The sequence below is a fragment of the Pinus tabuliformis genome, chromosome 1_2 (assembly GCF_031772625.1).
Source record: "Pinus tabuliformis cultivar Carrire ecotype Pingquan chromosome 1_2, CPIR1, whole genome shotgun sequence".
In the NCBI taxonomy this organism is placed as follows: Eukaryota; Viridiplantae; Streptophyta; class Pinopsida; order Pinales; family Pinaceae; genus Pinus; species Pinus tabuliformis.
Window position 1 is genome coordinate 906,682,462 of NC_142298.1, and position 72,089 is coordinate 906,754,550.

Here is a 72,089-nt window from a genome sequence, read left to right on the forward strand (position 1 = left end):
GTGTTGTAGAGTGGATTTCCATGAGGATTTTGATACTGGGGTACAGAATTGCCCCCAGGATAGGTGGTGCCCCCTTGACTCATGTGTGAGTAGGGTGCCCCCATGGATTGGTTGGGAACCCCTTGGGGATTCCCACCCGTCACAGAACTAACCATTTTTCCTTGATTGACAAAGGGAATGCTCATGTCAATTAGCGACTGACCATGCATGCCTGAGAATGGAGGGGGAACTGTTACGTTCCCTACCGACATGTGCATATTGGGAACCCCCCCAGGTATATGAATCTGGGGGTTTGAACTGTACATTGGTGGCCGACCATGTTGTTGGTAGACAGGAACTGCGCCCATAGTGCCACATTGAGCGTTATAGGGAGCGTTGTATGTGGCACTTGTCGAAGGTATGCAGTTTGACACTAAAGGGGTGGGACCCGGCATCGGCTGGGTTCCACTCGTATATGGTGTCATGTGAGTGGTTGTACCTAGGACAAATGGGATAGCGGGGTTCGCCATCGACAGTGTTGTGATGACTGTCGACTGGGGAAGTGGTGGAGGACCAAAAGTGTCCACTAAGTTCTACAATCCGTTAGTCGTCGACGAGATAGATGGAAATGTTCCAACTACCGAAGCAGGAAGTACAGGTACCACGGGAGCGAAGATAGGTTCCAACGGATTCGTGAGCGAAGTGTTAAAGGAAGGAAGGAATCCTTCGGTAAAGAAATCCTTCGAAAAACTTGAATCGTCGGTTGTCCAAATAGATCCCGTGTGAGATCTAGGAAACTGATCCCCCAAGGATGGGGAATCCGGTTCAGTGGAACTCGGTGGATCTTCCATAATGAGTGGAGGAAGTCCTAACAATCATCTGGAGTGACGCCAAGGGCCGAATGTAGCCATAGTGACCGTTAATTTTTATCAATAAATTTTATCGTGATATTTGTTTAAAGTCTCAAAATGATAGCACTCAAGTACCTAAAAAAAATATAAAAAATACACTAAATGGATCAATCAGCAAATAGAGGGAAATTGCCTTGTTTGATAAACACCGATCACTGAAGATGAACCCCAGTATATCAATGAATAACAGAGAAGGTTGGCCAGATGGACGGTTACAGTTACTCTAGAGCTTCGCTCGAACCTCAGATTGAGGGGCCAAGTACTCTCGTGAAGACGAGCACCCTCCCAAAAACTAAAAACAGAGTAGATCTGTCCATGTTAAGTACCAGGACAGCCCGTCCCAGTCACCTTGTGTAAGTCCCTATAAGTTTGTCCACTAAAGATATGTCAGATCATAGACACCACCGGGGGGGACATAGTTGTAGATAACACACTGTGTGGGTAGGATACCTGAGTCCCTGACTCAGTTCCGAAATCCCCAAAGGGATTCCCAATACACAGAATACCCAAAGGATTTGTAAGAGAAGGTAGGCTACCTTCACTTACAGTCCAATGTTGTCTCATATTTAGCTCCGCTTTTACTGGAGTGGTCCTGGTAGTATGAGTGCAGAAGGTATTTTTCTCTCTTTTAAGGACACTAGTTTGGGTTTTCAACCTTGGGCAGTTCACTCACATACTTATCCCAAGATCCTAGCGTAACTAATGTTTGTTTGCTTAAATAAAGAGTTACTGATTGATTTTAGTTAAATTTTATGTGTACTTGATTATTGTCTTCGGTAGGGGAGTTGACGTATGAAATGTGATAAGACTTTGACTCAATAAATCATGCAAAAACAATGCTTTGAATTTTTTTTTCAATTTGATGCAAACAAGTTGTATTCTACATATTCATATTTTTCACATATTCATAGTTTCTTCCATGCATCTTTAGTCTTACAACACATGCATAACCAAAAGATTATTTTCCAATGTTTCCTAACAACTACTTGAAACCAAAATGAAGCAACTTATAACTAGTTAAACAGAAGGATGAATAAAAATGGCGAGTCTTTCTTTCAGAAAAATGTTATTAAGAGAGAAAAACCAAAACTTTTTTCCTAAAAATAAATTTCTAGGACACCAATTTAGCTGACAAAATACAGTTACAGATCTTATTTCAGCCCATGAGAAGATTTCCTATCCCTTTTGGTCCACAGCCATTGCTGAAAATCAAGGTATTGGGAGACTAACGCTCTGTAACAGTGGCTACAGAGAGTTAGTAGGCCCACTAATGCTCCCTGTGAACAGGCATAATGCTTTGTAAAGCTCTGTGTAGGCTGCTAACCTGCGTTAGTGTAGGAAATTAGTCAAACAAAGGGCTTTCAAGATCAGATTCAGAGGTGAATACTTATAGGCAAGATGTAGCAAGATCTTTGGTGGGTCAGAAAGGGATTGCAGAAGTATAGGGAACTCTTAGAAGGAGGAGAAAACAGAGAAGAGTCTGGGTAAACCAGGAACTAGATGTATAGTCCCCAGTGGAGTCGCCAATTCTGCTATGGGGTAAAATGCATGGTGTATGGAGAATGAAAACTACCCTCAAAGGCCTTCCCGGGACCTTCGACAGACTGTAAGATTATCTGCAGATGCTACCAAGTTATACACATGTTCATAGACAAATATCAATTAAAAAAGTATGGAAAGAGTACTACCTCAAGTCTCTTTCTAGATTTGTTTGGAGATCACAATGCAACCGAGAAGAACTCCCTCAAAGCCGGCTCCAAATCAATTCCTACACAAAGGAAAGGAAAACACAATCACCGCATACAACCTTGAAAACCAATATATGAATACACAATGAACATATATTTCATACAACTAAACTACTCATATAAACAAGTATTGACTGAACAACTTAATGAACTATGTTACCGACACCATGGAGTAGGGAACACAACTACAGTTTTGTATTAATAATGGAAGAGTGATTACAACCATCTATTGTATTAGTCTTCCTTTGACCCTTCCGCTTCTCTCTCTCTCCCTTCTAGCTCACTTCTTTAGATATGAGACAGTTCTCAACAGCTAAGCAGGTTATCCTTTCAAATGCTTTGACCTCTTTCACAATATACCTCACCTTGCTTATATAACAATTGAGTTAGGGTTGCCAAGCTCCTCCTTGAGTTCACTAGGGAAAAAGCAATGAACTTGCTATGCTTTTAAGCTCTTTCCCATTTGCCTCCTTTTCAGATTAGAAATCCTCCAAATATCTCGATTTTGGATGTTTCCTTGCTTTTCTTGAGTAATTTTAGGGACAAATATCTAGATATTTATGATTCAATTCGTTTCTTTGACCCTTGGAACTTCACCAAGTTTCACTAACGCTGTCCCTTGCCTAACAACTTGAGTTAGTAGGGTCACTAGCGCACCCTTAGGCTTGGTAACAAGCTTTATAAAGCAGGTTTTCAGTGTGCAACTAGCATTAGTGTGGAATCAATGCCTATAATTTTGGTCTTTGCTTCAGTCATTCTGTCTTTCCCCTGTGAGTTGATGAGGAGGTCATTTTGTTGTATAACAAAGGTTCACATTCATTTCATCCTTCTTATGAAACTAATAATTTCCTTTCATTAGACGATTATAAATGTTAACATCTTTCATATGCAAAAAGATATCCCCATCTTGAGAATGTCAACATATTTTTTAACATGCATTTTTCAAACCAAGTCAATTGGCACTTCCAAGAAGAAATAACTCTCTACATACGAAATCATGTCCCTTGATAACTTTGGTTGACGCAGGGACCTAGAATGAACCAAAGTGTCCTTTTGGCCATGACAAGGCCATCCTTTGCTATCTACATGCTCATTAATGTTATATGTTATTATCGTTATTGATATTAGCCATAACTTTTATAATGAAATGGCATTGACAACCTCTCTTGTTCACAAATGAGTATCTATGCTTCATTTCATCTTGTCCTCTTCTGTCCCCGGGGCCATATGAACAAGCATAGCTATATAAAAATGTTTGAAAATTCAATACATATGAATCCATGAAAAATTATTGAGCAATTATATTAATACCAACATCTAAACAATGCATCTCTAAAATCTTACACTTCATACATCAAGGAAGTAGTAGGTCTTGAGTCTCGGTGTTTATTTTGTACCCGGGTGAGAGAACATGGAGAATCTGGGTTCATTTCCTCTCCTCTAATAAAGTCTCCAATTCTAGTTGAAGGGATTTTTGCAATTTGATCAATCTCCATGTGTTTTCCATGTACTTCAGACCAATCTAAATCTGTTCTAGAAAATATGATATTTTCTTTAGGGTCTTGCACCGGAAGGGCAATGATTGTTTCCCATTTGACTTGCTTTATCACTTTATGACCTAATGAGTTGTTGCAACCGTGAGACAACAATTTGTCATAACGATGAAACAATGAGTTGCAGATATGGTTAACCAACTTTAAGAAGCGACTTGCTGCAATGGTTGACCAACGAGTTGTCGCAACAATTGAGCAAAAAAATTTGGGTTAGAACTAGCTGTGTGCAACCTAGAACAACATTTCCTTTATATAATAGTTTGAATAAATTTTGGTGCTCTCCTAACCTTGACAGACAAGCAACAACCAGCTATGTGCAACCCAAAACAACATTTCCTTTATATAATAGTTTGAATAAATTGGGTTTTAGTAATGTGGAGGATTCCAACTTTTACAAATTGGATTTTAGTAATTGTGTTTTGACCAACACCATAAAAACCAACATAAAAACAAACATTATTCTTATTAGCTAGACCTAGAATCTGCATAGGCTTCGACATTTCCTATTTTGAACTTACAATATGAGCGACATCTGGTATAAACATTTGTCGCATTGTTTAAGCTCCATTCGTGTTGAACATTACACCGATATTTTCAATCCGATCAACATAGATAGTTTAAATGCGAATATGATCAACATAGGGAATTTAAAGATATTGGACCGATATTTGTAATCCGATCAATTGAGGGTGTATGCTTATTGACGAGATCATCAATCTGTAATCTCGCGACATTTCCTATTGCTGCTCGCATTGAACATTGGACTGATATTTGCAAACGGTTTCGAGTGGCTCAGTCTGAGGGTGTAGGGGATTTCAAAATGATCCTGAATCGAATGGAATTCAGAAAGACGAAGGCGCAAATTTAAGGTGTGCGGAGGCCGCCTGAGTTAGGTGATCCATCATGTCATCCAACGAGCTCACCTGCATATGGGAGCTCCGCAAACGAAGTATTCGAATGAGGTGCGACGAAACGAAGTTGTTAACATTAATGGTTGGGATGACGCTGATCGCTGTTAACGTTAGGGAGGGATGGGACACAATTGTTAGAAAGACCTTACCGCGCAGTGAGGGGGTGCGAAACTCGAAGGGTGTTTAGTCAACTTGTTTACTCACTCCCTTAATAAAGGGTAGTATATCGCTACTGGCGCCAAGTTAATTTTGTTGGACATTTATTCATTGTTGTATTGCGTCACCATCACCAAGCCGACATCCATGATATAGGCCAACATGAATAGAAATTGGGATTTTTAATAATGAGCTTGCTACGTGTGTTTGGATAAGAATACAAAGACACGAGACATGTGTTCATGCGTTGAATGCATAAGTTTTTATTGTTTTTAAAGTAGTTTTATTTATTTATTTATGTATGTATGTCCCTTACATTTTGTTTCTCTTTTTATATATGTTTAACGAGTTCAAAACTTGGACACTCGTGGTTAAAATGTCCATTCATCGTAAGTCAAACTGTAAGCATTCTCCATATTTTAAGTTAAGAGCGTAACGATGTGGCCACAACCAAGTTTACATTCTAACGCGTAATAATATTGAGCATAAGGATCCACGTTATAGTTTTATTTAATTTATTTACTTCATTTAATTGCTTTTACTATATTTCATTTCTCTTTTTTCTTTTTAATGTTTCTTATATCGTTTTCTTATTTTTGTTTTTATTTTATTTAATAATGTACAATACCCACATTATAAACAAAAATACATATAAAACCTAACATAACTATATATAAAATGTGAGTATGTGACACATTATATATATATAAACTTGTAAAAAATTATAATATAAAGTTTTTTTTTAATATATATATATATATATACCTTATATAGTTAATATACATCAAATTGTATATATATATTGAAAGAGGGGAAAATCACCAAGTCGAACCAAGACTTATCAAATAAGTTAAAGAAGAGAATGTTCAAAGTAGGACGTCAAATGATAAAAGCAATCAAACTTTTAGAAAAAATTGTTAGAGGATGGGGTACTCAATCAAGCAACAATTTCGAAAGGTCCAATCGAAATGTGTTAAGTCATGACATTGGTAGAGGGATGAGATCCCTTTTATAGGATGCGTCACTAGTTATGAAATTTGTATGCCTTTAACACATAACAATTATATATGACGAACACATCCCATTAATGATGCGGTGATCATCGTATGATGAATGAAAGTTTTGATGAATCTAGTATCACAAAACATGATCAAGCCCTAGAGGACCATGAAACTCAAAAACCACACAATGATGATAGGAGGGGTTGTCCACCACTCAAATGCGAATAAAGGGAGGAATTTCCCAAAATTATAAGTGTGTGTCCTTTCATATTGACTCAAAATGTAGGGGAATTGTTGGACGACCAATGATATATATAATCATGTATTTGTGCTTCATTTTATGAGAAGATTCACTAGTAATAAGGAGTTTGTGCGGTCTGCTATTAGATGATTTGGTACTAGCTTCATATCTCTTTAATATCTCTTGAATTCTATGTGGGATGTGAAGAAAAGTTTTCTTTTAGAAGACGAGAGTGTTTTAACATTTAGCCTTACACATGAGGGAGAGGCCATATGTAGGCTAGTTTCATACCAGGAGAGATTTTGGGCAGGAGTACAAGATGTGTGTACCATTACTGAACCTTCGATAAAGGTCCTTCAATTAGTTGATGGAAAGAACCCCACAATGACCTACTTGTATGAAGCCATATATAGGGCCAAAGAATCCATTTGTAGATATTATGAGGATAAGGGAGATGAGGGGTTTGAGAAACAACAACTAATTTGGAGAGTGATTGATGAATGATGGAACAATACAATCCATTGTCCTATTCATGTTGTATGGATCTACCTGAACCCCACATTTTCTTACATCTCTGGTTTCATATTTGATGTTGAGGGGATGGATGGATTATTTACTTATGTTTAGAAGATGGTGTCATCTATAATAGAATGTGATTTTTTTTTAAATAAATATAGATACACATGATGCCAAGTGGCACATTTAGATTTGACACGACAATCTAGGGTAAGAAGACCAAAATGCAAGGTAAGCTTTAGTTTGTATCAAATTTTATTGTATCTTCATACTTCGCTTCAATTTTCAAATTTCAATTTTTTTCTTATGTTTCTCTTATTTGTTGTAGATGTGTGGTGGACAGGCTACGGTGGCAGAGTACCCAATCTCCAAAAGCTTTCCATTCGAGTGGTCAACCAAACATTTATCTTCTTCGAATGTGAGCACATTTGGCGATTATTTGATAGAATACACACCAATAAGCACAATAGGTTAAATTTTTTCAAATTAATTTTTTAAATTCATTAAAAATTATAATTTATTATTTTTGTAATATTAATTTAAAATTTATGACCCTCACACATGTTGGAGTCCCAATGTCTTAACAACATGGTCTAGATCTACTACAATCTCTTATTGTGGGTGAGGCAACTTCAAAAGACACCTGACGTGGAGGCCATCTCATTGAATGGGATGGAAACTGCTATTGCATGGAGGGTTAAGGCTGGGAGGATTTCCATTGAATTGGCCTTGATTGGATAGAGGAGGAGGTAGCCTCTGTAGGGGAGTGATACACAATAGAGGAGGAGGAGAAATAGGAAGAGGATATGACACCACCTATCATGGTCACCAATAGAGGATGTAGCCTACCTCCACCTACTTCTTCTAGAAGACATCAACATCTAATGCCAACCAAAGGGCCTTCTTCATCTAAATGAAAATTCATTACATTTTCTCGCAAAAGGGGTTAAAGGAAATCATTTGTTGGAAGTTAGAAGTTAGAACTTACTTAGTGGTTCATTTCATTGTATATAAATCATGAGATGAGATATATTTACTATATTTTTTGTTGATATTTTGAGGCTGAGTTAGGACTGAGGGTTGAGGACATGATTCATTATTATGTGTGATGTAGCACTAGAAATATTAGACATCTTATGTATTAATTTTGTTTTCACATTTATGTGTCAATGCATTTAATTTATTTTGTGAATTCTTTAGAATTACTAATTTTTTTTTAAAAAAATGAATATTTTTTACTTTTAAAATTTTTCCAATGTTTTCCAATTTTTACCGATTTTTTCCCAATTTTTATGATTATTTCTTTTTCCATACCCTCATCAATTTTGTCTCAATGCCGATGTTCACAGCATTGCACAATATAATTTAAAATTCAATTATGAAAGAGATACTAATGAGATTAAATTAATGGTATTCAAGTCAAATAGGAAAAAATAATGAACTAATTGAAGGAAAATCCATCAACAAGGGCTTATTTCACTTATTCTAGAAGCAACTGAAGGTCCAAGTCATCGACAGACACCCTATCAACTATAAAAGATCCATCCACTTACTGAGTAATGATTCATCCTTCAATATTAAGGTGGTAACAATTATTCAGAAAAATAAAATTGAAGATAAGTGTTTTATGTAAAATAATAATAATAATTATTATAATAATAAATTGATTTTAAAGTTCTAATTAAGTCAAATATTAAATTGATGTGTCACATGAAGCAAGGTACCATTCCGAAAAATAATTTGACCTTTAAAATTCATTGTCATAAGATTACAACAAGAATGGTATCAATGGAACAAGATAACAAAAGTCTAATTGAAGGACATGTATCTTGTAAACATGTGATTAGTATACTATTACATTTCAAGCCAAATTCTAACATAAAATTAAGATTTAAAAGGTCAAATAAACTTAAAATATGAATAAACCGAACATCAAATTTATGTCAATTTTATTGTGTTTCCAATTTGACATCTGTAATATAGATTACATGTTGACTAATTGACCAACATCACATTAAAAGTTTGTATTTCGTTTCCATTATTCATATGTTAATTGACACTTTCAACATTGGATCAACATTTTAGACGTTTCTTATACATCACCAATTTGACCCTACCCACCTCAAAATTTTCTATTTCATATTTTGTTGGGTGTGTGTTATATTCTTTCAACGACTAGTCGCATGCACGGGAGGGCGATAGCCCCCCTCTCTTCATTGCACTAGGCGTAGTAGGGGGGACGTAGCCCACCTTGTCAGGGGGTTTTAGGGGGGCGGTAGCCCCCCTGCATGGGGTCCAGGGCAGTGCCCCTGGAATTTTTTTTTGGACCCTATATTAGGTGGGCAGACCTACCTATGGTTTTGTGCACGTGTTTTGCACATGGTTTTGGGCACAATGGTTTTTAGCCCATGATATTTTGTAGATCTGATTAAGGGAACTACGATTATGTTCTAATCCAGGGTTTGGATTGGGGTTTATGAATGCTTCAACATGTATACATATGTATTGTAACATTGAAAGGAACATAATGAAAATTCAATTTGGTAGTCCTGGTTTTGGGATCTAGGGGAAATCTCTATGTGTTTGTTTTATATTCTTGTCATTGTTTATTTTCTATTTTTTATAATTCGTCTACAGGTAATCTGTACAGGGTTAAAACTTACATGTTCATTATTTGGATTGACATTAAGTCGACAACATAGTGATGTTTCACATGTCCAAGTAGTTTAGAATTTCATATTTTCAGCATAATTGAATAAACTTTACATGTGGAATATATGACATCAATTTGATCTATATGTCAAACCTTCAAGATTGTTTCAATGTTTGATACATTGACAAAATGTCAAAAAAATGAAGCTCCTTTTTTCTTTTATACCTGTCGATGGCTAGGTATATAACGATCTACTCTACTCATTAGTGGAAGCCAAAATTGATCGATGAAAACATTAAGCGAAAAAGGAATAATTTCAATCACACATAACACAATACTTTTCTGGGGAAAGAAACTTCTCAAAACCATGACTATCTACATTGCATTAACGAGAAGATCTGGGAAGAAAATACAATGCTTGTTCAACCCCGAACAATTCTTGCACAAGTACAATCTATCTCTCTACTTCACAAACCAGCTCAAGCCAACACTTAGCCAATTCTACTACCTTCCAACCCCCTACTTCCTTGTGTCGTTCCTCAGGGAATTAGCCCATATTTAATTGGGAAATTCTCTCTCCATAACTGTGTGATCCATCCATAGGCCCTTAGCTGATTGCATGCACCATCTATACAACTCGAAAAATTATACAACTGATAGTACATTGTCCTTGAACTCTAATCTCAACTAGGTCTTCCTCTCAACTTACATGCATGAGTTATTTATGGGTGAATTGTCAGTTATTTGATTGATCACTGCATGTGAATTAAATCCAATTTTATTCACTTTACCACTAACTAGTTCCTCCAACAGTTAGAACTAGTTTAATTGAATTTAACTCAGTTAAACTAAATTAAATAAATACAACTCAATAAGAACTCAACATGGACGCCTAAAATGAAGGAACCATTCTACATGACTCAAGATAGACTTCCAACTCAAATTTACTCAGCCAACTAAGTCAAATTAACTTAGTTAACTATTACAAGTTGCTATGAGAATAGAATTTCGATTTAATTCCTAATTTAATTCAAGGACAAATTAAATTAGAATTTCTAGATGTTATTTTTAACATTTCTTGTTTTTATTTTCAACACTACCTCTCAACAAGAAAGGAATTCAACTCTATCTCGATACGGTACCTTTGGAATGTTCTGCATGCAACACTTCTCTCTAGTGTTGTTGCTATTGCAACTTCTGAAACAAACAAAAAAACATCCAAACTAAATCAATATGATGCATACGTCACCAGAGTCTCTGACTGCTACTAGCTACTACACTATCTATTGAAAACATTGTGTTGCTTCTGACTTTGTATTCTGCCATATGCATTGTTGTCAACTCTGCTCTGCACTCCCCAGTATCTAATTGTTGGTAGTCTTTGTCTCTGTCACTCTAACATCTAACTGCATCAACCGCCACCGATCCATCCTGCTACTGTGTACTATGGGCTCCCGTAGCAAGGTAATGATCCATGAGACAAAACACACCTCAATGGATCCTACCCAATTTCTACACTCTTGGGACCATTGCTTCACATCACCCCGCCTCTTACTTGGAGGTATGGTTGCATATGCTCCATTTTCCCACTTGGCTCAAAATTTCCCCTACTAGATGTCTTTGCTTGAGTGGATGCCTCCACTCGATCTCCTCTCTGCTTCTCTAATTGTGTTTGCTCCATAACTTTTTGAGGTAGCTTCTGAGGCTGCATGTTAAGAGGGAATTCATGCTCCCTCTCAACCACCAAGTCTCTAACCTTTGCCTTGATCCTCAAGGCTTTGCATGCATCTTGTACCTCAAGTGCATACAATTTCTTGACTGGCACATCGATCTGTCTCACTTGTCCCATGGCAATGTGTCTAAGGAAAACCTTTCCTTTGCTAAAAATCACATCATAGCCATGGTCTTCCAATACCGCGACAGAAACAACATTCTTCTTTAGTCCTGGAACATACATCACATCAGTGATTTTGAGAGGGGAGCCAGACTCGCTCTAAAAGGTAACTGTATCGATGTTGGTCGCGCTATACCTCCCATCATCTACACACTCTATTTTATGTTTGAGGTTTTTCTCCTCCAAGTCACTGAAGAGGTATCTATTCCCCGTCATATGAAATGAGGAACCACTATCAAGATACCACATTCTTACCATTACAGTGCTGGCCATTCATGCAATGAGAGTGAAATCAAGTTCAAATTTTGAAGCTAGAGCTCCACCTGTTGTTGCTATTGCAAACTCCTTCTTGCTCGCTTTCTTCTGTGGGAAATCCATGGCATAGTGCCCATACTTGTGACAATGAAAACACTTGATGTTCGACAAGTCCTTCTTATTTCCACCCTCCTCGCCTTGGAACTTATTTCCCTTGGCTTTCTTTTCTTTGATGGCTAATGCAAAGTCCTCTTCCACTTCTTTGGATGAGGTCCCATCTCTGGTGTTCTGCCGAAACTCTTCTTGTACCAAGTCAGACCACAACTGCTCCCACTCTGGTAGCTTCTCCCTCTCATTAACTGAGTCCTAGTAACTATGTCAGCTCTTGGGAAGTCCTAAAGTTATAGACTCACCATATCGTTTTCATCAATAATAACCTCAACACTTCCAAGATCATCCTGATAATGAGTAAACTTGGTCAATTACTTCAGAATAGAGTCTCCCTTCTCCATCTTGATCTTTTTGAGTTTGTCCTTTAGTGCTATCTTCTTGTGGTCACTTTTATTTTGAACTAGGTCAGTCAATGCCTTCAACATTGCAAATGGAGTTTCCTTACTATGGAGATTCGAGAGAATATGATCTCGAACACCTTCTAGAACAATCCTTCTTGCTTTTGCCACACACTTTCTCCATTCAGCCAGATCTTTAGAATCAGATGTTGGAGGCTTTAGAATATCATGATCTATGAATTCATTCAGCCCATTGTCTTCCAAGCACTGCCTCCATCCTTGTTATAGACATTTTTGTGCCTTACAGCTATAAGCATGAAATGTCCATAAACCAAGGGATCCTAAGTCCCTAAAAGAGTTGTTCCAGCTCCTAAAGAAACAAGGTCAACAAATCACAGCTTCTCCCAGAAGTTCTCCACCAGAAACTGCTCAAAACTAGTCAAATCAGGATCATTTCAGCTGCTCCACTAGCTAGTTGCGTTGCAAAGCACCCAAATAAACTGGCTAGGTGCGTTTCAACGCACTTGAATGCACTACCAGGGTGCGTTGAGCGAGAAATGACAAGTGGCAGAGTCATTCCACGAGGTGGAGAGACAATGGAAGCTTCCAGAATCTTCTCCAATGACACTTGCCTCACTGAATTCGACCAGTGATGAGTAAGAGGCTCTCAGTCTCCAAGTGGAAACAAGAACTGACAGAGAGAGGCCACTAATCAATTCATGAGCTGAATCATCCTCTTTGCATACATCTATATATGGATCCCTCACCAAGAGATCCGGAGGCTGGAATTTTGTACATTGCAGAGAATTGCTGTTGGTTTTGAGATAGATATCAGAGTATTGGGTGATTTATGCTTTGTTGGAGGTGAAGAGGGGATTCTATGCTGGGAGGTTGATGCTGGATCAGGAATCATCAGTTGTAACTCCTCCTGGATCTTCTTGTTTTATCAATAAAACTATTTGAGTTTCTCCTACATGCTTGTATATCATTGATGTTTGTTATATTTGTATGTTTAGCTTAAATCTGATCCTAAGCTTTTTATAAACATAAATCCATGTCTTTGTGTAGTTTCCTTCTTCTGTGATCTTGCAGGAACTTGGTGACGCTGGGCGAGTAAGAGAGCAGGTAGCTGGAAGCTGTCAAAGAGGAGAGAGATTGGATCAAAGGACTAGCGCAAGACACAGGTTAGTTCATCCTATTCCTCTTCGTTTATAGTTCATACAGGAGAATACAAGAGTAGTTTTCCCTATTTGTTTCTGAGGTCACTGTCACAACTCAGTGGGATAGGGTCGTTCTGAATAGACACTTTTCCCGATAACAAAATGGCGACTCCACTGGGGATCGTGTCTAGTTAGTTTGTTTGTGTTTCTCTTGTTGTTCGTCTCATAAACTTAGAAGTAGCAAATCGAACTGCATTTTCCATTTACAAATGCAAAGTAGACATCTGCTACTTCAATCCATTCACTGGATCTGTTTATGATCTGAACAGCTGATTCACAAATGATCTGATTACCCTTTGTGATAGCTCTTAAACCTCTTTTAAATCAACCCTCTAATTGTGCATTACTGATTGCTTTTACTCGGCCAAAAACCATAGATTAAACTGCAAACCGTGACCTAGAACCCGGATAGAATTCTCGTTTCTGCCCCAGCACAGGTGCTGTGAAGAGTTCCTGCATTTCAGCGCAGTTCCCGAGAGGGAAACCTGCGTTGCAATCCAGTTTCTCTGTGTACCAGGTGCGTTGATCAGCTTAGCCCTGTGCAGCTGAGGTTCTTTGCTCATTTTTTCCAGTTTTGCCTCTGATTTTTGCAGCCTGTGATCAGTGTGTGTGTCTGTTTAAAAGCCCCTTTTCTTTGCCTTAATTCCGCCTCAGTTGTATAAAAGAAACTGTATTTGTTTTTGTGTGTTTGTTACGTCATTTACAATTTCCCATTGCAAAAGTAGACTAGTCATACTGTCGTCCTTGGATTTAGATCTGTCGTAAGTGTCGATTTTGATCTTAGGAGAAAGTTTATTTGTTGTTGACAGTCGATTATGCTTTTACTTTTGCCTTTGGCTTGAATTTGTGAATTTCTAGTGTCAAAACAAGTGTTTACTTCAAAATCATAAAGTGTCGTAATCGTCTCTACCTTTTGATTTCGAAAAGAAGCTTGTTTGTGTTTTTCACTTGAAAGCGAATTCAAATTTGTACAACAACTTTCTTTTTAGGCATAAATATTGAGAAAGTGAAAAACAAATACATGCACATGTGCATTTGCATATTGACAGTCTGTTTGGCTTGATTTAGGAAAAGTGCATTTACAGTGTGCTCTTTTCTCTTTGAGAAAAGATTGTGTCTTTCTTTTCCCCTTGTAGCTAGGATTTTCATTACTGAAAAGAGATAAAAGCTTGCTTATCATCTTTAGATTGCATTTTAGGAATTATATCTACATCTCGTGGTGAACCCAAAAGGCAAACTTCATAAGAAAGATCAACCTAAAATAAATTCAATGAACTTAACAATGCTTTGTAACTTAACGCACAACATTTAGAGGTCTAGGCTAGAGACGTATTCCGGCATCGTAAAGCCTGGTAACTGTTGTCCTCACTGATGGTTGGGTGATTCCTCCACTTTGAGACGATAAGTGCCAGTACGGACTTGTGCTCCCATGTACCGTTGAGTATATATTGGGAGACCCCTATAGGCATAAAACCTTTATCCATAGGAAGCCGTGTCGGCCGCCCTACTGATCGCAATGCACCGAACACAACATTCGGGAAGATTGACTGTCGTACCGTAAAAAGCATTCTGCAGTTTTGCGATTGGTTTGGTACTCCCTCTACCTAGACCTCCAGAGCAGTCCCTTTCGTTCCTTTTCAGACTCCTTAATGGAAAAGGTCCATCTGAGCACTTGTCACTTTAGGCTCATTAAAAATCGAAGGAGACTAGAGTCATCTTTTGTTTTTTCTCGACTCTTAAAAATTGAAAAAACAAGTTGTGTCAAAGCGTGTTAAAATTTATTTTAAACGGAATATTCATACCCTCTTCCTACATTGATCTTTGGGTTGAGAAAATGGAGCCTACCAACCAAGGAATTCCCCTTGGTGGAAATCCTAGTCCCTTCTCCTCTTGGGGAGATGTTGGTGCACCCCATATGGCCACATTGTCGCTTCCAGGACTGACAATTGGCTTGCCAGTATGGCTCTCCTCAACCAATGTCATTCAGAACACCACTATTCCTGAACAATCGAATCAGCAATTAGACGAGTCCAGAGTTACCCACCAGCCTTCTACTTCCTCTGATTCTTCCTCTTCGCTTGACGGGACTGGTAAAGCTAAAAACCAAGTTCGTAAGGAGAAGAAGGAAAAGAAGAAGAAAGAGAAAAAGAAGAAGGAGCCAAAGGCGAATGGGGGAAAACGAGTGTCGTCTAACGAAAATCCACACACAGCACCGACCAGGCCTAAATCGCCATGTGTCATTTGCAGAGGAGACCACTTTCACAGAGATTGTCCTTGCATCCCCCGGATACTAAGGGACTGGTCTCCTCGTTTGCACAATCCGGTGTCATCAACCTCTGGAGATCATGTTGAAAGCACACTGTCAACTAGTGAAAGTGAAGCCCCAGGACAAAAAGGGAAAACTAGATTTCCCTGTAAACTGTGCGAAGGCGACCATGCCCTCCACCGTTGTCCCTTCTTAGACGAAGCTAAAAGAGTTTTGGATGATCGTCCGGTTTCACCGTTACGACTTCCTCCTGGATATAAAAAACTCTTGCCGAGTCCGTCACTAGTTGAGAACCCAGTTGGCCCGCTCAAGTGGTCGGCTGAAGCGTCTATCATTGAAGATAAACCAACTGAATCCATACCAGATGAAAGTCAAAAGGTCGAGGCGGCAGTTGACCCAGTCTTGCCTTCAGAGGTTTTATCTTCGGATGATACAGTCACTGAAGAGAACAAGGATGACACCATCCAAATTCTCTTCATCAACACAGACTCCGACGAACATGGGGGCAATCCACCCATTCCTTTACTGTAGGAAGGAAGTTCGTCAGAGCCATACCCGGCCGTCTACTTGGTCCCACCTCCAAGAAACCTAGTTGTCTCCTTCGATTGGAATCAACTAGGCAGACCCCGCCTACTAGCAAGTGTACCATTCCGAATTATCGTTCAAATATATAGAATGGTCATGGCTGGTACCATCATAGATGAGGGGGCTTCTGTGAGTATCCTTTCCTCTATTGCTTGGAAAGCGCTTGGTTCGCCATCGCTGTTGCCTGAAATGAGAAATCTGACAGGCTTTGATAAAGGAACCAATCGACCTTTAGGGATCCTTCCCGATGTGCCCATAACATTGAGAGGGAAGACAGTTCGCATGAACGTCATGGTCATTCAAGGACCCTTGGATTATAACCTACTCCTTGGACGAGACTATATTTATTGCATGGGAGCCATTGTCTCCTCACTCTTTAGAGTAATGTGTTTTCCGCACGAAGGAAGAGTGGTCAAGCTCGTGGACCAGCTTTCATTTCCCGGATCACGCATAGCAAGTAGTCATATACCGTCCCTAAATAGTCTCTTCACACAAGAAATGTCTCAACCTCCAGTCCGTCCTCCTGATGAGCGCGAGTAATTCGGAGGGATATGACTGAAACCCAGGGGGCATGCGTCCTGGTCTGCTTCGGCAGGAAAAATTCGGGTATAAGGTAGGTTTCCGCGGGAGAATATGACTAGTCTGTACCCCGTCCGTGATTGGAAGAGGGGTTATTCTAGAATAATATTCTCTTTTCAAAGTTATGTGAGTTGGCGGGCATCGTCACTCACCTTTGTTTATTTCGAGAAACATCGCCGAAGAAGTGTTTTGTTTACGCCGTAAATAGAACAATCTTTGGGTAACCTGTAAGAGGTAGGCCTCTCTCGGTAAAACAAATGTTTTGGCGGAAAGAAGTAGAGGTAACCTTGAAACTCTGTTTTATACCTGGGGGCATGCAAACCTTTTGGAGTGCAAGCAAAGAGCGATTATTTATCTGTTTTTTGGATTAGTCGTTTCCTAACTTGCATAAAGAAAGGATGTGGGGCAACACTCGAAAGATTGCCGCTTTTATATGAGACATTCTTATCATATGACTGGATTAATCGAGCAGTTTTAGTGCATAGTTCAAGCTCGTTAAAAAATAAACATAAGACCGAGCAAATGTTTCCACCCGCGTTTAAGTTCGTTAAAAAATGAACTATTCCCCCGGTAAATAACCACCGTGAATGAAGCATTTTCAGCCATTAAAGCCTTGGTCGTGTTTGCACCGTCACCTCCACTTTTCCATTGGCCGATCATTCACCTCCATTTGATTGTTTACCCATTTTGAGGAACAAGCTGCGAAGAGTGATTTCACTAGCCATCCTTGTGACACTGCTGTGATTGGAAAATTCCAAACCTTACCTGGAATCAGCTGCTACCCTTTTTATCACTCATTCCTCAAAAGACGAGTCTTCTTTAAGCTCTTTTCAACTGACTCGTAAAATATGAAAAGATTGCCGAGTTTTGGCCTTCCAGCTCGTTAAAGCGACAGGAAGTGCTATCCCTCCTCTAGATTTTAATCTTTTTGGACCTGAGGGATTATTGCACAAAAAGATCGAGCGCTTGTTTTGTTTGGCTCGTTAAAGCTAATCGAAAATTCATCCCTTCTGTATTGTTTTATACTTTTTCGGACTTAAGGGATTAGATGACGAAAAAGGAACTTTGGAGTTACCTTTACGTACCTTTTCAGACTCTCTAAAAATGAAAAGGACCGAGTTATCTTTGTCGTTAGACTCGTTAAAAAGATTAATAGCAACAAACTTGTCTTTTACGAGAACGAGTTTCACTATCGCTAGGCTCCTTAAAACATAGCGATGGGTTTTCCCGAAGGGCAAATTATAGAACAAGCATATGTTATCCTCCTCAAGCTTGACAAAAATAAAGAGGTACTGGTCAACAATGACTGGGGAAAAATTGGGAAGAAAACTCAAAGAAACTTTATTGGTAGCAAGTCGCTCTTGAACATGACACTTCCACTCCATGCCTGAGTCGGGTTGGGTTGTTTCATTCACCGGTCACATCACCATGGTCACGCCATACCATCCACATTTGGGGTAAATGCTACCAATCCATCACGTAAGTGTCGCCGACATGTTCAAGAGAAGTCATCCAGAGAAGTCACCCGTGTCCCATCCACTACCATACATTATACTTCATTCTTTCAAGACCGCCACCCTGAACCATATATCATCAGATCGTTTTCACCTCCATCAAAATCATTTGCTCCATTCCGTGTCATTGATGTGGGATTCATTAAGGCCCTCCTTTGACGGATCGCTTCTTGTCAACATCAGCTCATTATCCAAGAAGTTGATCTAGGAACACCCCATCCAGTACTTCGAAGCTTGCATGCCTCAATGGCAAGTTTCTCACTTCCGGCGACAGGTATACATCAATGACCTTCGACCGAAAGATTTTGCGTGGTGTTCGATGCCAAGTCCTTTATTCACACCACGTGAATTGTACTGCAATACCTTGAGGGTCATTATCATTATCGGTGATTCCTCTCGCGCTTGTTAACAGTTTACATCATTGACTGATAATCAAGCGATGTCTTTCCATGTTCGACTTCAAAACATTTCTCACATGGATCGACTTGTACTTCGAGTGAAGATTGGACGAGATTGAAGACCCCAGATCTAGTTTCATCCATCCGGGCTGCGATATATATTCAGGAAAAATAAAGACATTGAAATGTACAGCATTGCAGCACAGATAATCATCCTACCAAAAGGATGATGACTTCATCAAAATCATCAGTCTACCATCAGACGATTGTCTGTCCTATGTACATGAAAATGAATTTATAAAGCTGAGCATGGGAATGCCCGCCTCAGCTAGATCATGAAAACAGTATGGAGATAATGTATTGTATTGTATCTTATTACAGGTCTCCTCCCAGCATTGAAAGAACTTCGGATCCTCCTAATAAAGCATTTCACCCGATAAACGGCCTCATACTTTAGGGGGAAACTGTTATAGACATTTTTGTGCCTTATAGCTATAAGCATGAAATGTCCATAAACCAAGGGATCCTAAGTCCCTAAAAGAGTTGTTCCAGCTCCTAAAGAAACAAGGTCAACAAATCACAACTTCTCCCAGAAGTTCTCCACTAGAAACTGCTCAAAACTAGTCAAATCAGGATCATTTCAGCTACTCCACTAGCTAGCTGTGTTGCAAAGCACCCAAATACACTGGCTAGGTGCGTTGCAACGCACTTGAATGCACTACCAAGGTGCGTTGAGCGGGAAATGACAAGTGGCAGAGTCATTCCACGAGGTGGAGAGACAATGGAAGCTTCCAGAATCTTCTCCAATGACACTTGCCTCACTGAATTCGACCAGTGATGAGTAAGAGGCTCTCAGTCTCCAAGTGGAAACAAGAACTGACAGGGAGAGGCCACTAATCAATTCATGAGCTGACTCATCCTCTTTGCATACATCTATATATGGATCCCTCACCAAGAGATCCGGAGGCTGGAATTTTGTACATTGCAGAGAATTGCTGTTGGTTTTGAGATAGATATCAGAGTATTGGGTGATTTATGCTTTGTTGGAGGTGAAGAGGGGATTCTATGCTGGGAGGTTGATGCTGGATCAGGAATCATCGGTTGTAACTCCTCCTGGATCTTCTTGTTTTATCAATAAAACTATTTGAGTTTCTCCTACATGCTTGTATATCATTGATGTTTGTTATATTTGTATGTTTAGCTTAAATCTGATCCTAAGCTTTTTATGAACATAAATCCATGTCTTTGTGTAGTTTCCTTCTTCTGTGATCTTGCAGGAACTTGGTGACGCTGGGCGAGTAAGAGAGCAGGTAGCTGGAAGCTGTCAAAGAGGAGAGAGATTGGATCAAAGGACTAGCGCAAGACACAGGTTAGTTCATCCTATTCCTCTTCGTTTATAGTTCATAATGGAGAATACAAGAGTAGTTTTCCCTGTTTGTTTCTGAGGTCACTGTCACAACTCAGTGGGATAGGGTCGTTCTGAATGGACACTTTTCCCGATAACAATCCTGTCCTTCCAAGCTATGTAATTTGAGCTGCCCTCCAGGGCACACTCAAGTCTCAGAACGTAGAATGACATACCACTGACTCTGAAGTATGAACCTACAAATTCAATTTAACCTACACAACAAACTTGAATTCTTCTCTTCTATAATGTCTTCAACTCTGATACAATGTAGAATTTTCTTGTAGATTCAAACTGCAAATTGTGCTATGCTAAAAACAAAATACAAGAATCTACTCTGCTCATCAGTGGAAACCAAAAATGATTGATGAAAACACTAAGCAGAAGAGGAAGAATTTCAATTGCACATAACAAAATATTTTTCTGGGGAAGCAAATACTCAAAACCCCGACTATTTATATTTCATTAACTAGAAGATCTGAGAAGAAAATACAATGTGTTTTCAACCCGAACAATTCCTATACAAGTACAATCTATCTTTGTGCTTCACAAACTAGCTCAAGCCAACACTTAGCCAATTTTGCTACCTACCAAGCCCCTACTTCCTTGCATTGCTCCTGAGGTAATTAACCCATATTTAATTGGGAAATTATCTCTCCATAATTGTGCAATCCATCCATAGGCCCTCAATTGATTGCATGCACCATTTGTACAACTCAGAAAATTATACAATTGATAGTACATTGTCCTTGAACTCTAATCTCAACTGGGTCTTCCTCTGAATTGTCATGCATGAGATATTTCTGAGTGAATTATCAGTTATCTAATTGATCACTGCATGTGAATTAAATCAAATTTAATTCACTTGACCACTCACTAGTTCCTCCAACAATTAGAACTAGTTTAATTGAATTTAACTCAATTAAACTGAATTAAATAATTACAACTCAATAAGAACTCAACCTAGGCCCATAAAATTTAGGAATCACTCTACATGACTCTAGATAGACTTCCAACTCGAATTTACTGAGCCAACTAAGTCAAATTAACTTAGTTAACTATTACAAGTCGCTATGAGAATATAATTTCAATTTAATTCCTAATTTAATTCAAGGAGAAAGTAAATTAGAATTTCTAGATGCTATTTTTAACATTTCTTGTTGTTATTTTCAACAGTTGTCAATAAGCCCTCTTGACTTTCCATAGGCCTTCTTGGCTTCCTTGGCCCTCTTAGTTCTCCACAGGCCCTCTCGACCCTCTCGGCCCTCTCAACACTCTCAACCCTCCATAAGCCCTCTCCGCCTCTATAGGCCCGCTCATCCCTCTCATCCCTTCACAAACACTCTTGCCCCTCGTAGCCCTCCATAGGCCCTCTCATTCCTCTACAAGCCCTCTCAACCACAAGATTCTTTCTTGCCAACCACCTTATGTAGGTCCTCTCGACCCTTAATGAGTCTAAGGCCTACTCAACCTTCTCCTCCACAAGATGTTGTCTTTCCAGCCACCTTCTATAGATAGTCTCGACCCTTGAGGGTTCTAAGGCCTACTTAGCCTTCTCCTCTACAATATGCTCTCTTGCCAACCACATGAATGAATCACTCACCATTGTACTTATAATTACTATAGGGTGCAATACCATGGGTACAAACCCCCATCACTTATCCTACTTGCCCCACACATGAGATTACTACCGATGCTACCCAAAACATCAACAAAATGTACATATCTCAACAATAAACCTATAATATATTAGTTTATTCCAACAAAATTTTGTAATTGATTTTGTTTGAGATAAAAGAACACTAAGATTACTAATAATTTCTAATTTGTATGTCTTTCGCTAAATTTAAATGTGAACCTATACTATGGAGCTTTTGAACATAAAAAAACTTAAAACTAAAATTACAATACTGAGAATGTAACGATATTTATTTAAAATGATGTCTCATCGAAACCTCAATTCTTTATTCTTAAAATCGATCATTTCATTTTCCCAATTTTACATTTTTATCAGTTTTCTTATATTCACTCTTTCACGTTTTTTCTTATATTTATAAAAACATTAGTATTAGTGCAATTATATGAAGTAACCCAAATAATTTGAGAATGCCTCATAACTCTCTTTCTTTATGCCTCATCTAATGTCCAAGCTTAATGAAATGTAGACTTTACAACCTTAGTAACATTTTGCTTGGGCGAGATTCTTAAGCAATATATGGAGAAAGTAATCGAATTGTGTTTATCATCATATATATGCACTATGGCATTAGGAATTATGCTCTAACCTCCACTATGACATACATTTTGCATTGTTTAAAACATAAAGTGAAAAAATCAATAATAAGACTAACATATTAGGTGTGGATAATTTTATTTGGCATTGCCTATATGAATCTCAAGAAGACATGTTTATCTAAATGATAAAAAGTGGATGCGAGTATCATAGATTTTCATGTTCTCAGAGATTTGTAAAAGGAGTCGTCTAATGAGGCGGAAGAATTGACTGGATGGCCCTAAGTTGCTGGAATCTGGGTAAAAAAAATTTCAAAAAATCTTGATGGTGGAAATCAACACCATCAAAAACGTCTAGGACACCTAAAATTTTGAAGTTTAACAACTATAACTTGGATTTACAAAAATCCTTGCCAAATTTTTTCTAAATTTGACCAAAATTTCCATAACTATCAAGCAACTCCTCCACCTCGTTAAACTACGCACATGTAAAATAAGTAAACTCTCTTTGGGGATGCTCCTCCGCCTCGTTAAACTACGCGCTTGTAAAATAAGTAGACTCTCTTTGGGGATGTTACATTGTTTTGATAAAGTTGTTCCCATAGTTAGTCGTTCTCATAGTTAACTCAAATGGCGAAGTTTAATTGTTACATACTCAAATTATGAATCCGACATAATTGTCAGACATTTGTCATTTCCCAATAAAACAAAAAATAATTCATTACCCTGTCCGAGAGTGGTAGTTCAGATTGTAGGTGAGTTCGGTGCAATGCCGAATTGTGATGTGAAATCACATGCGGCACCCCTACACGAGCAATTGAGTTATTTCATGAGACAATGTGGGGTTGAAACAACCAAATTTGGTGGGGAGGTGTAATCAACTCCATGTGACGGTTGGTTCGTACCTACTTGATGGTGTGTTCAAGAAGATCGTGTGCGCAAAGGACGCATAACATTTCAGCCACTTAGATGAGTGCAGAAGCATGTGTGATATGTCATGGAGACGAGTCGGCATGTAGTTGGCGTGGGTGCATCGCATCTGAGCAAGACAGGTCGGCTGGCATATGGGCACGCGAACGAGATGAGACGAGTCGGCTGGTGTGTTAGCATTCGGAACGTCACACCAGGTGAGACCAGTTAGCTAGAGACACAAGACAAAGATCAGTTGGATTATGAGTATGTGGAACATCAACACGTGAAGGGCTGCGGCTGGAGCTAACCAGCCATATATTGGGTATTTAATGTCTTGAGAGCAGCACGCAACTTAGCCCGATAACACGGGAATGGGTAAATATTATTTAATGCTGAATTTGCCCGCTCCCATATTATCGCGTTAAGTCGCGTGCTGCTCTAAGGGCATTAAATACCCAATATATGGCTGGATAACTCTTTCCAAGAGCTGCGACCAACAAAACCGAAGCGTTGGCGGCATACCACCTGCCTCAAATCAGGTTTTCGACAATGACAATGAGCATGTGTCCACAGTTAATAAATGAGAATGTGATCGCAGGCGGAGTAAGGGGACGGACGTGGCACGAGAACGTTAGTAGGTTGTGCCTTGCCATATGGTAGATCATGCAGAAGTTGCGGCTACGTAGAATCATAGGTTGTTTGACTGATCTGTAAGTGGTGTTCGGCTAGGCCAAAATTTGGCATTCAGTTCGACCGAGTTTTGATGTTTAGGTGAGTTGAAATTTCGGAGTTTTGGCAGGCTGAATTTTGGAATTTCCTGCAGCATGAATTTTGAGGTTCCGGTTCACCAAAATTTGTAGCTCGAGCATGCCGAATTTTGGGGTTCATTAAGGATATGGAATTTTGGGCTTCAGCCCAAATTTGATGTTTTGTCTAGCAACACCATTAGTTTGGTATGGGTTACTCGGATATATCGAGCGAAGAAGAAAGGTTGTTTTAGGTAAAGTTGTATTGTTCAAATTTTAATGTATACATCGTTTTAGTATTATGAGAGAGATCTACCCTCTTTATCGTTTTCTATTGCATGCGTGTATATTTTATGTCGAGATGATTCTTTTTTGTAAAAATTTGAAATTGGTTTAAGTAACAAAGTTATTTTATAGACATTTAACTAAGGAATATTGAGTAAGCATGGTCTAAGTTTAAGTAACCTCAAGTTGAGAAGTGCCTCGTAAGAAAGAACATTTATGTTGCATGCATAAAGATCTATTTGGTGCCTTTAATATATGATTTCTCTAGGGGCATAGTAAGGGGTATTAAAGTTGAGATTCCAAGAGGGGACATCATAGTGTGTTTGTTAACAGTAGAAACTACCATGGGAGCTAAGGTTAGGTTAAGATAATAAACATGATTTCAGGTGTTATAGAAGTGAAAAGTGTTGTGTCTATTATAGATATTATTAGGAAAGTGTAGTGGTATTGTTCACTTTTACTTTCATGACAATTGATGTTGAGTAGGGTATTGTGATAAATGGATTTGGAGCATATATTAGATATGCTTTCCAACATAGAGTGATATGTGAAATAACATTGAGGTTTGATAGGTGTTGAAGAAGAATGCACATAGCTATGGTCTTTTAGCATTGGAGTTATTGACCTAATTGGTTTGGTCATGAGAGAGAGTGGAAGTTTTGATGCATTGGCAGTGAGCTTGAGTTGTAATAGTTTTTGAGTCGAGACTTTTCAACACTACGATGAGATAACCATGTGTTTCATGCAGTAGATTAGAGCATTGGAATTGCTTAAGACTTGTAGAGAGAGTGAAGCTAGGGGATAGTTGTGAGGGTTGGTGCACATTGTAAATTGAGGTGATTTTCCATTCACTTAGGAGTTGTTTACCATGGAGAGATGTGGAGAGTGTTTATGTGGCAGTCAATCCAAGGTTGGATGGTGTCAATGCCTTGGACAAGGGTGGTGGATAAGGTGGACTTGTAAGAGGTGAGTGACAATTTTCCAACACAGATTGGTCAATTGTCCATCATGACTTGAGAATTGACGTTGTTTGGGTGGAGTAGCACATGGAGCAAAGGGGCACAATAGTTTGATTCCATATTTTCATGAGATATTGTGAGTTTAACAGGGTATCAAAGCAAGTGAATTCTTGCCTTGCTCAAGCATGAGCCAATGGTACATTAAAAGTATATATGTGAGTTGGTTTATATAAAAAAAGTCTCTTTATATTGGAAAGCATGAAGGATAAGGTTTGAAAGATATAAAGTCAAGGTCAATGATTATTCTAGCATCAATTTGAAAATTATCATGGCTGATTCATTTTCCTAATAATATGTGAGGGAAAAGAGGTCATTCCTGCATTGAGGCCAAGCAATTATATAAAGAGACTAACAATGTCATTTGAACATAGTCCATTCCTTTAGCTGCATCCTCAAGCACTGAAAATCATTCACAAGCTTAATAACATTAAGTTGTCGAATGTTGATCATTTTGAATTCATTGCTCAAAATATTACAATTACATTTGATGATGTAAATAGACTTGCATGCATTGAATTCTTTCCTTGGGAAGAGCTTGTCAACAATAGGAATAAAACTAGTCTTGGATATTAAAAGGATGTGTCCTTTCATATTTTGAAATTCCAAGCCAATTCAATTTCAGAATCCTAAATTTCTTCAGGGCGATTCATATTCACGTGGTCTATATTTTTCTCCTCCACATTCACAGTAAAAAATTGTCAAATGTTGATATTGTGACGGAGTCGGCCATGTGATAGATCATTGTTTTGATATTCAACCTTGTAAGCATTGTGGTAAGCACACTCATCATTCAAACAAATGTTGCATTAATAATACTTTTACAAGAATGAAGATTCACCTGGGGATGGATCGCTTCTTGGAAATGGGATTTAACAACCAAGAAGATATTTCACTCATACCACATAATTTCTTTTCGAATAATAACATGTATTGTAGCTGAGATTTCTTCATCATCTCACCTTGTATCTAACAAGGGGGAATTGATGGTCATTTACAAGGTTCAAAGATACGTCAAGCAAGTCTGAGCCACAACTTGGACTTGTTGCCTAAACTTAGAGCTAGAGTCATCCATACCCATATTTAGAGTTGTAGCTAGAGATAAAGCAATGCCCGAGTAGCATGCTTATGGTTGGTGGCCTTCCTTAAACCACTATAGGTTGAGACCTTAATGGTATCCCTTTGAAGAACACTTCCTTTAGCAAAAGAATTTAGCTTCTAGCCATATTTGGAAGCATTCCAAGTTGAGACCTCAATGGTCTCCCTTTTCACAACAATAGGGAGTACTTCCTCTAACAAAAGATTTCAACTTTTGGCCAAATTTGGAATTGTTCTCGGAGCTTGATTTAGGTGGATATTGGTGGCCACCCACCTATTCCACTTGGACTGCCACTATTGTTTCTTTCAGTTTCCTTAATTGTAGCACAATTTTCTATTTTTGGTAGTTTTTCAGGTCTTGATCTTATTCAAGGACTACAAATTTCGACTATAAACCCTTGCCTCAAGCTATGGGTTTCCCTATTTCCCCAAAAAATGTAAAATAAATTAAATGTGAATTTTAACTAGTTAGCCTGAACGGAGGGACACATAGATCTAAGGTTTTGAGGGGGTTTCCTATTGCATTATTATTGGTTTCTTGTGGCATGCCTATTGATTTTCAGTGATGTTGCAGTTGGGTAGACCCATTATAATAACATTTAGCCTCCATAATGTTTCCTTGGCCAACCACTAACCTACGATAATAAGTATTAAAAGTTGTGGAGTAAGAAGCATTGGGAAGGATGCTTCCATCTATGTCCCTCCTTATGGATCGATACAAACTGAATGAAATATTGGGAAGAAAGAGTGGAGAAGTGGAGACAACACCATCACTTGAAGAGAGAGGAGGTGGCACAATGGACTAAACCACCACTTGACAGATGAAAGGATGTGATTGGATGGAAGGAAATAGAATAAACATAAAAACATAGCGTGAAAGAAAGGAGTAGGGGAAGATAAGAAAAGGGCATCGAGCCATTAGCAAGTAAGGGGAAGGAATTCTATGTTGAATGATGGATAAAGACACTCTCTCAAGTAGCCTATAGAGAAGGAGATTGGTTGCTAAGTAGCAATGGAGGGAGATAGTAATAAAGTTAAGCGTAAAAAGAGCAAGGAGAAAAAGTAGATCCAAAAGGAAACAATGAACTAGACTAAACCTTGGGTTCAAGCCCTATGAATGAGCCTAGAGGAGTAAGGCAGTCGATGTGGCTCTTATTGCCATAGGAATTAGATAAGTGACGTGGACAATGGACTCCACCTCCTAAGTGTGTGACTTTTCCCTTGGTGCGATTTCCTTGAACAAGCATCCCCTTAGACTTTGCATCTAGATTGGGGATGGTCAGCTACAAGAAAAATTGCAATGTAGCTACCCTATGGCTGGACAGACAGTTGAATCCCCTCCTTTAGTTTCCTATCAACTTAACACGCACAAATAAGTATACTTAGTTATACATGTTAGAAAACAAGCTATGATATTCCTTATTATGCTTATGATTAATGATTAATCCTATATCATTCATGAAAGAATGTCTAATTCACTATTTAATCATGGTTTTCCAACTATCTTGTATATTTATCTGGTGATAACGAGCTTCTTGAACTTTGTGGTCACTGCCACCTCATGAAGTGCAAGACATCATATATGTTTATGGTTGATGGTCTAAAGTCCTCTCAAGATCAAACAATTATTTTGCAAATTTCAGTTATGTTAAATGTTGGAATTGGGTAGTTCATTTACATACTCATGATTGTAGGCTTCTCATATGTTGCAAGTTTATCTTATATGTTGTGATTCTATTTTAGATGTTGTGATTGTAGTGAATATTTGGTTAGAGTTGTTGATTACATAATTAAGGAATGATGCGTGGCTTGTCTATATTCATGTGTGGATACTTGAAATTTGTGATTTCCCTTACTAATTTCTTATTGTGAGTGTTATGATTTTAATAGTTGGTAGCACCATGGGGTTGCTACCCTATTTATGATCTTTAAATTATCTATATGCTTGGGTTGAGCACCTACATGATTGTTTATCCTTTTTTAGGTCTTGTGAAAATTGATATAAGTTGTGAATCTTTGCAAAATGGTTATGATTGCTACTACTTGGATGATGACTTCAAACTATGTACTCAGATGTCACTATATTAAGAAATACTAGGTAAAATCCTTAAGGATTGAGTTACATACTTGCTTCATCTCTCAGAGCCTAATATTCAAGCTTTGACCATCTCCTTTAGAGAAATTGATGTTTGGGCTCATGCCCCAAGCCATAAATGTTTTTTCTCAGTTTACAATATGTTTTTCCCCTTCATGCCTTGGAGAATCTAAAAATCTAGTTTGGTAGATGTTTTGCCACTTTGGGAACATCCTAGATCATTTTGTGATTGGATTCCTTTGTCCAGAGGTTTGGTAGAGTATTGTGCCTTGTGCAATCTAGATTTTGTTGGACTAGATTTTATCTTGAATCCAAGGGTCAATACATCCAGGGGTGGCAAAGGTTTTCCAACCCCTAGAAGCCCACGTATCGTCAGGCTCTAATAATTACCCTTTTCCTTATCACATGTGTACCACATTGTATGGGACCCACAATGCATTATGTTTGATTTAATTCAATATCTAAGGAATCCAAATGTGGGCACAGGTATGTCCATCTAAGAGGTATTGGATAGGGATATGACCATATTTTGTGATTTGTGCATAACATATGGGGAATCCAGGATCTACGGGTGACAAGAAATGCACACCCTTATGGAGCCTCATATATTTGTTAAGCCAAATTTTCCTTCTTCAACCAAGTAAATTTGGGGTCTAGTACATGCCAATGGTGGATAATGACATGAACCACTCGATTTATCTAAAGCTAGATATAACATAATTTCACTGTAAAATCTAAGGGAGACCATGGTGGGCCCCAGTCCCACACCCTATGTTGACATGGTAGTGCCACATAGGCATGACAAAGAAAACGTGGGGGATACATATGAACCCAATGAGGATGAGGACTTGTGCTATATTGATATGGTGGAACCACATAAGATAAGAAGGAGCCACATGGTAGAACATTGCCGATGTGGACAACCCTATTGTGAGAGTGAAATGAGTTGTAAGTGATAATGTGTGCCAGGCAGTCTCGTAACTTGATGGTCTCGATAGATGGGGAACTTTCCCATCATCTGTTTCTTCATTTCTTAGGATATTGGGAAAATGTGAGATATCAGAAGTATGAAAGTGAGGTCAAGATATGAAACCTTTTCATTAGATCTATTATATGATAGTAACGTGAACTGAGAAGGTAGCGAGTGTTGTAAAGGTTAACTGGATTGTAGAACATATCTAGTCAATTCAAAGTAAAGGAAGAGTTCCTCCCTTGCATGAAGTTCTACCTTGAACAAACCAAAGCAGATTTCGTGGGGGGTGGGGGTGAGTGGGTGTGAAAATAGTAAGCGGTAGAGGAAGAAGGGGCCCCATGATAAATCAACATATTCCACATATGCCAACGGTATTGAGGGTGCTTTCCTATGCACTCCCCCTCCCCCTAAGTTTAAAACCTTGACAGACCTTGGGGACCCTGCAAACGTGTTGTAGAAAGTTAGTGATCCATTAAATATAGAATGCACAAAATGAACAACTAGAGCATGTTGCGAACGTGATTAGCCGAAGAGGAAATTTGAGGGTGCACAATATAGACCAAATTTGGCATCAAGTTTTGGTATTGGTTAAACTTTAAATGGACATAACATTCACTCCAGGAGTTAGATTGAGATAAAACTTTTACATCGCCGAAAATCTCCCGATGTGCTGAATGCAATAGTGGAAATTGTCTTGGGTTTTGAAAAAGTTGTAAGAAGAAGATCTTTGTAACCCCATCTTCATAATAGATCTCAGAGTGTGGGTTAGATTATCAAGCAACACCTCCCACATCTTGAGTTAGTACAAGGGGGTGGTAGAGAGTGTTTAAGATGTTGCTTGAGACATTGCACACACAGTTAGGAGGAAGGTGTCCTTTTAGGGAAGTATGGCTAGTTTCAACAAATGGTAGTGTGGATGGTTGTGAAATGTTGTGATTGATCAAGTGGTACTAAGAGAATTCACAGTTTCCTATGGAGGATGGAGATGTTGGGTTGGGCAGAGTTTGGAGACTTGGTGACAGGTTTCCATGGAGACTTTGATTGGTGATTTGATGTGTCAAGTTTGTCAATTGGAGGATTGTCAAGGATGATAATGATTTTGAGTGGGGGAGAAAGTAATACCCTTAGAACTTTGATTACATCAAGCACATGAGACCACATAGACATACTTGAGATGGGTTCAGTGCCATGTTAAGTTGTGATGTAACATTGCACAAAATGGGCACACCTAGATGAGTGGTTGACTTCTTGCATGAGATCAATGTGGGGTAGAACAACCAAATTTGGGGTGTTCACCATCTTGTGACGAGAAGGGTTGTGAAACAAGGAGGTGCCACCAAATCCATGCTACAGTGGATTGCTACCTACATGATGATGTGATAGGGCAAGTAACATGTGGGACGATGTGGAACACGTTGATGCCAAATGATTGCATGAATACGGGAAATGTGTGGTAGAGACATGTTGACTAGTAGTTGGCATGGGCATATCACAATCGAGAAAGACAAATTAGTTGGTATATGAGTATGCACATGAGATGACATGAGTCAACTTGTGTGTTAACATATGGTTCATTACAACTGAGTGAGACAGGCATGAGACAAGAGGAAGATGAGTCAATTGGAAAATATGTGGAATGTCAACACACAAAGGGACATGACAAACCAAACTGATGTGTCAATTGCGTTATTTTTGTACCACCACGCATATATAGGTGATTAGTCAAGCCAAGTTGAGACAAAGATTGACAAATACCCTTAGCATGAGTCTATGGTTGAGAACCAAGGACGTGATCATAGGACGAAATAAAGGGACAAATGCAACATGAGAGAGATGTTAGGCCACTCCTTGCTATATGGGGAAGACAGGCATGTTGGGTGTTTCATGCAGTTAAATCGAAATGCAAGTCATTTCACTGAGCTACATGTTGTTCCACTTTACATAATGCATGTTAGAATTTGATGTTTGACTTGGTCAAAATTTGGTGTTATGTTGGACTAAATTTGAGGTTTGGGTGAGCTGAAATTTGGAGTTTGGATAGGCTAAATTTTGGGATTTCTTGTGGGGTGAATTTTGAGGTTCAAGTGAATCAAAATTTGGAGTTCAAGTAGGATAATTTTTTAGGGTTATCATGGGACAAATTTTGAGGTTTGGGTGAGCCGAAATTTGGAGTTTGGGTAGGTTGAATTAAGGTGTTTGTTGCAGATGAATTTTGAGGTTCAAGCAGGATTGAAATTTGGGGTTTCCACAGACCTAAAACTTGGTGTTTTGATGTAAACTTGGGGTTCAACCCAAATTTGGTGTTTTGACTAGGAGAGGTCATGTATGAGTTTGGCATGGGTTGCTTGGATGTATTGAGTAGAGAAGGGATGTTCTACATACCTTGTATTGTTCAAACTTATATGTATCATTGTTTGGGTATTAGGAGAGAGAATCACCCACCTTATATTTGTGTGTGTGTGTATTGCAATTGTACATGTGGAGATGATTGCCACTTTAAAAATTTAAAATTGATTAAGTAACAACATCATTAACTATAAACACTTAACTAAGGAAAATTAGATTAGGTTTCATCCATGTCTCGGTAAGCCCAAAATGAATTAGTCCTTAAAAAGAAAAAAAGTTAGATACTACATAATTAGAGATCCACATAACCTTTAACCATACAGGTTCTCTAAAATTGTGAAAATAATCCATAAAAACTTATATTTGTATTTATAAATTATATATACATATATAAATATATAATTCTATTTCATATTATAATTTATTATTTATTTTACTATTCATTAATTTTTTATCATTAGAAGTCTACACAATAAAATTTTGATTTAATTTTTTTCATAAAATATATACACTTTTCACTTACATTTCCATTTATAGTTTTTCATTGTTTTCAATCATGAAACAGTCAGAAGAATACACAATATTCAACTTTCTAAAGACTATATCAATAAAACATCCAAAAGGCTTTTATTTGCTGCTCCGAACTCACCAAAACCCATTTGGAAGGAAATTTAGAGAGTTTCCAAGCAGATCCTTCCATGCGGTGAAGTCCGATAATCCAATTTAGAGCTAAGCGAAATATCATTTGCAAGTGCTGCTTGATTCGATATACGAGTAATTTTACCTTTGGTGAATGTTCATCTGTGTATGTTCTGCGGACTCGTGAAGCCATTAAATTCATAAGAGGAGCAAAAAACTAAAATGTTTGAATTTCTGCAAAATTGCTTTGAAGCAGGGGTGTTTTTGCCTTCAATATGGTGGTGCATAAGAAAACCACGGTAGGGTTTTTGGACTCTTGGAGTTTGAACATTTAAAAGGATTAAAGTAAAAGCAGTCTAGATAAAGAAATTGCAATTTATTAAAACCATCGAAACCTAGTGATGAACTCCTAACCTAGAGCAGCAACTCAGTGCAAAGCACAATGGTAAACATACGCTTTGAAACATCCTGCAAATTTCTAATACCCTAAACTGTTTCTAAGACGCAAAATGATGAGTCTAAATATAAGTATTCTTTTTCTTTTTTATATGGGATGCACAGCAGACAAGTGAGGACCCTGTATTTTCTCAAGAAACTTCTCCATGTTATTATATGAAGATCCTCCTTTTCCCACTGCTCTCATTGACTCATCTCTCAACTCACCAATTCTTTTCTTCATTTGCCTCCCTTCCTCCCCACTCATCAATCTCATCACCATGTCTTTCACATGTTCTCTCTTTACATTTTCATTCATTGCCAACCCAATCTTCCACACTTCACTAACGAATCTCCTGTTAGTCGGTTGCTCTGAAAAGAAGGGCCACGATATCATGGGCACGCCAGCACATATGCTCTCCAGCGTAGAGTTCCATCCACTATGTGTCAGAAAGCCTCCCACTGAAGGATGTGAAAGCACTGTCATCTGAGGGGCCCAGCTCGCAAAGAAACTTCTATCCTTCACCTTCTCCAAATACTCATGAGGTAGCACAGCAGACTGACCATGAATGACATCAGGACGAATAGACCACAAGAAGGGCTGCCTGCTTGCCTCTAAGCCCCAGGCGAACTCTAGGAGTTCCTCCTCAGACATAACAGTGAAGCTTCCAAAGCAAACATAAATAACAGAGCAAGGATCCTGACTGTCCAACCATTTGACACAGCCAGTTTCTTCAGCCCACAAGCTTGCAGATATATCAGAAATTCCATCATCTCCAGATTCTGGCTGTAAAACAAGAGGGCCTATTGTATACAAGGGAGGAAGTCTCTTCTGGAGTGCATCAACTACAGGACGGTCAAGTTCGTCAAAGGTATTAAGTATTACCAAGTCGGCTTCTAGAGTGGCCTGTGCTTGAGTTTTGTTAAACTCAAACCTGTAATAAGCATTCGATTTTTCTGTGATTCGCAAAGAGTCGGGCAGATCTTTGACACGCAATGGGGGCATTCCAGGAATGCAGGTGATTATTTCTTCCATGTACCCATTTGTGAAACAATTCTCATCTGCAACAGCAAGTAACACCATTTAAAAGTGACCTCTGCCTTTGACATGAGGAATCCATTAAGAATTATTACTGCAAGTGGAAATCAATGGAAAATTTGTTGTATTGAAAGTAGTGAGTATACCTTTGAGGGGAATATAACCTTTGTCGACAAGAAGAGGAATGAAGAAATAAGCCGAGAAGCCACAAGCGCTGTGCGTCCAGAAGGCCACTCTGGGAACTCCCAATTTCCGGGCGGTTTTCTGCGGAAAAGAAAGTACCCCGTCTGAAATAATACAGGTGAGGGGAGGAACAACTCCCTCTGTTTGTAAATGCTTCATCTTATCAATCAGCTTGTCGAAATACAGAGGGCCGTTATCAGTCAAAGACCGACATAGCTCGGTTAGGTTGGAGGTGCGGCCATGTTCCGGAGGCAGGCCATCTGGAATAGTCTCGAATCTAAAGTTGGGCAGAGAATTAAGGGCGTGCACCGATCCGGATGTGAGGAGGCGCTGTTGTATATACTCTGTATTAACGTAAGTGATGTAGAAGCCTCGGGCGTGCAAGACTTTAGCTAGCTGCAGCATCGCCTGAATATGTCCCTGAGCAGCCATAGGAAACATAAGAGCGTGAGGTCGCCCATTGACTAGTGCCATGCTAATACAGATCCGTGATAAGCTTCGAAAACCAACACGGCAGTGGTAGGCGACACATGAACATGCAGATATATACCATCCACTGGGCCGTAGTCTAAGGAAGCTTTAATTTTGGCCAGATTTTGATTAAATCGGGTAGAAATTTTTGTAAATCTAACTTGCTTTAAGCTTTTGGGTATTTTGGACATTTTCCATTATAAAAACGCTATTCCAATACCATTCAAACAGCAAAAAAATTGCCGGATTCCAGCGATTTTTGACTGTCAGCCCAAACAAGACCCCATGCACTGGAGTGTAATGACGTCATAGCTGTGCTCACATTGTCTAAGGTCAAGATAATGAGATGTGCCTGACAGTGATAATATAATGCATGTGCAGGTCATGGCTTCGCAACAGGTCTCTCTAGAATTTAAAGATTGAAAACTTGCAAAACAAGTCTCTCATAGATGAATAATGAGAGCAAGTTTCGTACATTCAATTTTCAGAACGCCGTAGTTCGACGGGACTGCTTTTTGGTCTAAGAGTCATGGAAATGGATATTTTGAGAAAATTTGAAAAAGATTTTTGTAAATTTAAATATAATGGTTAAAATTTTAAAATTTTTGGCGCCCAAAAATTTCTAATAATATTAAATCTATTTCTACAATTAAAAAAACATAATTCAAACACTACTTAAAAAAAATTATTTTATTCAAATTCTAATCACCTTTCATCTTCCCAACCATTCCTCCCACAATTCCTTTACCTACATAAACCGCTCCTTCATACTAATTTTGATCATTCAAGGAGAGAAGCAAATCTCCACGTCTCTTTGCAAGGCTATGTTGTACTAGGCCGTCCATTTCGGCAACAAAGTTTATGCCATCCGCCCAAATTTCAAGCCAAAAAGATAATTAAACTTTTATTTTTCACACATGATTTATGCGAGGATCCTTTCAGAACTGTCTAGATGCATTGATTATACTAATTTTGATCACTCAAGGAGAGAAGCAAATCTCCACGTCTCTTTACAAGGCTATTTTGTACTACGCCGTCCATTTCAGCAACAAAGTTTATACCATGCGCCCCAAATTTCAAGCCAAATTGATAATTAAATTTTTATTTCTCAGATATGATTTATGCACCAAATTTCAAGGCAAAATGATAATTATACTATAAAAATATTAGTTTGTATTATTTTATGTACAAGTGTATCTTTAAAAAATACATTCAGAATAGACTCCAGTACAGTAAGAGAGAATAAACTCCAAGAATAGACTCCAACACAGTAAGAGAGTATGCTCCTCCCTATTTAAAATTAAAACATAAGGCTCTCAAAAATTTAATAGTTCTCAAATATAGTGCCCATATACTACGGACTAAAATATATGCACTAGAGACAAAATGTGTTACAAAATACACCATTATATAAAACCATACGCTAATAAATTAAGAGAGTTGGATTGTGCTTTCCTTTTGATAGTATTATCCTGCACATACCTGTAATGCATATAACTTGTACCCTCGTTTATACCCTTTGTTGACAATGAACCAGCAACAATATTCGATTCCTAAAAGATGTGTTGAAGGGGCACCTTAAGAATGCTGATGTGGTTGATCCAATCACCAAGATCAGGAGGTGAAAGATATGTGCTCCCTAATACACAATCACTGAGGGTCTTAGAATCTTTGTAAATGTGAATAGAATCCAAAGACAATTCCTTGGCAAACCAGAGAAGCCTCCATAGAGCCAGAATCTTCGCTCTCATGTTTGTTCCAAATCCATCGTGCCATCATAGTTTGAAGTGAGTCATGTTACATAACCTGAGGCAAACTCCACATCGATATACACCTCCCAGTGTAGCTCAATCAAAATAACCAGCTAGAAATTGTATACAAGGAGGAATGAAACAAAATAGTAAATCTTTATCCACCTGTATGTTTTCTGTTTGTGTATCCATCCAAATCCCAATGTTTATACATATCTTGTGTATGTTGATGGGGATACCTTCAAATATGTATCCATTCCTAGCATGCCAGATCTCCCAAAAAATGAAGAGAGGAATGGCCTGATATCCCCCCCCCTCGATCCACCAACGAAGACACTGATCTAATGAGAGAAATGTTCTAAAAGGAATATGAAAATTTTGTAAGATCCTTCATCATACTTGTGTAGAAGTCGAGCACTCCAATAAAAGATGTTGGTTTGTCTCAATGGAATTAATGTGCACCATCCAGGGTCTTGTACACCCCACTTACAGACGTTCTCCCAGGTCAATGTTTTGTTGTGCCAGACCAACCAGGTGAAGAGAATAATCTTCATGGGGACATCCAATTTCCAAATATTCCTGAATGAGCAAGTTTTATTTAAAGAAAATTTGGTGCACATAATGTACCTGTAGGTGTCTTCCACCTCCACGGCATCCTTACAGAGCATCCCTCCCCAGGTGATGAAGTCTCCCCTCTCTGTTCTGCAAAGTCCCGCCATTTTAAGATCTTGAATGTAGCCATTCCATACATCAGCTCTATGTCCAACCAGACCAATATCTGCAGCTTCTCCCCTAACAAGAAATAATCCGCACCAACGTCATATGACATGTTCCAAGAATATATATCCCTTGGCATGTAGTCTTTCAATTATGTCCTTCGTGAGGTGAGTGGCTATATTAACTCCCTGAATATTATCTATCCCAATTAGAATGCAGTTACCTTTTCCAAATGACCACCTGAGCCTTTGAAGATACTTTTTTACCTTGTGGAAACTAGACCAAATGTAAGATCTAGTTTTTTTGTCGATGTTGCCTTCCTTGATCCAATCAGAGGTGCTCTTATTTTTTAGGTACTTCGTCAGTATGATGTCCCTCCAAATTCCTTCTTGAAATAGTGCATGCCATAAAGATTTTATTAACAGAGCCCATTCGAAAACTCTCACATCTAGTATTGCCCAACCACCATATTCCTTCGGGAGGGTGATCTTTTCCCATTTGATTAGGTGGTATTTTTTATTCTCCCCTGTGCCTGCCCAAATGAAATGTGTCAATATACTTTGAATTCTAGAGATAATTGTCAAGGGGAGAATGAAAAGATGTGCCCAGTATACTGAGATCTGTTGGAGAACCACCTGTGTAAGGGTGTATCTTCCTCCTAGAGTAAGACATCGATAAGTCCAACCATGGAGTCTGTGATGGAATTTATCCAGAAGCCAATTCCTGTCTGTTAGCCTATAATTGTTTGGATTGAGATGATATCCAAGGTAAATGAAGCCATTGCTCAGTGGCTTGGTACTAACACCAAAATTTCCTGTAATAAATAAAATCATCTCCTGATCACTGCTCGAAAACAAGAGTAAAGACTTATTACCATTCACCATCAACCCAGAAGCCTCACCATATCTCATAAAAATATAATGCAATGCCAACCATTGTGATCTGGAAACCATCCTGAAAGTGAGGATGTTATCGACGAAAAATCTAATAATGGAAAATATCTACATTGTGTCCCAATCTGAGACCATATAAAAGAGCCAAGGACTGAGCCACTTTAATTTTGAGACTGAGCCCATCCATTACTAGAATGAAGAATAAGGGAGAATGATAGCAACCATGCCTCAAAACCCTTCTCGCATTAAAAAAAAAGAGATGGATATCCATTTATCAAAACAACAAAATACACTGATGAAACACAAGCCATAATCCATTCAACATTGTGCACCGCCAGACCAATCTTCATCAAGATAAGGCATAAGAATGACCAGTCTACACTTTCATATGCCTTTTGCAAGTCCACCTTTAGAACCAAAGCATCATTTTTTCTCGAGTGGATGGAGTATATACATTCCTACATTGTGGCCACCACATCATGAATTAGACGATTATTTAGGAAACTAAATTATTCCTGAGAGATGTTGGCCGAGAGAGACTTCTTCATGCACTCCCCAATAATCTTAGGGATGAGTTTGTAAGTTATATTACACAACAAAATTGGTCTGAAATCTAAGAAAGAGGAGGTGGTTGATACCTTTGGAACAAGAGCAATGAAATTTTATTTTATAACTCCAAAAACATACCCAAAAGTTTTGGATCCTTCAACCATATCCAAGAGTTTCTACACCATCAAATCAAAGAAATGGAGGAATATATCCATTGTCTAGCCATTCGGGCCCAAACATTTGTCTTTAGCAAAATATTTCAAAATCGTTTGTACTTCTTCAATCGAAATCAGGTTGTATAATGCCTCATTTTGTTCCTCATTGAACATGAGTGGATAGTCCTCCGACCCCCAAATTTGGTCCTCAATATTAACACCAGAACGTTCCTTGTAAAAAGACTCAAAGAAATGTACCGCTTCTTTTTGTATCTCAACTATAGTGTATACATTCTCCCCATTCTTCCCCTTTATATGCCAAATTGTATTGATGTATTTCCTGTGATTTGCAAATTTGTGAAAGAAGTGAGTGTTTATGTCGCCTCCACGAATCCATAAAGCTTGACTTTTCAGGGGCTAAGTAGTTTCCTAGATCTGTAAAATGTGTCTCTTCATGCCCTCCAACTCCTTTAGTCTCTCCAATAGTGAGTGAGGAGGGGTCCCTTATTCCATATTCTTGCATAGACAGTCAATCTCCTCGTTAATTTCCCTCTGTTCCAATAAAATTGTTTTTTTTGTTACCATATGTAGAATTGCCTTTTGAGATTATGAAGTTTTTGTGTGATATTATACATTGGATATATCCCAAGCTTTAACAACACCATATTCCAAGAAAATTTAACTAGATTTTCAAAATATAAGAAAGAGGAGGTAGCTGATGTTGAATTTGAAAGGAATAGCTAGACAAACATTCTCCATCCGCCATTGTAGCACAATGGGAAGATGATCCGAGATGAAGTTCCTATCAACTTAGGACCTCGGATTACCCAAGTGCTCAACCAGGTTTTCATGTACCAAGAAGAAGTCCAACCTCTTCCCTATATGGGCCTCCCCCGTCCTGCCATTATGCCAAGTAGGAGAAAGAGGAATAGGATATATGTCCATCAGATTGTTATCGTAAAAAAGGGCATGTAGTCTATCAACCAAGGGATCCGTCTTGCATCTATTCCCCTAGCATACCCTCATAGATAAAGTGGCATTGAAGTCTCCAACAATTATGAGGGGTCCTATCTTCAATATATCACAAGCCTCTAGGTAGTCCCAAAAAACAACCCTTTCCTTATAAGGAGCATATAGGTTTAGAAAATGAATTATATCAAGAACTCCTCGTAAATGTCTTGTCAACAAGATGTCAACAAAGAATTTATATGCAGTAAGTGATGCCTAGCTGGGGTCCCAAAGCACAACAGTACCTCTCGAAAGTGATCCAAACATAAATAGGAACACAACAAATTACATATATAACCATAAATACAGAAATGCAGTAGAAATAACACTTCATTTCATTAATAACATAATACTGAAATATGCTTACAAACAGAATGGAAATAAACTAGCTCAGGCGATGGTAGCTTATCTCTGAGAAGAGATGTGGTGGCTACATGCCTTTGAACTATGTCACAATGAGGCTCCAAGGCCTATTTATTATTTAGAAATAATGGAAAACCCTAAACATCCAAAAGCCTAACCCTAGGAGATGAATCGCCAAAATTGTGGGCCTCATTCAGGTAAATTGGTACATCAATTTCCTGGGGTTGTAACTTTGGCATACGATCTTTGTTTGGCTATCATAATACCTTGAAGAGGAGGTTGAAAACAAAATGGGCCACCCATGTAGGACTTTTTCAATCTCTTTGTTTTCCCTAAAAACATCGTTTAGGGCCTCAAAATGGCTTCGGAAGTTCACGACCTGAAAAACTACCAAAAATAGTAAATTGTGCTACAATTAAGGAAACTAGAAAACTGAAAGAGACAGTGTTGGGGTTCCAACTAGAATAGCAGGGTGGCCACTAATATCCACCTGGATCAATCCTCCCCCCGTAGGAAGGAATGGTCTCCATTTCATTGAGTGCCTCCATGAGATGGGGAAACTTCTGCTGAACTTGGTCCCTGAGGAGCCACTTGCCTTGGGGCAGGAGTTGGCCAGCTTTGACAACCCAATATAGTTGGATCTTCTGTTGGTGAGTGTTCTTAATCTGTGTGTCAATGATTCGATCACTTGTGTCCTATTCCATGTAGCTTGGATTTAGCTTTGTTGGTGTTAGTTGTTCTGCAATGTCAGATGTGTCCAGCAATGGTCAAAAGTATGGCCGAAGGCAGTCTACATTGAACACTGGGTGCAAACCAAGGAACGGTGGAATGCTGAGTTCGAAAGCATTGTCCCATACAACCTTGGTGATGGTGTATGACCCATATTGGAGTGGGAAAAGATTGCGATGGGGTCCAACGAGGTGCTCCTTCTGCAAATGTAGCCGAACTTTGTCACCCACCTAGAACTTGTGCAACACCTGATGCTGATCATGGAGCTGCTTGTACTTAGTATTGGCTCTGTCAAATATATCATGGACCTACTAGTGGATGTGTTCAATGCGCTCAATGAAGTTTTTAGCCCTGTTGGCTTTAGACTGGACATGATTCGAATCTACCTGAGTAGCTACAAAGGGTATGGCCACATCAATGGGACATAATGGCTAAAATCCTAGCCCTACCTGAAAGGGGTCGTGGAGATATCTGTTGTAGCTGTGCTAGAGATAGGGGAGGCTTTCATCCCATGTGCGTGGATTCTTCGAGTTGTACATGCACAAAATGTGTATGATCATCCTGTTGACGACTTCTATTTGACCATCAGTTTGGGGATGGAAAGCCGCAGACTTAGTGAGTTTGGTATCCAACATTGACTGGAGACTTGACCAAATGAACTTAGGAATCTGTTGTCCCAATCAGAGACAATAGACTATGGGATCCCAAAGTGTACCCACACTCTCTCAAAGAAGAGCTTAGCAGTGGCCTCTTCTGTGATACTCTTCTTGCAAGCCACCATAATGGCCATCTTAGAGAATTTGTCGGCAACCACGAAAATGCAGTCATTGCCATGCTTAGTAGAAGGAAGGCCTGACATGTAATCCATGGAGATGGATTCCCAATGTCGACTAGGAGTAAGCAGAGGAGTATATAGGCCTTGAATTGGTTTGGGAATGGCACAAGAAGTGCAAGATTTAATGTACCTCCCAACCTCCCAACGAAGGTTCAACCAATAAAAATATTTCTGCAGTACTGCCATTGTTTTATCTACTTCAAAATGTCCAACGAACCAACCGTAATGTACCTCCCAAATCATCTTGGCACACTTTCTTGAAGGAACACAAATGTGTCCCAGGTGGCATAACAGTGCATCATGGAGGTGAAAATTTGGAACTTTCTTACCTTCTAGGAGTGTTTGGAATGTGTTGCCAAATTCTGGATCGCTCTCATAGCGATATGACCACCCCGAAGTCTCGTGCCCACAAAAGTCGATCACATTGATCAATGCCATGATTGGTGGTTGGCTGAGGAAGTCTGCAAAATTGTTGGTGTTTCCATTCTTGTACATAATGTTCAAATGGAATTGTTTCAAGTATGTGGACCATTTCTGATGGCGATCGTTCTACCACTTCCCTTGTGTTTGTATGAACTACGAGGTCGGTGGTCTATGTGGATGACCATTTCCTTCCCCAAAATGTAATGATTCCATTGATGACAGGCCTGCACAATGGAACACATTTTTTGTTACAAGTGGGATACTTTTGGAGTGTGTCTGAAAGTGTCTCACTATGGTAAGCCACTGTATGCCCTTGCTAAGGAATAACTACACCAATAGTATAGATGTCTGTCTCAATCTCAAATGGTTGCTCCAGGTCTGGTAATGCGAGCACTAGTGCAGAGTAGAGGTGATGCTTCAACTCGGAAAATGCCTTCTATTGGGTTTCAGACCAATTTTATTTTCTTTCACTTTGTCCTTGATGACTTGACTTAAAGGCCAAGTGATATGGGAGAACCCCAACATGAACTTGTGGTAGAAATTGGCAAGACCCAGAAAGTTGCGCAACTCCATTAGAGTAGTTGGGGTTGGCCAATCCCAAATGACTTGTATCTTGGCTGGATCCACATGCACACCCTGCTCATCAATGATGTGCCCCATATATTAAACCTGGGTCATGCCAAAAATGTATTTCTCCAAATTGGCACACAGCTTGTGTTGTCGCAAGGTTTGAAGGACATGTCGAATATGGTGGAGGTGCTCTTACCAACTCTGGCTGAATATCAAGATGTCATCTAGATACCGCACCACGAATGCATTGGTGAAGGGTTGTAATATGTCATCCATCAATCTCATGAAGATTGCGGGGGAATTCGTCAACCCAAAAGGTGTGACCAACCATTCGAAAAGGCCCTCCTTGGTTTTGAAGGCAATCTTCCACACATTGGAGGATTTGATAGGTACCTGGTGATAACCGAACTTCATTTCAATCTTGTTGAATTATTTGTCCCCCTTAAGCTGGTCTAGAAGGTCATCAACCCATGGGATTGGGTACCTATTCTAGACACTAATCTTGTTCAATGATCGTTAGTTAATACATAGTCTCCAGGTCCTGTCCTCCTTCTGTACCAATACAATTAGGCTCTCACAGGGTGATGAGCTTGGCCTGATGTGCCATTTTTGTAACAACTCCTGAATATTCCTCTTGATCTCATCGTTCTCCAAAATAAAGCGTCGATAGATTGGTCCATTGGGTAGCTGCACGCCCAGGATCAGATCGATGGAGTGCTTGACCTGACAGTGCAGAGGTACCCTTGTAGGTGAAGTGAAAATGTCCCTATACTCCTCCATGACCTTGTACATTTGTTGTTGTTGTACAGAGGAGCCCTGTTTGGAAGTTTTGGCCACAACCTTCTTCTTTCCCTGAGGGCGAATAATAAGGAAAACAAATTTATTGGTCTGGGAAATGATCTTACTACATTGCTTTGCAGTGATCAAAGAGATGATGGTAGACGGTGCTACCTCTGGTATCTTGTACAACTAATTTCCCAAAGTAATAATCACATAGCGAGGTCTAGACTCATATACAAGATGCCACTTCCACAAGTATGGTTTTATTAATAATACATCACAAACTTCAAGAGGAGAAACATCACATAGTACCTCATCTGTGAAAGGCTTGATGTTGTAGGGAATGCAACACAACCACCTGATGGTGTACGACTGTGGATGTGTTGTCATCGGTAGGCCCAAATACTTCATGACTTCTGTTGAAATGAGGTTTTTTTGGCTCCCACTATCAACAATGAAATGCAGTGGACAACCTTTCACCCACATCTCTGAGTGGAAGACACGTTCCCCCTCCTCTAGATCTTCATGCTCATTATTTTGGATTTTGGTGGTGGCCACTGTGGCACTGGGATCCATGTCAATGATCTGCTTTCCTTTGTCATTCCCTGTTACACTAAAAAATGTCACCATGACTATTTACAGTTAGTATGGCTCAATCAACAGTCATGCTACCCTCTTAGGCAAGTCTTATGCCTCTGCTATCCATCTCAAACTCAAAGAAGAGAGAAAGTCTTGTAAAAAATGTGTTTATCTCTGGGGACGCAGGTTCTCTCAAGCCTTAGCTGCGGGGACGCTCACAATGTTCACAAAGGCTGCGTCTTTGGACGCTCTGTATGTTAAGGGACAGGTGCGTCCTTCTGTAAAAGGCAAAATGCGCAAGTTTCATCTTAAAAAAGTTACTTGTGGTTACTTCTAGAACCTTCTAGAGGTCGGTTTGATGAAATGGATGCGCCTCCAGTTGGTTCATGTATCCCTATTAAGGAGGAACTTATCCCATCAATAAGGGAGCTATCCCACCCAAAGAGGGGGATTATCCCATTGATGGTGGACCTGAATAACCTCTTTACAGCACTATAAATAAAGGCATTGAGCCAGAGGGAGGAGAGGTTGAAGCTATACATTTTCTTTGGGTAAATGCTGCAGGAATTAGGACTCCCATTTAGAACCTTGTGAGGAGAGATTGTCTTTGCTTGATTCTACTTGGAAGTGGGTGAGCTTTGTCAAAGTAGAGGAAAACCCTTGATGGACCCTGGGAGGAACTTGCACAACACCAAGGCCAGGTTGTAAGAGTTTCTTTGTTTCGTTATTAATACAAACTGGTTCATTTTTCTCAATAGCTTGTGTTAATGAGTTATTTCATGTGTTCCTTGGTCTGCATGTTGAATATATGTTTTATTATATGAGATGCAAGTGCTTGGTAATTGTTTGATTGTTTGTGGTTGCAGGAATTGATGTGAAGGAGGAGCTCATCCGGATCGGCAAGGACGGACTACAACAACAACGTTTTGGAATAAGGTAAGCCTAAACACTTGTAGTTTTCATGTTTTAAAAGATGTATTTAGAGAAAGATTGCTCCATTTTGTCTTGTTTGTCGCTAGAGAGTTTAGACTCCTAGGGAGGTCAGTTGTGTCCGCACAAACGACTTTTTCCGCCACGACAAATTGGCGACTCCGCTGGGGAATCCATTAATGTGAAAGTCTTTTCCTTTGTGTGAACTTTGCTCTGAGAAAATCATTTTTATTTTCTGGTTTTTGACTGTGAGAATTAGTATTTGGGTGGCTTAGCTTTAGATTTAGTTAGATTTGGTTTTTCTTAACTTTTCCAGAAGGACGCACCCTCTGAGTACTGCACAGTGCGTCTTTGGACGCGCTGTTGCCGTTTGCACAGAGCGGGCCCGCGCCTGTTCTAACGGGTTGCCTGCGTCTTCCTGTAAAAATTTAGGAAAATTCCATTTTTGCTTTAATTGCTTTTAGATTTTGTTTTTTCTTAGTGTTTTCTGCCCAGATCCTTTAGTACCCTGTCAAAAATTTTCACCTGAACTTGTTTTGTGAGCTTTGAGTGTTTTAGTGGATTTCAACGAAGTTTAGGCCTAGGGTTTGATTTTTGGATAGGTCCTGTAGTGACTTTGACGGTAGAAAGTTGTCCAGCCTTAGATCTCTCTGGTTTGTCAGCCTTCTTAGAAGTCGGGCCTGTCGTAAAGTCTCCTTGTGTGAGCAGCTTGCCATTTAAGTTGTCTTTTGGGTCAAATTTCGAATTACTTGTTTATAAAGTGTTGATTTCCATTTTACAAAAGAACAAAAAGATTAGAGTTTTGTTTTGACTAGTTTTTGGTTCTGCAATAAGCTAGTCCTTGATTTGATTGTGATCAAGTAAAACACCTTAGAATAATCATTGTTGGCTTTGCCTCATTAGGTTTTAGAGGGTAATTTCCTTTTGATTTGTTTTTTTTTGAGTGAATTTTCATAGATTTCATAGTTTGCAATTGATTTTTATTAAAATAGATTTATGTTTTTCGTTAAATAAGAAAAATACAAAAACATCTCCTTTTAAAAGTCTTGTTTCAAGTAGCTTTTTGTTTTTGGAAGAAAAAGAGTTTTTTCGTGCAAGTAAAGAGTGGTCATGTTTTTATGCTTGGAAAAGACAAACGAATTGTTTCTTTGATTGTCTTTAATTAAGAAGTTGCTTTTATAAAAATTGCATTCTCTCAACTTTTTAGTTAAGCAATTCATCGAAAAAGTAAAGTAGTGGGTAAATCATCCTAGGTGCATTTTGTAGTGGTTTCGAGTCGAGTCAACACACCACTGGTTTCACTTCCATCACCTTTTGACTTAAGAAACAACCTTAAAAGTAACGCTTAAATTAAAATCAATCTAGTAATTTTTATTTTTCTAGGGCTCTGAAACACCAACATAGCTTAGGCTAGGGTCTTGGAGTAGGTGAGTACTTAACTCTCCAAGACTACAAAACCAAACAGATAGTTTATCTTGAGTAGAATAAATCCAATTGTTTCAGTTGCACTCTGGGAAAGCTCCTCTTAAAGGAGAAGCACGAGCTCGTGTCCGAACCAGTGAGGGGATCATTCCCCCCTCGTTGGGAACGACGCCAGACAGTACGTATTACAAACGGTAAACCTCGGATTAACCATTGTCGAGGAGCCAGGGGTCACTTATCGGTAAACCTTGGATTATTGTCAAGGAGCCGGTAAGGGGATTGAGCTTGTTACTCTGCCCTTGCGTGCTGTCGGAGTTTAGACTGTTCCCCCAGGTGTAATTGTTGTGATTGGTAACTTTAGTGACCATAATCTTTAGGGTTCTACCGAGGTGACGGTGGAGGGAAGGTCCCACTGTACCTGGAGCAGACGTCGGTTATACTCACTTGGATTTTCCGGGGGGTTCACTTCACTTCGAGACGGTTAAAGTGGAGGAACTTGTGCCGTCTATTCATTAAGCAGGTTGCCGGGGTAACTGTTCCACCCGCCATTTCTGTACTGAATCCTGCGAGGTTGGGCTTAATCACCAACTAGCGCTTTTGGTCCGGAAGACTACTGTTTGTGTTTGGTTTGACGCTCTAGATTCTTTAGGCGTGTGCTTCAAATTTGTTTGCTTCTTTAGAAGACTTTAGGTGGTTTGATTTGAAATTTTTACTTTGTTTTCGTGTGTTGTAGTTAAAAATCTTTAATTGTGGCGGAATTACCGAGACAGTCCCGTAGACTTCGGGGCAAGTCTCCTGAGATTGTTACCGGAATAGATTTGTTAAGAAAACTCCGTAAATCGCGGGTGAATCTCCTGAAGACATTCCGGGTCAGTAGAAGGGTTAAAGGTCCTTGTAACTCCTCCTAGTGACAGTAGAGTAGGTTCACCTGAAGAAGGAGAATCTTCCTTGGTAGTCCATCCAGATTACCAAAGTTTAGAGACAGGTTATAATCCCGAAGCTGTTACAGTTTCCGAGCTTGCTGGTAGTTTTTCATCTGCCAGTGAAACAGGCGAAGAACCTGAAATATCTGAACCTGTTACTCCAACTTCTAGTGTTCCAGATTCACCAAGAATAGAAAGAATTATCACCGAAAATCTTCCTACTGGTTTGATTGCTATAGAAGAACTTGCTCCAGAGGAGGATATAGGTGTCTCTAACCTTGAAGGTCAACTTACTATTGATCTAAGGGAGCGTGAATCCATCTTTTACAGTCCTCCTAGAAGTACTACTTGGTACCTTTCGTTAACCAATTATTTAGACAACTCAGTAGGTTTTTCTACACCTCGTACTCCTTTTCCACCTGGAGGTATTTATACTCCTGTAAATATGTCTGGTCAGTCGTCCGTGTTTACTCAAAGTCCTGAATCTTTTTTACACGGCGGTCCTTCTGTTCCCACTGGGTATCAATCACTTTCTGGTACCTTTGCGGGAGCATCTCCTCAACCCGTTGATCATGGGTTATTAGTTGGAAACAGTGGTAATGTACCATTGGGTGTAGGAGACATTTACATGATGTCAGGTTCAGTTCCCGTTTCCCAACCTCAAGGTGGCCAATTACCGCCTGGGGGGCAACCGCAGTTAACGCCTGGGGGGCAACCTCAAGGTACACAAATCGTGTCTGGGGGGCAACCTCAAAGTCAGTATGCACCTATGGTGCAATACGCGCCTCAAGGTCAACCCCAGCCTCAATATGTACCCCAGGGTCAACCTCAGTATCAATATCAACCTCAAGGATGGCAACCTCAAGGATGGCAACCTCAAGGGTATCAACCCCAAGGTTATCAACCTCAAGGGTACCAACCTCAAGGTCAAGGTCAACCCCAGTATCAGTATTTACCTCAAGGTTATCAACCTCAAGGTCAATACTCGAGTCAAGGTTATCAACCACCTCAAGGTCAGTCATATGTTCCAAGTATGGGAACTGCACCTTACAATTATCAATCCTACCCTCAATCCGGTTATGGATCTCAGTATCCTCAACCTGTTACGGGTCAATACCCTGGAATGTTAGTGTGGGATCCATCACAGGGTCAACAGGTGTTGCAGCCAAGTATACAGATGGTTCCTCAAGCTGGACAACCCGTAGTTTCTGGTCCAACCCAGCAACCGCAACCTGTCCAGTCAAATGTTCAAACTTCTGTAACTTCGGTAGTTACTCAGCCGCCAATTGCACCTAGTACTCCATCTCAAACGGCTGCTGCAACTACCGCTACATCTACCATACTTACTTCTGGAGTATCGACGGCTCCAGTTTCTACTGTCCCTGTTACCACACCTCAGACATCTTTACCGTTGTCTGGATCTACGATTCAAACCACGGTCCAGATGCCTGTAGGTCAGCCTGGTATAAGTACGGTTGTTACTACTCAACCTCAATTTGTTCAACCTCCGTACCAGGGACAGTACCAACCTGGGCAAGCTGTCCAACAACCGGTTTACCAGTATCAACCGTATCCTGGGTACACTTATCAACAACCTCAACAACCCCAGTACGGTCCGGTTAATCCTGGTTTTCCAGGAGGATATAATATCCCAAATGCGACTCCTGTTCCTAGTTATCCTGGATATCCTCCTCCTGGGGCTGGTATTGTGACCCAGAGTTTTAGAGATCCTAACCGGCAGTTACCGTTTATCGCAACTTTGGATTTACCAGACTTGACGCGCCTAACGAACGATCCAATTCAATATCTTCCGTTCTGGCCGCCAATGCCAAATAAGTTGCCCAGTGATATACCCAAGTTCGAAGGTAAGTCTGGAGAGGATCCGTCCAATCACGTGATGACTTACCACCTCTGGTGTGCTTCAAATTCTATCTCAGATGATTCCATCCGCTTACGTCTTTTCCAGCGTACACTCATTGGTCTCGCGGCCAAGTGGTACATTGAGTTACCACGGGCCTCTTTTTACAACTTTAGCCAGTTAGCTACCTCGTTCTTAACTCACTTTCAGTTGCCGGTCAGATACGATAACGGCACGGAGTTATTAACTTCACTAAAACAATCGACGTCCACGTATATTTCTGATCACATTCATGAGTGGAGACGTCGAAGGAGATTAGTGAAAGTTTTTATCCCGGACCAAATCTTAGCTGAATGGTTTGTCAAATCATTATTACCGAAGATTACTGAAGATGTAGCTAAGGCCGGAGTAGTTACTGAGGAGCAAGTCATTGCTCAGGCACAATACCTTGACTTAGTTTACACTCAGTCGGGTACGTTACACGAGAAGATTCCGGATCTTCCAAAGTCGAATCAAATCGCTGCTGCTCCTTCGGGATCTCATGCCGCTGATGGTATGATTGGTATCGTGACTACGAAGAGCAAGAAGAAGTCTTCCAAGGCTTCAACTACTCCAATTATCACTTTGCCTGATTCTCCGACAGGAGAGTCTTCTCCTCCTGAACTTACCGCCGATATTCACGCTGTAGAGTCATCTACGGCCAAATCAAAAAACGGTGGAAAGAAGAAAGGAAAGAAGAAGGCTAAAGCAGACAAGGCTCCAAAGGAGAAAACGGAAAAGTCGGAAACCAATGACGAAAAGCGCAAACCTCGATATCCTTGTCTTATTTGTGAAGAGGATCATTTTACGAGAGATTGCCCTCATCGGGCCGAGGTTGTGAAAATAGTCAAAGGTTCTCCCACTCCTGCTGTGTTAAAAAATCCATTTCCGGAGCAGGAGAATAAGATGATAGGTTCTTCTTCGAATGCCAGTGAAGAACCCATTTTGATGATGTCTCATGTGAGGATTGCGACTCGATCGCAAGATTATGGTAGTAAGGCTCCTGTTGATGGTAAGGAAGCAGAATCTTCTCACTCTAACCCATCAACCTCAGCTCCTGGTTCCGATCCACTACAGATCGAAAAACCTAACCCAGACTTAGTAATTAAGCCGCCCGCCAAGGGTGTACTTCGAAGGTCTGCTTTCAATCCACATGCAAGAGCAGCCCAGAATTACAACATTGTTGAGGACTTAGCTGTTTCACCCTCCGCAATGTCGGCACTCGAAGTGCTGCAATCATGCCCAGCACAACGGAAATTACTTTTGTCGGCTATCGGAGCTGTCGATGTTCAGGACCCGAACCTAATGATCTTCGATCTAGAAAATAGTACACCGCGTCTCCCCCATCAAATGGCTTTCCAAATTCCAGTGATAGTCAAAAACAGGCCTATTCATCGGACCGTGATTGATGAGGGAGCCTCTACGTGTATTATGTCGATTCAATGTTGGAGATCCCTTGGTTCTCCTCCGTTGAACCAATCCCCCACCATCCTTAAGGCCTTTGATGGCCGTGGGTTCCGTCCGTTTGGTATTTTACAAGAATTGCCTATAGGGGTAGAAGGTAAAACCGTTAGTCTGGATGTGGAAGTGGTTGATGCCCCTCTAGACTACAACCTTCTTTTGGGTCGAAGTTGGTCATATGCTATGACAGCGGTCGTTTCATCGGTCTTCAGAGTAATTAAGTTTCCACATAACGGTAAGATCGTGACTATTGATCAGCTGACATACTTTTCATCCGACCCAGCCTCTTCAGAGAGTATCCAGCATGTCGGTAAGACGACAATCCCTTATAGGGACGTTGGTGTAGGTTTAGTTAAGGATTCCGGTTTACTGGGAACTTTTCCTCTCCCTCCACTCAACGCAGACCCTTCATTTGCAACAATTCATATGATTACATCAGAAAACATTATTTATGATGATCCTTGGATTGTCCCATCTGACTCTGAGATAGACTCATTCGGTGATGCTATGCCTTTGAGTCCATATGAAATTGCTTATGAAGCTCTCATGTCTTTTACCGACTTTCATTCAACCGAAATCGACCAAATGAATGTGGTCAGTGAAGAATCACTTTTCACCTCACCCTTAGAACGGATAGCGTTTCCCGAAGTCGTGTCATCTGACGAACAACTTCGCGAAATCCTAAGTGTAGACGATCTACCATGGGAGGATCTCCATCACAGATCTTCGTTTTTACCTAAGGATGATGCATTTGAAAATGATTTTTCATCTATCTTTACCGCTGAATATGTCAAAGACGCTCAGGATCCAACGAAACATTCTGATTCAGAGTTGAATTTAGGGAATATTTCTCGTACTATTCCCATTGATATTTCAGTGAAGCCCGGAATCGAGGAAACATTCATATAGGTGCCGCATGTACTGAAGAAGAAATCCAAACTTACAAGGCCCTATTCCAAGAATTCCGCGATGTGTTTGCCTGGTCTTACGAGGAAATGCCGGGAATCGATCCTGCCATTGTTGTTCATGAAATAAAGACCTACCCGGATGCTAAACCCGTCCGGCAACGGTTGCGTCAGATTCACCCTCGAAAAGCGGCTGCGATTAAAGCAGAAGTCGAAAAGCTGTTGAAAGCAGGTTTCATTTATCCGATCCCGTTAACGGATTGGGTATCGAATATTGTTCCGGTCAACAAGAAACAAGGAACAATAAGAATCTGTATCGACTATAGGGATATAAATCGAGCTTGTCCAAAAGACAACTATCCTACGCCTTATATCGATCAAATTATTGATGATTGTGCCGGAAGTGAAATGTTTTCCTTCATGGATGGTTTTTCGGGCTATAATCAAATCAATATTCTACCTGCCGACCAACCAAAAACGGCATTCATTTGTCCATGGGGGACATTTGCTTATTGCAAATTACCTTTTGGGCTTAAGAATGCCGGGGCCACTTTTCAACGGGCGATGTCTTATGCATTTCATGACATCAAGCACATTGTGCAACCCTATCTCGATGATTTGCCTGCTCATTCTTTACATCGAGCTGATCACCTTGTCCACCTACGAGCAATCTTTATGAGGTGTAGGCATTATCGAATTCGGTTGAATCCCCACAAGTGTGTTTTCTGTATAGAAACAGGTCGATTGCTGGGATTTGTTGTTTCAAAAGCCGGCATTCGCGTCGATCCCTCGAAAGTCGAGGCTATCATCAAATTGCCTCCTCCTTCGAGTTTGCGCCAACTCCAAAGTTTGCAAGGGAAAGCGAACTTTTTACGCCGATTCATCCCAAACTACGCCGAGGTCACTAAAGGTTTTACACGGTTGTTGAAACAGAACGCACAATTCTTTTGGGACGAGATTGCCCAACAATCTTTTGATGCACTTAAACACGCGTTGACCCATGCACCGTTGTTGCATCCTCCCAACTACAACCAGGACTACTTCTTATACCTCGCAGCTTCGCATTCCACCATTGGAATGGTGTTAGTTCAAGAAGATGAATTCGGAGCGGAGCATGTGATATATTATCTTAGTAGGACCTTAAATCCCACTGAGCTAAAATATTCGCATGTGGAGAAATTGGCCCTGGCAGCCGTTCAAGCTGTCCAGCGTTTTCGTCACTACATTCTTCTCCGTAAAACTACAGTTATTTCGGATTGCAACCCTATGATTTATATTTTGACAAAACAACTGCTAGGGGGCAAGTACTCTAAATGGATCGTTATCCTGCAAGAGTTCGACTTGGAGTTCGAGAAGTCCAAGTCTAAGAAATCCTTAGTTTTTGCGGAATTGATGTGTGATTTCCCGAGTGCTGACACAGAGACTGTGGCAGAGGAGTCCATTGCGGACGAATCTTTGTTTCTTATCAGTACTGTAGATCCGTGGTACGGGGATATAATCATCTATCTCCAAACCCAAACCTTTCGGCCTGAAGCTTCCAAAGCGGAACGTCGAAAAATTCGGTTTCAATCCCAGCAATACAAAATTATTGGAGATACACTTTATCGCCGGGGGGCAGACTTAGTTTTTCGACGTTGTTTAACTCACGAAGAGGCTGAGAGAGTTTTGAATGATTGTCACTCTGGAGCATGTGGCGGTCATATGTCTGGGTATGCCACAGCTCAGAAGGTGTTGCGCGCTGGCTATTTCTGGCCGTCTATGTTTAAAGATTGTATCATTGCAGTCAGGAAGTGCCACAACTGTCAAGTGTTTGATCGCAAGATGCGCGCTCCACCTGCTCCTCTCCACCCTATAATTGCCGTTGGTCCATTCGCCAAATGGGGTATCGACTTTATTACTTGTAACCCTCACTCGGCCGGGGGGCATGCGTATATCATCCTCGCGGTTGATTATTTTACTAAGTGGGCCGAGGCGATGCCTACATTCGACGCAAGCGGCAAAACAGCTGCAGTTTTCGTATTCAATCATATCATAACTAGGTTTGGTGTCCCACAAGCAATCATTACTGACCATGGGAGCCATTTTCGAAACATCATGATGACTGAGCTTACAAGCCAGCTTGGTTTGCGCCACGATAGCTCTACTCCTTATTATCCGCAAGCCAACGGTTTGGTTGAGTCTATCAACAAAGTTCTAGTTATCATGATCCGACGAACCATTGGTATTCATCGGTCGAATTGGCACAACATGTTATTTTCAGCGCTATGGGCATACCGAACCTCAGTGAAAAATTCAACAGGGTTCACTCCTTTCCAGCTAGTTTATGGCTTAGAAGCTGTGTTACCCATTGAATGCGAAATCCCATCACTTCAAATGGCTGTCGAATTACTTCCAGCTACTTCCGAAGAGGAGAAACGTTTATTGTACTTGGCTAAATTAGATGAGACTCGACGTGACGCTACATTGGCAATCGAGACTCACGCGAAACGAATGAAAGCTCAGTATGATAGAAATGTAACCCCTCGAAGTTTTTCGGAAGGAGACCTAGTACTATTATATGATCAAGCTAACGATAAGCTAGGTGCTGGAAAATTCGTTCCTATGTGGCATGGACCCTACATTGTAAAGCGAAAGCTAGCAAAAGGGGCTTATGAGCTAGTTGATTTTGATGGGGACTCTTTGGGTAAACCCAGAAATGGACTTTACCTAAAGAGGTATTATGCTTAAATGGTGGGTATGGAGAAATTTTTAGATAGGTTAGATTTTCTTTCTAGCTAGCAAGTGTGTTAGTTTAGTCAGTGTGCTTAGCTTAGAGAGTGTGTTTTTCGTCGTTATTCTGGCTTATCTTGGTTTTACTCTTGATATTGCAGATGTCGACGCCTCTCCAAACATACATTGGATTTGCTGATGGTGCTTGTCGTAGTACACGGAATATCTCTTCCGCAGCTTGGGTTATCTATTCGCCCTCTGACGAGTTAGTTTCTATGCATGGGGTAAGCCTCGGTCAAACAACGAACAACATTGCAGAATACAGTGCAGTGGTTGAATTATTATCCGAATCTATTTCATTTGGAATTCGACGTTTGATAGTGAGGTTAGATTCTGAACTTGTTGTATTACAGCTTAATAGAGTTTATGCCATTAGAAATCCTGTGTTATTAAGGTTGTTTTTGAGAGTGCGTCTCTTGGAACGTGAATTTGATTACATTGAATATCAACATATTCCAAGGTCTTTAAATACATTAGCAGATGCAATTGCTTCTCGAATGTTGGACAGACATTTACGATAATCATGCAAGTAAATTTAAAAACATTTCATCACATATGTTAAACAAGATAAGCCGGTAATAGTGATATATATATAGATAGAAGTGTGTCAAAAAATATATACATCGTCTTCGATCATAGGTTGAAAACACCTTATGATCGGCAAAATGATAGTACAAAAAGTCAAAATGTCACATGTGACTACAAAAGTGACTAGTCAATCACTGGTGGTGCTCTCTGTATGACACCACTGCGCGGGCTACCTTACGCAAAAATCTCCTAAACGGTCCAGGGACCGCGACTACGAAGCGCTGAAGCCTGATAGGAATGTCGTCCATAGTAGTCTCAGGTATATCTGCCGTGAGACGCTCTAGATCATGCTCCAACTCAGCTAGTACTTCTGCAGCCGCGTCCTGTGGGGCCGGTACCGGTGCAGCTGGATGTAGTCTATCAAAAGGCCGGAGGTTGGCTGGACGCTGTGGACCAACATCTGCATTTTGAAAATTTTACTGTTAGTTTTGAGACGATATATATGAAAAATAAAAAAATACATAATTAGAAAACTTGTGAAAAATAAAGTACCTCTGTCATCCCATTGTTCTCCCTGTGGAAGAACCATGTCCGGATCACCTCTAAAATCCACTCCGGCATACGGAAAGTCCTGTATCGAAAAAACCTGGTCCTCTAACCAGTGAAAGTAACTATCTGAGAATCGAACCACTGCCGCGCCCTCGTCAGGATGCCGGGCCATCACCGCAACCCATCGTATCAGCTTTGGCTCCCGAGGACCCAAGATATCAACAGTGAGTTGCTGAGGGATCAGCATTGGAACTCTCTCCAAGGCAAAGCTCACGACTAGAGGCCCATATCCAAAAGTCTTTAGTCGTCCGTTCTTTGCCTTGGTCAGTTGGCTCTTCATATGAGCCGACACAGCTTCACACCAGTTGAAAATGGTGCCTTGGTAACAGTCAATTGCCATCCGCATTTGGGATCCGGAAGCAATGTGTAAAGCGGCCGCGCCGCAAATTCTGGTAACCGTGAACGCTATGACTTTGAGTTCACGCAGAGTGATGTGTTTTATCTCTATGCCTTTCGAATGGTGAGCCCCAGGTGTGCACCACTCGTCGCGGAGACTATCAAGGGATTGGCCACCCGGCCTAGTCCCCGCAAGACTGAGTTGCTCACCTCTGTTTGGCAAGCCAGTGAGAAAGTATACATCCGAGGGCTCTATCTCGAGCTGGTGCCCTCCTATGTAAAAGCATTGTTCTTGAACGTTCCATCGCTCAACCAGCCATTCCAAGAATCTTACCTGGCCCCTCATGCCCGGTATGGTCCAATATTTGTATAATCCGCATGCTCTTAGGGCATCCAGGGAAGGTTGATGATTTATTGCAGCTTCATCATCCTCTACATGCTCTCTTTCTCTCCAATCTAACATGGTTAATGCCCTGCACATCAAAAATAGCATTAGAAATTGATTTGGGAATTTTTGGTGGTTTTTTGAGAGGGTTGGGGTTTTGAAATGCGCATTTCTCGGAAGACGCACCCCGGCTTTGTAGCACAGGGCGCCCGGACGCAGCTGGCCTGAAGGCGGGCTGCGTCTTCCGACCATTTTCCTGTATAGGAAAAAGTCGGGGGACGCGGTCACCCGAAGGGCACCTGCGTCCGCCGAGAGGCGCATTCCAAAACCAAAACCCCCCCAAAAAATGAAACTAAGACCTAAAAATTAATTCTAAACGGATAGAAATGCAGAGTAGGATGTGTAAAATACCTGGATAAGACGGCGTTCGATTCCGACGGTCGGATTTTCCGCAGCGACCACGGGAAGTTTCTTGTCAAAAGCTCCTTTTTCAACCTCAACAGTGAAACGGTAAAAATGACATGGTAAAAGGTCTTTTTATAGGTTTTTTGGATGAATTAGTTCATTTTTTACCATGAAAAGATGTTTTTCGATGTATTTTTGCCTATTTTAAACAGGTATGAGTAATGTGTTGCTTTTGTGCAGGACAAAGGGATTTCGAGGGAAATTGTCATTTTTCACAAACAAAAATATCAGAGTCATCTTTTAAGCCCTTTTCTGACTCCTAAAACATGAAAAGATCGCCGAGCGTTTCTTTTACACTCGTTAAAACGGAATTAAAAGACGGTCCCCTTTTAGCTCTTTTCTGACCGCAAAATCAGGAAAAGATTGCCGGGTTTTTGTCGTTTCAAACTCGATAAGGAAATAAAACGACGTGTCCTTGATCGCTTTTTACTTTTCAGGTCAACGACACTATTATGAAAGTACTCCTTGGTCGCAAGATCAAGCGGTTCCCCCAGGTATTATTTTATACTTTTTCGGGCTTGAGGGACACAAATATACGAAAAAGTTCAACGTGGAGTCTCCTTTAGTTTTTTCAGACTCTCTAAAATTGAAAAACGCCGAGTTTCTCCTATACTGGGCTCGTTAAACTTTTACAGTAGAGGACCTGTTCAATTACAAACAGGAACGAACCACTCCTTCCTAGGGTTCGAATTTAAACTAGGTTGGACTCGTCCGAAGGATGAGCTTATAATCAAGCATATGTTATCCTCCTCAAGCTTGTTAAAAATAAAGAGGTACTTGCCAGAAATGGTGGGGGAAAAGAGAGAAGAATGAACCTGTTTGTTACCTTTTGTCTCAAAAGAAACTTTATTACCACTCTTGAACACGACACTTTTCATTCACCTGGGTTGGGAAATCTTTTACCTCACAGTTGATCAAACCACTTTGAAAGTCTTTAACCGGGTTCCGGGGATTAACTTTGAGTTATTCGTCACCAAGCCATCTGTCGTGTCGTTATGTGTTCAAGAGGTCTGCAAGCAAAACTTTCATCTGCAAAATACTTGTCATCCATTTGACCATCCCTGAGTCAGTCCTTACAGCAACATTTCTTCAACTTGAACAATGATTTCGTGTTGCGGGCTTGCCTGCAACGGGTCGCTTTCTATCGACATCGACACATTATCTAGAAAGATGACTTAGGAATCGACAGTACCTTGAAGTCTGCATGCATCAATGGCAGGTTTCTCGCCTTTGACGTCAGTTTACATCATTGACTTTCGATCAAAGGATTCCGTGAAGTGTTCGACATCAAAACATCTATTCACATTTCACGGGTTGTGCTTGGTACTTTGAGAACCATTGACATTACTGGTGGTCTCTCTCACGCTTGTTAACAGTTTACATCATCGACTGGTAATCAAGTGGTTTCTAACATGTTCGACATCAAATCATTTAATCACATGGCTAGAATCGTACCAATTCGGGAAGTAGAAGTGAAGACCCTGGATCTAGTTTCTACCATCCAGGCTGCGAGGAGTTTTGTATTCATTATCTATGTAGACTAATCATAAACAGATGGCTGCGTCCATACTGTGTCTACAAAAGTCTATAAAAATGATGTACTGCAAGATCATTCCTGTATCAGAGTAGTTAGTCCATTAGTTAAAGTTTTGAATCTGAGTATGGGAATGCCTACCTCAGTGATGATATAATCTTATACATGTATTTTGTGTTGAAAATTGCAGGTTCCAACCAGGTCATCCACAAGACAATCCTTGAAATGATAAAGCGCTTCACCCTTCCTAGAATTACAAAACCCTAATCTATTCCAGGCTTCGCACTTTAGGGGGCAATCTGTTACACTAAAAAATGTCACCATGACTCAATCAACAGTCATGCTACCCTCTTAGGCAAGTCTTATGCCTCTGATATCCATCTCAAACTCAAAGAAGAGAGAAAGTCTTGTAAAAAATGTGTTTATCTCTGGGGACGCAGGTTCTCTCAAGCCTTACCTGCGGGGACGCTCACAATGTTCACAAAGGCTGCGTCTTTGGACGCTCTGTATGTTAAGGGACAGGTGCGTCCTTCTGTAAAAGGCAAAATGCGCAAGTTTCATCTTAAAAAAGTTACTTGTGGTTACTTCTAGAACCTTCTAGAGGTCGGTTTGATGAAATGGATGCGCCTCCAGTTGGTTCATGTATCCCTATTAAGGAGGAACTTATCCCATCAATAAGGGAGCTATCCCACCCAAAGAGGGGGATTATCCCATTGATGGTGGACCTGAATAACCTCTTTACAGCACTATAAATAAAGGCATTGAGCCAGAGGGAGGAGAGGTTGAAGCTATACATTTTCTTTGGGTAAATGCTGCAGGAATTAGGACTCCCATTTAGAACCTTGTGAGGAGAGATTGTCTTTGCTTGATTCTACTTGGAAGTGGGTGAGCTTTGTCAAAGTAGAGGAAAACCCTTGATGGACCCTGGGAGGAACTTGCACAACACCAAGGCCAGGTTGTAAGAGTTTCTTTGTTTCGTTATTAATACAAACTGGTTCATTTTTCTCAATAGCTTGTGTTAATGAGTTATTTCATGTGTTCCTTGGTCTGCATGTTGAATATATGTTTTATTATATGAGATGCAAGTGCTTGGTAATTGTTTGATTGTTTGTGGTTGCAGGAATTGATGTGAAGGAGGAGCTCATCCGGATCGGCAAGGACGGACTACAACAACAGCGTTTTGGAATAAGGTAAGCCTAAACACTTGTAGTTTTCATGTTTTAAAAGATGTATTTAGAGAAAGATTGCTCCATTTTGTCTTGTTTGTCGCTAGAGAGTTTAGACTCCTAGGGAGGTCAGTTGTGTCCGCACAAACGACTTTTTCCACCACGACATTCCCCTTGTTGGCTTCTGACTTAGAGTTGGAACATGTTTCTGACTTAGAAGCCTTTAGCTCGACCATCAGTTACTGCTTGGCCCGACACTCACTTGTGTTGTGAGTGGAGCTCTTATGGAACTCACACCATTTTCCCGTGTCTTTCTTTATCTTCATGGTGTTGTTCTTTTCTTGCAACGCCGACGCATTGTCGTGGGTCGCCCCGCCTTGGCTTCAGCAGGTTGTTGTGGGTCGCCCTGCCTTGGCTTTGGCCTTTGTTCTGTGGTTTGGGGGTGCCTTTTCCTTACTTCAAATTCACAGATCCAAAGTCTCGTTTCTTCTGTTTAAACTTCTGCTCAATCATGATAGTGTATAGATATGCTGTGTCGAGAGAGGAGATTTCTAGCCTGGAACTCCATCTCATCCTAGATGTACTTGTGTAGACAATCATGGCACTTGAGTACCAAATGCCGCTCAAAATACTTGATACCAAACTTAGTGCGGAGGTTATGGAAAATATTTGTGAACTCCGACACATCTTGGTCCCTTCCCTATCGTAGCGTGGTCCACTTTATGTATTTATATTCATAGCTCCTGACAGGGTAATATTTTTCCTTGATGGTGTCTTGGAAAGAATCCCAAGTGGGTGCGGCTGAAAACAATGAGGATTCCCTCTCGTCCTTTTGTTCACAGTAGGTTTCCCACCAGTCCTTGACGTGTGGGGTGGCTTTGAGAAGTGCAAAAGTAATCTTTTCCTGATTGGAAAAGTCATGAACTGAAAATTATCCTTCTAATAGATTCAACCATTTATCTATGACGTCTGCATCTATTTGGCCCTCAAATATGGGAATATCGAAGTTAACTTGTACCTTAAAAGGAGTGATGTCTCCAAAGTGGCTGCTGGATGAAGATGTGTTGCCTATGGGTAGCCATTAAAGAATCTGGGAAAATTTTTCCATCATCGCATTCCTCTGTCACTGGAGGGCTTCCTTGAGCAATATTTTGAAAGGATCCCCTACCCCCTCATCTTTCTTTTCTTCCACCATGGGAGACTGTCAGGGTTTGCGAGGCTGGTCTTGCAAAGGTTCAACGAGATCGAGCCCTAACTCCTTACACCCTCACCTCATTGGGGACATGCAAAGAAAAATAGAGAAACGGTATATCGCTTTGATACCAGTGGTTCGAAATTAAAAATGAACATAAAAAATTACAAATATAACCATGACTACAAAAATTCAACAAAAATAACACTTCATTTCATTAATAACAAAATATTGAAATATGCTTACAAATAGGATGGAAATAAACTAGCTCGGGTGATGGTAGGTTATCTCTAAGAAGAGATGTGGAAGCTACATGCTTTTGAACTATGTTACAATGAAGCTCCAAGGTCTATTTATTATTGAGAAACAACAGAAAACCCTAAACATCCAAAAACCTAACCCTAGGAGATGAATCAACAAAATTGTGGGCCCCGTTCGAGTTAATTGGTACATCAATTTGCCAGGGTTGTAACTTTAGCATACGATATCCTTTTGGCTATCATAATACCTTGTTTCTAATATGTCGAAGAGGAGGCAAAAAAAAACAATCATACCTGTTAGAGACTTTTCTAGTCTCTTCATTTTCCCTAAAAATGTCGTTTAGTGCCTCAAAACGGCTCTAGAAGATCAGGACCCGAAAAACTGCCAAAAATAGTAAATTGTGCTACAATTAAGGAAACTAAAAAAATGAAAGAGACAGTGTTGGGGGTCTAAGTGGAATAGGAGGGTGGCCACCAATATTCACCTGGATTAGAAATCCCACATGAGTCTACAACCACCATATGCCAATTTGGAAAAATTGTTCGAAAATATTCTATAACTTTTTCGGAAATCATCAATTTTTCTTGCAGTATGATAATAAAAGGTTGAATCGATTGGAAAATATGTCTTAGGGATAGGAGTTTTGTGGAATCCCCCAAACCACACATATTCAAGGATAGATAATTCATCAGGTATCCCCAAATACAAGTGCATTGACTCTAAGGGCCCAGGGATCAATGGAAGAAATGATGGGAAAATCTCTCAACTCGGATGAGTCCTGGAAATGAAGTCTTAGCCGACGATCTACCTCTAAATTTCCTGCTACCCTTTCTACCTCTTTGTCTTAGAATAATATTGAGGGCAAAATTTGGGCTAATGACCTGTGGGGAGGTGCGTACCTTACCCTTGTGGATAGTAAGAGAAACCAAGTCCATTACAGGATTAACAATAAAAAAAATAGGTCACTCCTGACCACATTGTGTAGAGAAGAGTCTGGGGGAAGGATAATAGGAGAAGGAGGGGAAGAAATGTGAATCAATGAGAGTGAGGACTCACCTATAGGGGTTCATAACACGACGACACCGTAGAAAGGTTAACAGAACACGAGTGGGCGTATGAGATGTTCAAATGAACCAAGGTCCGAGGAGACACTAAAGAAGAAGGTGGAGCAATCAGACGTGAAGGTTTATTACCCCGGGTTGTATGGGACTCCCCAAAAATATTAGAAACATTAACCATCCCAACCGGGGTAAAAGACGCGAGCTTAGTAGAGGTGTGAGGAGAAAGGGATAAAGAGTAATTAAAAATATCATATTGAAATGGAGATTCAATAAAAACAAGTTTAGTAACTTGTATCGACATGTGCTGCAAAGTGTGCGAGAACTAGCGACCATGTCCCCATCCTCTGCAACGTCTACCTTCCCCACCATTTTGTTTGTGTCTCTAAGGGCATCGATTCATGAGGTGGCCTATATGATGGCACATGAGGCACCTAAAGGAATTCCCCAGTGGTCCGAACATTTTCTGAGTCGAATCTCTCCTCATGCCAAATCGATGTGTTCAGTGAGACCACCCGAGAAGCCAATCTCCACCAATATTTGTTGAAAAATGCAGTAAGAAATTCTCAATTTGATTTTGCCCTGATTAAATTGAGAAAATTCGAATTTCCACATTAGCATACAACTTGGATGATGTTAACTTGTGTTGCATGGCTTGTGTCACCTAGTTTACTTAGTAAATTTGAGTTGGAGGAGTTAGAGTTTAGTTCGACATGTGTGATTTCTAATTTGTAGCAATCAAGGTTAGTTGTCTTAGGTTTTTTTAGTTAAACTAGTTCCAACTTTTGGACGAACTAGTAGAAGGTCAGTTAAGCAGTGGGAATTTAGTGAAACTCAATGATCATCTAGTTAACTGATCAATCAACCCAAAATATCTAGTGCATGCAGAGAATTTGAGTTACCCAGTTGAGGTGAAGATTCCAAGGCAATGTAACATCAGTTGTAGACTAGTCTTGAGTGTATAGGTGTAACATCAGTTAGATGATCAACTTAAAGGAATTGCGCAATTTAATTCAGGTAATTTTATAAATAATAGTGGCTAATTCCTCAAGGAACAACACAAGGAAATAAGAGCTCAAGCTGAGGGAAAATTTGACTAATTCTGGGTCATAGGCCTTTAGTGAGCAATGAGATAGGTTTTTTACTTGTAGGGTAAGCTCAGCTAAGCAAACCAATTGTAATACATCTCTATTCATTTGATTAATTCAAGTAGGAATTGTGGTTTTTAGCATATTTCTTTCCCTGGATAAAAATACTTGTTGCATGTGTGTTATTTCTTCTTGCATGTCTGATATTTTTGTTCTAAAAAGTGAATTAATGTTTGCAGAGTAGTAGTGTAGATCTATGTCTTGTGATTTTGACTAAAACTTCCATGAGCAGTTGCAAATATACAACATAATTTCTACATGGTATCAGAGTTGGATTCACATTAGAGTAGGAAATTCAAAGTTGTTTCTCAGAGGTTTTAATTTGAAGATCAGTGTAGCATGATTTCTTCAGAGCTGAGAAGATGGCCTTCAATGGACTAAGGCTAGAGTATGCCTTGGAAAGCATCTCTAATTTTGTTGCATGGAAGGACTCCATGGAGGCAATATTGAATGACAATGGATTGCTAGAATACATCAAGACAAATGTTGCAAAACCTCAAGCATCTGATGCCCAAAACCTTTCCTAGTGGAAGAAAAATGTATCCAAGGTGAGGATAATCATCTTAGAGGGAGTATAGGATCACATTCTCTTGAATATCCATGGAAAAGAAGCTTTTTTTATGATGTGGAAAGCACTGATATAATTTTTCGAGAATAGTAGTGACCACAGAAAGCTGACGCTCAAGGATAAACTTCAAAGTATCAAGATGCAAAAGAATGACACAATTATGTAGTATCTGTTAACACCCAGGTTGTTCCCTATGACTCCCAAGGGAATACGGCCGGGGTAACCACTAACCAATCTTTAGATTACAGTTTCTAGCCAAACTGTAATCAGAGAGGGCTCTCTCTTTATGATTTGTCTCTGTTATGATAGTATTTTAGGCTAGCTATTATGCTCAGGTTTTTGTTTATGTTTTGGTTGAAGGATGTCTTTCAATGCCTAAGATGTAATGTTTAAACAGTTGTATTTCATTGGGCAATGGAGTCTAGAGCTGTGAAATGTTTGAAATGCTTCAGTGGGAATGTTCAGAATGCAGGGCCTATTGGGTATCTCAACAAACAAAATTTAAAGCTTAAGTGATGATGTATGATGATGCATGTTTAGCCAATGGAAAGCAATTAAGAATTTTCCATTAAGCTGGTGCTGTGAAAGTGAAATGTATTGCTCAGGAGCAAACTTGAATTCCTGAAACAAGGGTCACTGTGTAAGATATATTCTGAAAGTGCAGCAATTAAGAATTACACTTATCAAGATTATAACTGAGGAAAACATTCATTAACAACGTAGATTGAGCTCAGGGTATTCCATGAATAAATCCTGAAAGCTATTCTTTTTCTTCGCTGCTAAATACTTAGAACTTAGAAACATTTATGGATTGCAAAAGACTGGAGCACAAAACGAAGAGAGTTACAGAAAACTTATTGTATATGAGATGCACAGGGATCCTGCCAAGCTTCAACAAACACCGTGAACGCTTTCAAACAACTCAGAACTTCAGAAATTCCATTACTTCTGTTATTAAACTCTGCAAAGATTACAGCATAGGAACTTCTTCAAGATAAATCAACAACAACCCCTGCAAACTCATGCGAGGGGGAATTTATACAAGTGTTACATACAAAATATCTCAGGCATTGAGTCATCTGAGAAATGAATGCATTCACCAACTTTTCCAGATAATAGATAAGAAAGTTATTACATCATTGAATATAACATAAATGCTCTTTATGTATGTCAGAAGATATTTTGACCTTTGGAGGCCATTGAGTCGGTCTGAAAGTTCTGCTTTCATTCTGGAACATGTGCGCTTTGTGGCTGTCGTGCTGTAGTTTTCGGCCCTGCCACCTGTGACTGTGCTTGCTGCTGTAGTGGCCGAATAGCTCGCTGAGTTGGCCCAGCCCCTTTTCTCCATGCATGCTGATATGTCAAAATTTCCCTGTGTATGACAGCTTTGCATATTTCAATGAAAAACTTGATTTATTGGCTCTGGTTCGACATTATTATTTGTATCAACCTGGTCCAGACTTCCAGTGTGGGCAATTGATGCCTCAAAATTGCCTCCATGGTCTCATCTGCCTCTGTGTATTTATAAAAGTTTGGAGGAACATCGAACAGATGATTGATTTCATTCATGATGAAAAACAGGTTTTCCACCCTGTTGTAGAGAATCTGCCCTGTTGCTGGCCCTGATTCTGCTGAAGTGCTGGGCTTTTCTGCAATTTGACTTGCAGCAAAGGCATTGACTCTCTTTGCATAATTTTCGTGGGTAAGCAGCTTTCCTGCACTGCTTAGTATGCTGGGGAGACCTCTGTTCTGCAATGCCAGGAACCTGTCCATGAATCTATTGGTTTCTGTCTGCATATCTTGGCTTCTCTTTTCCAATGTTTGAATCAGGGTTCTTAAGGTCAGGACCCTTTTGACTACTGAGATAGTCTCAGTTCTGTTGGTAATTCCAATGGTAGCCAGCTGAGAGCTTGTCCTGTGATTTAGCACATTGATCATTCTGTTGGCAGCATCCGGCATATTGCCAAGATTTTCCCTTGCTCTTTGGATCTCCCTATGTGCCTTTGCAATGAGCTCTGACTGCTCATGTATGGTCTCAATGTAATGCCACTAGTCAGTAATGGACTGGACAATATTTGCCCATAGGACTGCCTTGAGCTCAGCTGTTACTTTATCAAGTGTGAGCTCTTTCTTCAGCTCATTTATCCTCTTTTTGAGAGCCTTTATCTCTCTTTCCTTCTCAGCTACGTTTTGTTTGGATTTATCATATTTTTCATTTATCTTAGCCAAAGTCTCTTTGGCTTGATTCAGCTCTGACATTTGAGCTTCCAGGACCTGAATCTCATTTTGAAGTTTCTGCATATCCAGACTATGAGCCTGCTCTGTTGTTGGTGCAGCTGTTGATGTAGATGGTGCTGTTGGCTCTGTCTGCTGTAAAGGAGGGGCAGTGGTCTTAGGAGCTTCTTCCAGATTGATTATTTCTGGAGGAGGCTGAGATGTCTGACCTTCTTCCCTTTGCTGCAATGATGCTTGTAATGCTGCCTGTGCAGCCTCTAACTCTCCCAATTTTTCTTGAGTCTGGGTCAATTGTTTATATAGAGACACCAGTAATTGTGTGGCCTCTTGATCATGTCTCTGCTGGGCAACTTCATCTGTTTGAGGATGAATAGTGGCTGGGATCTTGAACTTTTTCCTTAAGGCTGCCATGTCTGCATCCCTTAACTTCAATATTTCTTGTATGCCCTTGATGTCCTTGGGGTCATGCCCAATCTCTATGATTATATCTTCTAGGGCCCTGATCCTGTTATCTTTTGCTTGAGAGGAGGCCCTCTCCAACTCCAGCTGAGCAGCTGTATTGTTTAGGCTATTCTCTAGCCTGTAATTGTCCAATGTCTTGTCTGCCAAGGAAGCATATACCATCTCACCCGTTTGCTTATGCAATTCAATTTTGTCCATTGGGTGGATGTCTTTGGCCAGGACCTCAAGATTGGTCCTTAAGTAGTCTGAAGCAGATTGTGGCTGCAATGTAGTTGGCATAAAGTGACTCACGATCATCTTGCCTTCCTGAACATCATATGCAGACATGAGTCTTTGTTGATTAGTGGGAGCCATTTTCAATAAATGGTTGTACAGCTGTATTTTAATGGGCTCATTCCTCTTCTTTATGTCAATGAACTGCTGTTTAATGCTCAGTTCACCCTCTCTCTGATGGCTAGAGGAGCTGACTTCTCCTCCCACTGTCCTCTCTTGTTCCTGTTGGAAGGAACTTGCAGATGCCTCCATAGTAGGTGGGCCCATGCCCAAAGATTTCCCAATAGGCATCTCCTCCTCTGAAAGGGGATTCATTCTATGCCTCTTCTCACCATGACTTATTGATGTAGTCAAGGGAGTTTATCTGTCCCTTTTTCTGCTTATGTCCTCCTTTTGGGGAGTTTGGAGGACTGATATTTCAACTGTTGTCTCTTGCCTAGGGGGCACCATTTCGGGTATCTGCTGTTCAGTAACAATTGGTGCCTCAGCTGCCTTTTCTTGCTGTAATGGCTGCTCTTTCTCTTGCTGCCCCTCTTGTGGCTGTTGTACCTGTTGTTGCTGCTGCTGTACCTCCTCATGAGGTGGCTGTTCTGGCTCCATCTCCTTTTCCTTGCCTTTGGCAGAGGTTTGCTCAGTAACCTTGGCTGCTTGCTGATTTGCTGTGGATGAAGATGCAGCTGTTCCCACTTGAGTACTTGGAAGGGTGAACACCTGTGTAGAAAGCTCTAGATCAGCCATTTTCAAGAGATTTCTTCGTGCTCTTTCATTTAGTTCTTCTTGTGTAATGGGTTCCTCTAAGGTGCCCCTCCTCCATTTTACTTGGTTTGCATATTTTTCTATATGTGGCAAGCTCACATGGTTATAGCCGGAAAGCCTATACTTGAGCCTTCTCATAGATACAAAGTGGTTGGGGTCATAAGGTTTCCAGAGGAAACTGGTTTTCAAGCCAAGGCCTTCTAGCATTCTATCTGCTTCTACCCAGCCTTCCTCTCTTTTGTTATAGAGAAAGTGGCCCAATTGGTTTCTTACCTTCAACTGTGCTTTCTTGCCTTTGCCAGAAAAGTGGAGCACATCCACATTGCCAAACTGCCTGAAGTATTCTAGGGCGAATAGCCTCATAGGCACATATCTGGGTAGTCTGTAGGGAGGCAATTCACACCCACATATCCTGATGACGATGTGGTTCTGGTAGAAGTACTAGTCCCCAATGCTGTATGATTTGGATAGCTGAAGGATTCTCTGCATATCATCTGTGAGTCTTGGAGGGGGTGAGCTCATCAGCATAGACATGGCTGGGTGGATAAAGAGATCTATGAACTCACAGTAAGTATATGGAGAATCAGATATAAGGTGGAAAGCTGAGGACCAATAGACTACTGATCTAGGATTGCCATGGGCATCTACCCTTTTGATAGGAAAATGAAATTTCTCATGTTGATGGTACAAGATCAAGTGGTAGATGTAGGAGGTGTATCTGAACACCCTTTCTCTTGCCAAATTCATCAATTGCTCATGAATCTTGTCTGATATGTAGGTGGCATAGTCGTAGCAGATTGGTGACTTGCCAGGAGCAAACATAAGCATCATCACCAACACAGTTTCACCAATATATTCAATTGAATTATAGCCTAAGATGGGACTAATCATATCTGCAAGGTCTCTGCCCAGCCGGTTGAGATATACATGAACAATTGGAGGGTACTTCACACTGTCAGAGTCAACACATAATTGATTTCGTTTAGTGACTTGAGCATCTGTCAGTTTAGCCCCTTGATTTATCAAGTCTACCAGTGACAAAGGGACCAACTTCTTCTGAGTCTTGAAGCAAAGCATGTCTCTGATGGCTTCAGGGGTAACATAGAAAACAACTGAACCAGAAGGGTCAATCACAGCCCTCTGAGTGGCATCATAACATTCAGCACACAGGTGGATTAGCTCAGGCAACTGGTTGACCTGAGGGAGCTTAAAAATAGGAAGAAAAGAGTCCCATATGCCCAGTACATCTGTTCCACTCTCATGCTTAGCCTTTAACTCATTCAATAGGTGAATGTGGAACTTACTGCTCATAAAAATTTCTTCTGATATTTGGTAATCCAGGTCAGCTAGTGGCTTCCAATCCACTTCTCTCTGGGGGGCATTTAATGGAGCAACATTCAATGCTATCGGGGCTACTGGTGGATCCATGGTTTCTTCTAGGATTACAAATGGATGTTAATATGCAGATTAACACAAAGGAGTCTTCTTTAACAGAAAAAAGTGAATTGTTCAGGGATGAAAGATAAATGATCAGGTGCAGCAGTTGAAATACTGTTTGAAGTGTAAGTAAGACCACTGTCTGGTCTCACTCTGTCTTTTTACAATCAGTAGGCACAGTTTGAGTAACTGGTTCGCGATTGCGCGAACAAAGTACAAATTTCAGTGAAAATTCAGGCAAACAAGGCTCAGCTGATGGTTTTCGGTCTCACGGTCGCAAATGGGGGCTAGGCAGAGGAAATTTGCCGGTAAAATTATAAGTTTCAGTGTCTCTTAATCTTTTTGCAGGATTTCACAGACAAATTAGGTGCATGGAGGATTAACGAGGAGAAATACCTGGTAAACAGCGAGCAACGGTCACGAATGTGGGTAGAAATGGTACGCCGGAGGTCTCCAGATCGATTCCAGCAAGGTGGCGCAGGTTTGAACGTGAAAAAGCATGCAGAGAAAGCAACAGCGAATTGGCAAAAAGTGTGAAAAAACGCGAAAATTGGCCAAAATATGGATTTTTTGGGACTTTGGCGCTTTTTTGGGATGACGTTAGCATGATGTCATCGGGTGGGGTCAAGGCCGGATGACGTCAGCATGACGTCATATGGTGATGTGGCAAGCTGCGATTGGTCCATGGGGATGATGCGGTGGCAGACACGTTGGTGCAGGGGCGGACAAAGATGCTGACGCGACGGCGGGGTGGCAATGACGTGGGTCTGACGTTGGACGGGCAGATTGACCGAAACCGGAAGCTGTTAGCGGTTTCCTATCGCACCGCTATAGATACGGAGGTGGTATTTGTTAGTCGTACCTCCGATATGCTGTGGGGGTGACGCGTGGCGGAGGCCTGACGTCACCCTCTGACAGATATCGGAAGGTATCTGTCGGACGTCGGGGCCGCTCCAATATGAATCAGGGCCGTCGGATCAAATGGGTCCGATCCAACGGTTGACGGAAGAGTGAGGTGTTCGGTCAATACGGACGGGGGCGGGATTTATTTAATATTTCTTTTGGGGATCTGCGCTCGGTGGAAAACATTGGGATATGGCAGATTTGTAATGTTTTTCAATAAAAGTAATACGACGCCGATACTTTGGATAATTCAAAAAAGTGGGTTTTTGGGTTTTATTTGCAAATGAAGCGGGTTATAGGTAAAAAGGGTTTTTTCAAGGTTTCCTTTGCCAACAAAGGGTTTAATGGGTCAAATGGATTCAGAAGGGGAAAAAGGGGTATGGCTTAGGGTTCTCAAACTGACCAGATGTCAATTTAGTCCCTGATAGTGAACATATGGCTATAATGCCAAGGGAAGGGTATTTATACAATGCTTGGGGTTTATACACCGTAGTGTTATAATAGTAGGGAAAGGGTAATCATAGGGGATTTAGATAGTAGAAGTTAGGGGTTAATATGGATGAAAAGGGGAATGAGGAGTGATATCACTAAGTTTATTTGAAAACCACTTAGCTTAGAGAGTAGATCAAAATGAAAAGAACTTTAGACAAGAAATGTGGCTTATAAAGGAATAAGAACCACCATAGAACCACAAATTCTTCCATGGATTTCAACTGATGAGGGGATGTTAGTAATGAATGTGAAAGGGGGAAACTGGGAAGTTAGACATGCTCCTCTGCTTTGCTGCAACCTGATGGAGAAGAGGACCTTCTCAATCCATTGATATTCCTTCGCAGCTATGCTACCAAACACTCATTTGACCGGAATAATATTTCTGCAACCCCATCTGCCTACCCATCTACTTGCCTAACATTTTTTGTTTCTTCTTGGAGGGTGCACTTAGACTTGCAGACCCTTATTTGCCTTTTCTTTTCTCTGGCTTTTTCCTTTTGATTTTCTATCTACTGCTACCCTTATTGCTTCCAAGGTCCCAGATTAAGCAGTTGGGAGCCTTACTTCTCTACCTAAGCTACTTGTCTGCCAAGATTAAACAGTTTGGACAGACTTCTTTCTCTATTCTACAACTGAAAATTTAAAACATGGCATGATCCAGCTTAAGCTGTTGGACCATCCATCAAAATTGAGTACCCATCAAGCTATATACACACAGTGTGTTCTCTTTGGAAATATGGGATCTTTGCATGGCCAAAGCAGAGCATATTTGGAACTTTTCATTGCCAATCATGAAATATGAAACCTATTGGTATAGGTAGCTAACAGTGGCTCCACATGGGGATGGTTTTTCATTTGAAAGACCAAGAACAGCAGGTCAGAATGCCTTGGCCCTTGACTGCTTTTACCAACACTTGAAGTATGCTGCTTTGAAATGCCAAAATTGTGTAGTTTCCTTCTTGGTAGATCTCTGAACCTATTTACCTTTTGCTGATAGTTTAAGAAAACTTTGAGAAATTGCATTTTTACATCTTAACAGAAAGTAATATCTACATCTGAATATGTACAAGGAACCTCAGGCTGCACTCATGGGTAGTAGTCAAAATAGTGCTTTAGCATCCTGCCATTCACAGGACCTTCATCCAAGTCAGTTTCATTAAGACTTTTAAGGAAATAAGTATTGTTTCCTTGTACTGCTTGGACAGCAAATGGTCCTCTCCAAAGGGAATCAAATTTTCCATGTTTTCCTTTATCCTCTCTTCTTGCATCCCACTTGAGGACTTTGTCTCCAATGCTGAAGTCCTCTGCCTTAGTTCTTCTGTCAAAGGCCTTCTTTAATTTCTCTTGTAAAACTTGGACTCTGCTGAAAACTTGGTCCCTAGTTTGCTGTAAACAAATTATTTGATTGATCCTTCTTTGCATATCATTTGGTTCAGCTTGGCTCTCTTGAAGAAGTTTCATAACAGGAACCCCTAGTGATGAAGGAAATTTGGCTTCTAATCCATAAACCAACTCATATGGGCTGGTCCCAATTGATCTCTTGGTTGTTAGTCTATCTGCCCATAAGGCATTTACTAGCTTCTTATGCCAATTCTTCTTATTTTCTTCCAGCACCTTCTTTATGATGTTTACTAGGCTTTTGTTTGATGACTCAGCAAGGCCATTTCCTTGGGGATAGTATGCAGTAGAATGGCCCAAGGTAATGTGGAACTTGTGGCAGAAATTCACCATCTTCTTAGATCTGAAAGCAGCAGCATTGTCTGTTATTATTTTATCAGGACAACCAAATCTAGCCAATATGTTATTCTCCAAAAACTGAATGATTATTGAATCATTAGCTTGTCTGCATGGAGCAGCT

The 72,089-nt window shown here is 40.3% G+C and overlaps 1 protein-coding gene across 1 annotated transcript; it reads right to left on the minus strand.

Annotated features, from left to right (window-relative positions):
* Positions 1 to 32,993: 32,993 nt before the first annotated feature.
* On the minus strand, positions 32,994 to 35,162 carry LOC149208886 (7-deoxyloganetin glucosyltransferase-like). Its single transcript, XM_089396192.1, has 2 exons — positions 34,257 to 35,162; positions 32,994 to 34,133 (listed from the first exon to the last, which is right to left on the minus strand). The coding sequence occupies exons 1-2, from the start codon at positions 34,765 to 34,767 to the stop codon at positions 33,181 to 33,183; spliced, it is 1,464 nt and encodes a 487-aa protein (XP_089252318.1). The 5' UTR covers positions 34,768 to 35,162; the 3' UTR covers positions 32,994 to 33,180.
* Positions 35,163 to 72,089: the final 36,927 nt, after the last annotated feature.

What these genes read in the sequence shown, in the direction of transcription:
- LOC149208886 (XM_089396192.1), bottom strand. Translation starts at nt 34,767, where the DNA reads ATGGCACTAGTCAATGGGCGACCTCACGCTCTTATGTTTCCTATGGCT. An exon ending in AGGTTATATTCCCCTCAAAG is followed by an intron (nt 34,134 to 34,256) that starts GTATACTCACTA and finishes TTGCTGTTGCAG; the next exon opens with ATGAGAATTGTTTCACAAAT.